Genomic DNA, 72,089 nt, shown 5'->3' with positions numbered 1-72,089 from the left:
CACTCTGCCGTTCAAGGCCCGATTCACAGCAGCGCCATCCGAGCTCTGGCGTAGGGATACAACCCGGTCCCGGTGTAGGGATACAACGGTGAACATTTGCACTGCATACATGACATCCTCCCCTTTAAGTCCAAAATTACCAAGAGCAATACGTGCTAGATTTCCAGAATTGACATTTCAAAAGCAACATTTTCAAAACATGTGAAAATATGTGTGCAAACGGTTATGAGAATAATGAAAATACGTGAAAATAGAACATGTGTCAACGTGAAAAAAAACATCTTCAAAGATTCAACCGGTCGGGTGCTTTTCTCTCACGCATTGAGCGTCGCGGTGTACCAGTGGATACAGAGTCCGAGGTGATTCCTTTGGGTCGCGGTGTACCAGTGGATACAGAGTCCGAGGTGATTCCTTTGGTCTCCACGAAGGGTGTAGCGTTTGCAGAGGTTTTCGGGGCATCCGAGCCGGCTGGAGCGGCCACGACGATCTCCGGCAGTGGCGGGTCGAACTGTTGTCCTGACTGTGACGATGCTACAGGCTCCATCGACTCACAGTGACGGTAGGTTATGTGGTCCTGATGTCGACGAATTTCGCGGCCGCCCTGCAGGCGAATCACACTGGACAGTGGACCTGGCTTCTCGATGATGTCCCCCGGTAGCCACGTCGCACATGCACCAAAATTTCGGGCAAACACTGGATCTCCAATGTTGATACATCGACTGTTGGACGTCTTATCATGCACCATCTTTTGATTAAGCTGGCTCTGATAAACATTTGATGATATGTCTGGTTTGAGATTGTCAAGTGTCGATCTCAAGTGTCGTTTCATCAATAACTCAGACGGAGCTGCACCGGTTGTTGATTGTGGCGTGATGCGGTATTTGAACAGGAGACGAGACAGCTTTGTTTCCAGGGTTCCCTCCTGAAGTTTCTGCAATCCGGATTTGATGATTTCCATGGATCGTTCGACCAAGCCATTTGAAGCCTGGTGATGTGGGCTGACAAACTTATGTTTGATGCCGTTCCGACGTGTGAACTTGGCAAACTCGGTACTGGAAAAACACGAACCATTATCACTCACGATCATCCTGGGCAGACCATGAGTGGCGAAACAGCGTCTGAGTCTTTCGATGACAATGGCTGACGTAGTACCACGCGTCACATAGGCATCAATCCATTTTGTGTGCGCGTCCGTAATTATTAGAATCATGCTGCCGTTAATAGGCCCGGCATAATCGAGATGTAGGCGATGCCATGGTTCGCTGGGCCATTCCCAGGGATGCAGTGGCGCTTTCGCAGGTGTATTCCGGGTGCACTGGCAGGGGTAACAATGTCGAACATGATGTTCGATATCAGCATCAAGATTCGGCCACCACACATAGTTTCTGGCGAGTGACTTCATCTTCACAATCCCGGGGTGACAGTCATGGATTTCATCCATGACCCTGGAATGCAGCTTTTTCGGGATCATGACACGACATCCCCAGAGTAGGCAACCATTTTCCACGCTGAGTTCGTTTTTACGTGCTTTAAAAGCCGCAAAATCTGGGTCACCCTCAGGTAGCAAATGCCATCCAAGCTGTACAGCCTGGACAGTTCTGGACAGAACGGGGTCTCGTCGAGTATGAGTGCGGATCTGGCCGGAATCGACAGCACAATCTTCCAGATGATCCATCAGTGCGATAATGGATCCTGGTGTAGGCGAATCATCAACGGATTCTGGAAGGGGTAACCGACTCATGGCATCTGCATTTGTGATAGACGAACCGGGCTTATAACATATGGTGTAGTCATAAGCAGCGAGAAACAGGGACCAGCGGATGATCCTGGGCGGTAGTGTGTCAGATGTCGCCTTAGTTGGACCAAACAGACTGATCAGCGGCTTGTGATCAGTGCGAATCGTGAAATGATGTCCAAGAAGGTACTGGCGAAATTTGCCGACGCCGAAAACGATTCCCAATCCTTCCTTGTCAAGTTGGGAATAGTTTTTCTCTGCCGGGGACAACGTTCTGGATGCAAATGCAACCGGTCTTTCGTACCATCAGGCATCACGTGTGATAATACACTCCCCACTCCATACCGACAGGCATCGCATGTCAGCACAAGATCCTTCTCTGGATCAAAATGAACGAGAACATTGGACGATTTGAGCAGATCCTTAGAGGTCTGGAATGCTGATTGTTCAGTAGACCCCCAGCTCCAGGAGACTCCTTTCCTCAAAAGCCGATAAAGGGGGCCCAAAACGTCGGTCACATTCGGGATGTAACGACCATAGAACTGAAGCAAACCGAGGTATGACTTTAATTCGGTCACATCTCGTGGAGAAGGAGCATCCTTGATAGCTCGGACTTTCTCATCTGTCAGGTGTAGACCCTCGGCATCAATCGTATGACCCAGGTATGTGACTGATGGCACCATAAACTTGCACTTGTCTCGATGCAAACGTAGGCCGGAGTCCGAAATCTTCTTCAGAACTCTCTCCAGGTTCTGTAGATGTTCCGCGTCCGTACGACCAGTAACCAGAATATTGTAACGAATGTGGAAACGTTACAATGTGAACGTTACAAAAGTACGGTAACACCCTGTTAATGTAAATAATGGTCGCAGTCGGCGTCCTAGTTAATTGCATGAAACTTACACGCAGGTCACGATATATCTTTTAAATAGTGTATTTCCTTATTCCATGTAGGCTAAATATGTGTTTTCCCACTAGATTGACTTTGCATTGTATCAAACAAAATAAGCGTAGGCCCTTCCAATTTCCCCAAAACCTCCCTTCCAATTGCCTTCCGCATTTTGGCCGGTTTTCTTCAAACCACCATTGGCCACGAGGTAGGGTTGGGGAAGAAAGGCGTGTCTCCACCTCGTCATAAGAGGGAAGGAGTGAACCAGCCCTAACAGCCAATCAACACTGCGGTGAGTGACCCGGTAGGCGTGCCCTCGGAGTCGGCGGCTTGATTTCGCTCGAGGTGATAAAAGCGACTGTAAGGGACTGCTTTACCAGATGGCCTTGGGAGATGAGCAAAGAGACTGCACCAAGAGGCGGTGAGATGCGAAACGCTTCAAGCCAAAGAGGAGAGGTACTCGGCAAGGAAACCAGCTTTGGAGAGACGCGCTGAAAGGAGGGAGACGGCTCCACCCCAAAGAAGAGGAGCAGGTGTGCCGAACCAGCGCGTGACGTCTACCGCGGTGGATACACGACGGAGGGTTTCCCGCCAAAACCGCGAGGAATTGCGAACTGCGGCCTCCCGACCTTGCCTCCCTCTCAAGCAATCAATCTCAAGCCCTACCTGCCTGCAATATCCCCTGTGTAAGTGTGAACGTCCTGTCCTACTCGTTTGTCTTGGGGCTAAGTAAAAATGAATAGTGTAAGTTAACGATTCGCTGTGTTACTGCTTCTTCCATCCATTGCTTGTGTGTGTATAATAAAATCTGTTCTTCCTCCGTATTCTTCTTCTTCTTCTTTTTCATTCTCTTTCGGTCGCTTTAGAGATTTCCCGATTGAATATCTGTGGGGCGATCTGGTCAACGTCGGGTGGAATCGGGTTTTAATCGGGGAGTAACTGTTCGGACGCGGTTAAATACACCACCGCTCAGTCAATATAACATTTAAAAGCCGCGTCTGTAACATTTGGTGTCGAGGAGTTGGATTCGGACCTGGGACTAAATTTATTAGGCCCAAATTTTGGAACACCAATTGTACCATTAGGGTAACAATTGGTGTTGGGGAAGTGGAATTCGATCCGGAGCGCGTTTCACGCGCTCGAAATTATAACGGCGAAATTTGATTTTGTTTTATAAAGCAAAACCCGAATTTTGAGATCGCGCCATGGACAATCAAGGCGATCGGATGTCGGTGGGAGAGATAGACAGGGTGGAATCGACCCAGGACCTCGGGGAAATGTATGTGGAGGATAGGGAGGAGGAGAAAAATAGCAATGTGGTTGCGGAAGTATCAGACGCGCAAAGTGGCGTCCTCACGCACGTGGGTGAAGCGGCACCAAATTTTGCCGCGACCGTGGCAGCGCCCCTGGTGGATTCGAACCTTTTTATGTTGCAAATGAGGGCCCTTATGGAACGAATGGGAGACCAAATTGTGGGAATGAGGGCTGATAGTGAGCGGTTGGGAAACCAAATGGGGGTAATGGGAAACCAAATGGGGGTAATGAGGGACGAAGCGAGGGGTACCGGTGAGAAGTTAGACAATAATTTTGAGGGGTTAGACAACGGGATAAAAGAGGTAAAGAATGGGTTAACGGGGGTGGAAAACAGAATGGCTGCCCAGGAGAATCAGTTAGAGGGGGTAAAAAATGGGTTAATGGGGTTAGAAAATAGGATGGAGGACAAATTGCGGGAAATAGGGGAACAATCTGCCAGGGAAATCAAACAAATGGGAGAGCAAATAGAGGAGGTGAAAATCGGGGTAGAAACCAAACTGGATGCTCAGAGGGATGAATTGGGACAGATGAGGGTGGCATCTACAAAATAGATGGAGGAAATACGACGAGGGGTAAGTGAGGAGGTTTCGGGGCTACGCGAGGAGGTAAAGCGAGGGGAGATGCGTATGGAGAAAGAGGTGAGAAATAATACGGCTAAGTTACAAGGGGGAATAGAAGATCTGACGGAGGAGGTGGAACAGCTGACAGAGGGACAAACGAAACTAGTGGAGCAGGTTCAAAAGAACACTGCGGTACTAGGAGGGTTAAAGGCGACACAAAAAGAAATTAAAAACGAATTAATAGCGACACAGAGGCAATGTCAGATGGTACGTGAGGAACTGACAATGAGGGTGGACGAGGTGACAGAGATAATGGAGACAAAGGACCGAGAGGTGAGGACGCACATCGAAACGGTTAAGGTAGCCTTAGAGGACGAACTTGAGGAGACGCACCGAGAAATAAAAGAGGTTAAACAAAAATTAGAGGAAGTGGAAGAAGAGGTGAGTGAAATTAAGAAGAGACGGAGGGAAACTAAGAGAGAAATAAAGGAGGAGATAGCGGAATATGTGCAAGGTCGGTGCTCAACTCATAATGTGATGCTCACTAACCAAATAAAGAGTTTGCAGGTGGCAAAGGAGGTGCGGAGACGAAGTACGTAGGTGAGTGGCAATGTATATGATGTGAGGAAAGCTTCAGTCGGCTTGGGGATTGGTTTGGATCCGGGTGTTCGTGAAAGGCCGTTGGTGAAGTGTGTGACAGGTCAGGTGTGCGAAAAAAGAGGTGTGCGAGAATGTCCGACCATGGGGTGTGTGAGGAAAAAGTGCACGCCGAGGAGTGAGTGTGCCATCAAGAGTGAGTTGGTCGAAGCGCGTGTGCGAGGGGGTACATGGAAGCGTGGTGTGGTGAGTGTTACGGAGGAAGTAACGAGAGAGTGTATACCTGTGGTGAGTGTTACAGAGGATGTAACGAGAGAGTGTACACCTGTGGTGAGTGTTACAGAGGATGTAACAAGGAAGTGTACGCCTGTGGTGAGTGTTACAGAGGATGTAACGGGAGGGTGTGCGCGAGAAAGGTGTGTAACGGACGGGTGCATGAGGAAAGAGTGTGCTGTCCAGAGTAAGGGTGAGTGTGCGGTCAAGAATGGAGGTGAGAGTAGTGAGAGTGAAACGGAGCGTGAGTTGGTTATGACAGGTGAGTGAGGATGTACACCTGGAATGGAAGGATGCACACCTGGAATGGTAGAGCGTGTGTGGGAAGGCACATTTGAGTTGGTGGTGAGGCACGTGGTTGGGTGTGCGAATGAGAGCACACCTGTGATTGTCACAGAGGAGGTGACCGAGGAGGGGGCGCGAAGAGGTGTGTTGGTGAGGTGTGCGACCAACGAATGTGTGCCAAAATGTTCGGTGGTCGGGTGTGTGACCAAGTCGGCAAGCGGAATGAGTGTACCGAAGTGTGTAAGGAAAGGTACGAGGAGAATGGGAACAGCTGCATGTATGAGCAAGAAAGGTGTAGCGTATGCATGTAAGCGTCCAGGTGAAGCGTCGACGGTAACCGGTTTAGCGGTTAGGGCGACTTATAGCCGAATCGGGCCCTCGGCGCGCGTCGGGCAGCTTCGCGTGCCGCGAGGACCAGCGGGGATCCGAACCACGGCGGTTTCGAAAGAACCGCCGTACACGATCCGCGCTGTGCCTCGCTTGGAACGGCCACGTCCGGGCTCCACTAGGCAGAGCGGGCAGCTGAATAGGAAGGGTCGTCATGGCGACCACGTTGAGTTGAGAGGTGCCGGCAGGTCGAGATCAGGACATTGGATGGCTCCACGCCGAGGTGGTGCGTGGGATCTCGGCCCGGGTAAGCCCCCGCCCCTGCCCCGAATGCGGGACGCATCCAGCCGCCGGCACAAAAGAATCCGCGTTCATTGCTCGGCTGTACGAAGCCGGGCTGTAGATGTGAATTGGCGCACCGAGAGGATGTAATAAGTAGACGGGTGATGGTGAAAGTGATAGTGAATTGATACGAAATTTCGAAAAGTGGGTAGAATTGGCAGTAAATGGAAAATTTTTGAATTGGTTGGAATCTGGACGAACAAAATTGATAGTGAGAGACCCCCGATGTGGTGGGATGGCAAATCCACCATCCCTCACAGGTGGGGCAAATGCGCAATAGCTTATGGGGTGTATGGCAGTGGAAACTAGCCCGGGTGGGTTAGGATATTGATAGGGATCTAGCGAAGATGACATTAGGTAACGTTAAGTTTAGTTAGTGACTGATACCTGTAGTGGGGACGCAGGTAGATTAGTGTGGATTATAATGACGTGGGAGCGCAATAGTTTAAAGGGACGACTGGGAAGCGCAAGTTTAAGAGGGGAGTGGTTAGCTGAGATGATGCCGTGTGTGTGAAGATTGAACAGGTGAGGATTGGACAGGTGTGATTGAACAGGTGTGATTGCACAGGTGTGCAACTGAACAGGTGAATGGAGCAGTGTATGAGGGAGTAGTGGTGATTGCGTGTTGTGCTGACCAAATGGTCCAGGAAGAAAGGAGGGTGCAGGTGGCACCAGGTATGATTGCACAGGTGTGCAACGACAGGTGAATGGAGGACAGGTGTGTGGAATAAATGGTTGTATGGAATAAATGGTATGGAGTATTGGAATGGATGGTCGTGGAGTGAGAATGGTGGAAATTGTGGAGTGGAGTGGATGGTGCGAAGGTGTGAATGGGGGAAGAGTGGACCCCCATCACGGATACCCGGGGCGGGTAGTGTAAGTGTTAGGTAGAGGGTACAGGTAAATTGTGGTTGGATATTGGCATCTGTGGTGCGGGTGGCAGAATGGTATTTGGATGGGTGCATTAGTGTTGTGGAAATGGCTGGGCGTGTAGCCTGTTAGTGTGTGTAGTTGTTTGGGCGCTCCACCACTGTAAGGATGTCGGCCAGGTGAGGCCGCAGGTGGGCTCTGGGAGCCGGTAGTAGTTGTTGTGGATGGGGCCCGAGGATCCGGAGGACGGACCCGGGTAGCCCAGTGCCAGAGGGCACCATGGGGTGACAGAGCCAGGAGAGGGGCTGTCCCCAGTTAGTTAGGTTAGGGTGAGGAGCTAGGTAAGCTCGGGTGGCAACTACAGTGGTGGAGGTGTGCAGGTGGGTAGACCTGTTGGGAGAGCTAGACGTCGCAGCCCAGAAATTGTGTGAGAGCACCGGGAGATGAATCGGGGGAGTGAGACCCCAAATTGAGAAGCACCACAGTTTGGCCAATGGGAATTGGTTATTAGAACCCATAGTGTAAGTTGGCCAATGGATTGGCAGGGAAAGACCCCGGGTAGTGTAAAGTGTGTTTAAGTCATTTAGAAAATAGTTAGGATGAAGGATCTCCTCGCACCATCTGCATCCACTCACCTGAGGTGACAGGTACTCCACACCATGCCATGTTTTGATAATTTTTTATGATGCAAATGTTTGGATTGTGAGACGCATCATGACGTGGGTGTGACATTGTGCGTAATTCCATCTCTCCCTCCTTATGAGGATTGATGATGAATTGGTGATGGCAAATTTTGAAGTAAAGGGATTGTGGAGACGAATTTGGTATAGGGGAAATATGGGGAAGACGTGACAGTAGTGACGAATTTGTAAATGGGTAGATTTTTTGTACTTATGGGGTAAGGGTAGGGTAGGTGACAGGGGGGTGACGTACGGTAGGGACGAGCTTTCTCACTTCGCCCTCCGTACGCATTTCGCCTTGCATTGCCTTATTGACGTGCACCCTTGTGACCTTACCCCTCGCTCAATTGTCTTTCTTTTGTCTCCCACATGACCTGTGCGCCATTGGGTGCCGATGGGAGCGTGCGTGAGGTGGCCATTGTGCGCCCGAGATTCCCAGAACCAGCATGCATTGCGTTGATGTACCACTGTATGGACCGCTGTTCTGCGGCCAAGTACCACTTGATGGACCCCAGGTTCTGGGGCAGGGCACCTCTGTTGGAGACCGGCCATAGTGGCCAGGGAATCTTGCTTGCGGACCTCGGTAAGGTGGCACCTATGCCAAACAGGTGGACCACCCTTAGTTGGCCCCTGAGGCCCTAAATAAAAATGGACACAAGTTGTGCTTTTTATTATTTCCAACTAGGCCGCATGAAGCCAGAAGACATCGGGAAGAACATCGGCCCAGCAGAGAAAGAGAAGACCACCACCAGTTGTTTTGTTGTGTTTATTATATTATGAACCATGGTGACTGCGCACCGGATGGTGCTTTGTGGTGCTTTGTGGTGTTTGGTGCTTTTGGGTGCTTTGGTGGTATTGGTACTGGTGCATCGATGCAATGCGTGCTGTCTCCTCCCTCCCAACAGGAATTTCTTTCTCTTGTTCCCTAAAAAGAAAAAAAAACAAAAACACAGGTCCTGGGTTGCGTTGTAAATAAGAAATCACGTCATTGTAAATAATGCTCCCCACCGTAAATGTATAGTTTGAGAATAATTCCGTAATTCGGTTAGCTGTGGGCTTGAGTCTGTTAGACAGGATGCAATGCAATAGGGGGACATACTTATTTGTGTTTTAAGATTGTCACACTCAGGGTCAGGTTAATTGTAGAGGGAATTACACCTACGTGTCACACTAAGTTAAAGTTTAATAGGCCCGAGGACGGGCCTGAAGAAAGGAGGGTGCCGTGTAACGAATGTGGAAACGTTACAATGTGAACGTTACAAAAGTACGGTAACACCCTGTTAATGTAAATAATGGTCGCAGTCGGCGTCCTAGTTAATTGCATGAAACTTACACGCAGGTCACGATATATCTTTTAAATAGTGTATTTCCTTATTCCATGTAGGCTAAATATGTGTTTTCCCACTAGATTGACTTTGCATTGTATCAAACAAAATAAGCGTAGGCCCTTCCAATTTCCCCAAAACCTCCCTTCCAATTGCCTTCCGCATTTTGGCCGGTTTTCTTCAAACCACCATTGGCCACGAGGTAGGGTTGGGGAAGAAAGGCGTGTCTCCACCTCGTCATAAGAGGGAAGGAGTGAACCAGCCCTAACAGCCAATCAACACTGCGGTGAGTGACCCGGTAGGCGTGCCCTCGGAGTCGGCGGCTTGATTTCGCTCGAGGTGATAAAAGCGACTGTAAGGGACTGCTTTACCAGATGGCCTTGGGAGATGAGCAAAGAGACTGCACCAAGAGGCGGTGAGATGCGAAACGCTCCAAGCCAAAGAGGAGAGGTACTCGGCAAGGAAACCAGCTTTGGAGAGACGCGCTGAAAGGAGGGAGACGGCTCCACCCCAAAGAAGAGGAGCAGGTGTGCCGAACCAGCGCGTGACGTCTACCGCGGTGGATACACGACGGAGGGTTTCCCGCCAAAACCGCGAGGAATTGCGAACTGCGGCCTCCCGACCTTGCCTCCCTCTCAAGCAATCCATCTCAAGCCCTACCTGCCTGCAATATCCCCTGTGTAAGTGTGAACGTCCTGTCCTACTCGTTTGTCTTGGGGCTAAGTAAAAATGAATAGTGTAAGTTAACGATTCGCTGTGTTACTGCTTCTTCCATCCATTGCTTGTGTGTGTATAATAAAATCTGTTCTTCCTCTGTATTCTTCTTCTTCTTCTTTATGATTCTCTTTCGGTCGCTTTAGAGATTTCCCGATTGAATATCTGTGGGGCGATCTGGTCAACGTCGGGGGGAATCGGGTTTTAATCGGGGAGTAACTGTTCGGACGTGGTTAAATACACCACCGCTCGGTCAATATAACATTTAAAAGCCGCGTCTGTAACAATATCATCCTGGTAACAAACGACATTGCGTTCGGTGGCAAACAAACTGTCCATGACACGCTGATAAATTCCAGGTGCAGATTTCACTCCAAAACTAAGTCGGTGGTACCTGTACAACCCACGATGCGTGTTGATGGTAAGATACTGTTTCGAATTCTCGTCCAAGCAGAGCTGTAGATAGGCGGATTTGAGATCGAGTTTCGTAAAAGTCTTGCCTCCCGTGAGACGAGCATAGAGGTCTTCGCTCCTTGGGATTGGATATTTATCCAATGAAGAACACCTGTTCACGGTCATTTTATAATCTCCACATATGCGGATGGACTGGTCCGATTTTATGACCGGAACGATGGGCGCCGCCTATTCGGCATACTGGATTTGCTCGATGATCCCGAGATTTTCAAGATGATCCAGTTCCTTGTCAATCCGCTCACGCAGGGCGAAAGGGACTGGGCGAGCCCTGCAAAATATAGGATTGGCATCCCGGTCAACCCTGAGTTTAGCCGTATGTCCTTTCAAGGTTCCAAGCTCATCCTTGAAGACATCCGGGTACATATCCAGCACATTTTTGAGTGTGTATGCTGCGGTAGGAGAAACGTTGGCTGCCCGGAGTTGATGAATGCTTTCCCACTTCAGTCGAATTATGCTCAACCAGTTCCTGCCGAGTAAGGAAGGGCCCTTTCCAGGATTGACGATCAGGGGTAGGTGAAACTCACGGTTATCGTAGCCCACCGTGACGTCACATGTACCGCAGGGAACAATCTTCTCACCTGAATAGGTGGAGAGTCCATAGGTAGTAGGTTTCAGATGGGGTCGGTCAGCATCACTCCACAGGTTTGTGAAAACAGCATGGCTGATGAGCGAGACGGCCGCACCAGTGTCGACCTCCATTTGCAATGGTCGATTGTTGACGACAACATTGGCAAGAAGAGGGTCCCGCCTATGGTGAGAATCAATATGAAGCAGGTCATACGATTCTGAGTTGTCGGAAACAGAGCTCACCTGGTCAAGCTCGGGTTCCTCCGAACCGATAAACTGATGAATCTTGTCAGCAGCTTTTCCTTTTCCCGATTTGCGAGTGATGCAAGCTGGAGCAATATGGCCAGTTTTCGAACAGAAATGACAGGTGGCATCTTTGAACCGACACGTCTCCGGAGGGTGCTTTCCGTTGCACCGAAAACAGTTGTTGTGGGTTTGAGACTGCACTGGCTTCTGACGAGGAGCCTTGTTCCAACGTTTTGGCTGAACATGATCCAACCGATTCACAGCAGGGCTGGTACCAGACGAGCGAGTGGCACCGATGCTCGTAGCGTTGCGTTCAGCACTTTCCATGGAAATGGCGGTGTCTCTGGCATTTTGGAACGTCAGTCTTCTCTCAGCAAGCAGGCGTCTACGAGTGCGGTCATCGGACATGCCAACCACCAGCAAATCACGAAGCATGTCATCGATCGTGTCCCCAAACTCACACAGATGTGACAGTTTTTTGAGGTGTGCAATGAAGTCTGCGATCGACTGACCTTGCTGCTGTCTGCACATGTAAAAATTAAACCGACACAGGATGACTGAAGGAGATGGATTGCAATGTTCCTTCAAAGCGGCCTTGAGCTCTGCATACGTGAGCTCCTGGATTGTCCGAGGCCGAATCAGGTTTTTAACGAGTGTGAACGTCTCACCTCCGCAAACGGACAGGAAGACGGCCTTCATCCGGCCTTCGGTCGCGATGCCGTTCGCCTCGAAGTAGAAAGACAACCGCTCAGAATACGTGTCAAAATCCCCCTCATGAGGGTCGAATTCATCGATATGGCCGAAAGATGTCATGGTCTAGATGTTTATCCTCGTCGCCATGTAAAGTATCTCGACAAACTACGATCAATTGTCGTACGCGTTTATTCACTCTGCCGTTCAAGGCCCGATTCACAGCAGCGCCATCCGAGCTCTGGCGTAGGGATACAACCGGGTCCCGGTGTAGGGATACAACGGTGAACATTTGCACTGCATACATGACACTGTGGTTGTGACCAAGGACACCGGAAACATCATCATCATCAATGGACTCTTTATGGAGCATCAGGACTGCCAAAGTACTTTTAGGGAGGGTTCAGCTGGATGGTTTGCTTTTGACTTCCCAGTAGTCAATCACAACAGGAATTTGGAAATGATTCAAGGTGCTGGAGACATAACTCGTCTACTCTTCGTGGGAGACACTGTGGGATATTTGTTCGTCCACCAATGACCAGTACTGGCAAGTGGGTCCTCTGGCTCAACACCCTTTCGAGGGATTGTGACAATGATGTCTCAACCTGCATGGGAAATACCAGGATGACAGTTTATAGGTTTTTTTTTTTTTTTCTTTGTATACAAGGTCGAGGTTTGTGTCAGAGCTAAAAAGGCAAACTGATCACAAAAAGACAAACTGACACATAAAACATAAAACATGATAAAGGGAGCGGGAGAACAAGATGGAGAGCAGAGACATCGGGAGATCTGTGTGAGGGAGAGGGCTTGGGGGAGGAGGCACGGGAAGGGGGTGGGAGAGGTAAAAAAAAAAAAACAAACAAAAAAAAAAACACGTGGACTGCTAGGACTTCCAGGAAAGAAGTCGGTATTCCACAAAAGTGGATCTGGGGTGAATCAACGGGGGTAGAAAAGATTAAGGTTTTGGATGGGGGAAGATGAAACTTAGTTGGGTCCATATTCAAACCCGTTTCATTCCACTATAAATTTGGTTCATGAAAACTTTTAAAATGAGCACCAATTAGCCAAGTGAACAAATCACAAGTCACTGGAACTTATATGGGGAATTGGTTCAGGGGCATCTCACCATCTGTCATTTCTTTTGTTTGGATTCACTTCTGCAAAACAGGAATCTGGAGAGATTCCTCGCATATTGACCTTGTGGAAGTGTAACTCAGTGTAACTTATTAATTGGCACTGGTAACTTATTAATTAAACTGGTAACGAAGCAGATACATTTTACATGCAAACTCTGTGAAAGACGAGTTTGTAAATGAGTGTCAGGAATGCGCCCGAACATGATAATCTCTTGTCCACCTGGTCACAGCCCCTGGCTGAAGCACCCCCCTATCGTTTGGTAAACGGAACTCACAACAGGAGGGGAGTGAGCTGATACCAGGACTTGGTACATGCATGACCTCGGGGCATTAGCGGAGAGGGGATTAAGTCCAGTTTGTCCATATAAACGAGAGCAAACGTGGAGTCGACAGGACTTGCTACGAGGAGCTCTGACCAACGGGAGTGGCGGAGGAACATCAGCCGAACGAGAAGGACCATGCGAAAAGAGTTAATCTCAGCCATTGAATTATGCGGTATTATTTGGTAAATGGAATGAAGTGAATAACCAGTTAATAAACCAGACCTTTTGTAAACCTGTGTCCGGTCATTGGAGTCTTGAGTCTCTCAGCTACTAGTCTAGTAGGAAGACTACGTCCCCCTGCACCCCCCGGAGATATACTTCTAATCAGTGTTTCTAGATTGGAAAAAATGTGTAGAAAATGACTAGCTATGGCCCCAAGCTGAAAAAATGTCCCACATACCATTTTTATGCAAATTACTGCTGCCATTATCAAAAAAACGATTTTTGACATATCTCAGCCAATATTGCAGATAATTGAAAAATGAAGGTGTCTAGACCCATGTTTTGAAGGGCATAGATCATGATAGAACTATTCATAACATGATTACATGTGTCTATGGTATACTAGTATGCTAATTAGTGCTTTATTTACAAAATAATCACAGTTTTACGAAATAATAGACTCATATTAAGGTCCGTCTACACAGACGTTAACACAAAGTTTTATTTTTCTAAATACCCTGTGAAATTCACCGAATGCCCTGTGAAACCTGGGATTCTTCTCCAGCTTTTTCAAGGGCCCGACTTTTCCCTTCCCTTTGAAGGCACTGGTGCAGTCTTCTCCGCTGAACACATAGTACCCCAGGAGAGTGGCACAGTAGTCCTCTCCCAGGGATTCTGCCAGCTCAGAGACGTTGACAAGTTGGCGATGCTTCCCTGACCCTGTATCCAGGTACACCGTCAGCTTGATGTTGTGGGCATGGTGGAGCAGGATCAGGAGGATGTCTGTGTCCGGTGTTCTGACTACAGCGTTCTTGTATCCGATGGTAGCAGCATGATGGAGGTACAGAACCACCCTGGTATCAGTCTCTTCCTGGTTGCTGTAGATCGTGGGGAGTTCACGTACCTCGACCTGAAACACAAAAAGGCACCGCATTTCAATCACCAGTCACTGCCAGTTTCAGTATATCTCCGGGGGGTGCAGGGGGACCTAGTCTTTTTTTGATAATGGCAGCAGTAATTTGCATAAAAATGGTATGTGGGACATTTTTGCAGCTTGGGGCCATAGCTAGTCATTTTCTACACATTTTTTCCAATCTAGAAACACTGATTAGAAGTATATCTCCGGGGGGTGCAGGGGGACCTAGTCTTTTTTTGATAATGGCAGCAGTAATTTGCATAAAATTGGTATGTGGGACATTTTTTCAGCTTGGGGCCATAGCTAGTCATTTTCTACACATTTTTTCCAATCTAGAAACACTGATTAGAAGTATATCTCCGGAGGGTGCAGGGGGACCTAGTCTTCCTACTAGACTATACAAATTCCCCTACAATTTGGAGGCACCGCTGACATCAACTGGACACAAACAAGTCTTTGAAAGGTGAGTATGTCTTGTTTTGTCCAGTATGATTTACGAACTTGGGAATAGTTATGTTGTATATACATGGAGGATTTGTGTGGGACTGGCGATTGTCCATAGGTAATACAAGGATGAAACGTGTTAAATGATTCTATTTATTCGTGTTTTCCTAAATGATTTCTGTAAATACGTATTTTTGCGCTGGTCATTAAGGGTCTTACTGTGACCTGGGAGCAAACGGAGCAAGCGTGCACCTTGCGACCATTTGCTTCCAGGACGTGTAAGGCCGGTACACTCGTTTACACACCCGTACACGTATAAAGTACTTCTTTTTTTTGCACTTGTTCAAAGCACTCTACTTGCTCGGCGAGCGACAGGGAACCGGGAAAGGGAATTATATTTATATATATATATATGTTTACCTCATTCCAATTTATGGTATTGCGACAAAAAGGCTTATATCTTTGGAACGACTGGTCGGATTTAGACAAATTAAAACTCGTTCGATCAACAAATAAATTCATGACAGACAATCCCACCTCATGCCGGTCCAGAATTACTGTGAAAGATGGCGATTGGATAAAAATTGCATACCAACACTCCCTCACTGTCCCTCATTGTCCCTCATGTCCATTCCGGCACCCTGCTTCCAGGAAACGGAACCAGTGCTGTTGTTTTTTTTGACGAAATTTGCCAGATAAATAGCATGGGTGAAACAAAACCAGTGCTGTTGTTTTTTTTGACGAAATTTGCCAGATAAATAGCATGGGTGAAACAAAACCAGTGCTGTTGTTTTTTTTGACGAAATTTGCCAGATAAATAGCATGGGTGAAACAAAACCAGTGCTGTTGTTTTTTTTGACGAAATTTGCCAGATAAATAGCATAATAATAACAATTTTGTATTATTTAGTTAACCAGTTTGTGTGAAACCTCAACCTAAATATAAAAATTGATCTGCTTGGTGTTAGTTTAAGGGCTGTTCCAAATTTATCCTGATTATGAGAGATAATTACAGGAAATGTGTACTGTTCTTGTTTGGTGATTATGAGACAAAATCAGCAGAGTGGGAATCGGCAGACAATGGAACAGCTAGCGACGAGTGTTTGTGAGTAACAACCACCCTCTGGTCGAGGCTCATAGGAGGGGTGATGCTTACTGATTCGGCACGCTTACAATAGGTGTTAATGGTGGGATGTCAGAGGTTTTGGTGTGGGTTAATGTTCACACTGTTTTGGAAAATAATGCTCGATGCAACATGATCCTAAAAAGAACCCATCCCCACATCGAAAGATCGAAAGAAGGGAAGGAATGGAAAATTTGTTAAGGTTTGAAATTAATCGGACAAGTGGGTCCCAAGGTATGGTCACCGTACTCGCAAGCCGTTCGCTTTGGCTCTGCGAATGGACCAAACCATTTCATGTAAATAGAGGGGGGGGGGGGGGGGGGGTTCTGTGGTCGTTCGCTTTGGCTTTGCGAATGGACCAAACCATTGCATGTAAATAGAAGGGGGGTTCTGTGGTCGTTACTGCCACGTGGTTTCAAAGTTTTTGTTGTTGCTTGCACGCATGTTTTTTTTGCAAGCACGTACGGGCAAGCACGTACGTGCGGGCACACCCTAGTATATATAAATAGAGGTAATATTGAGTTATGGAATTAATTGCTTTCAACAATGCAAAGGGTGACAAGATATGGGATTTTAATGGGATTTTAATGGGATTGCATTGTGATTCATTGGGATTATCCATTGGGATAATCCACAACGTTTCACTATCGTTGTTGCAACGTTTTGCTCCAACGTTTTGTAAACATTTAAATGTTGGGTTTTGCTAACGTTTCCACAACGTCGCCACAACGTTTCACTTTCGTTGTTGCAACGTTTTGCTCCAGCGTTTTGTGAACATTTAAATGTTGGGTTTTGCTAACGTTTCCACAATGTCGCCACAACGTTTCACTTTCGTTGTTGCAACGTTTTGCTCCAACGTTTTGTGAACATTTAAATGTTGGGTTTTGCTGACGTTTCCACAACGTCGCCACAACGTTTCACTTTCGTTGTTGCAACGTTTTGCTCCAACGTTTTGTGAACATTTAAATGTTGGGTTTTGCTAACGTTTCCACAATGTCGCCACAACGTTTCACTATCGTTGTTGCAACGTTTTGCTCCAACGTTTTGCAAACATTTAAATGTTGGGTTTTGCTAACGTTTCCACAACGTCGCCACAACGTTTCACTTTCGTTGTTGCAACGTTTTGCTCCAACGTTTTGTGAACATTTAAATGTTGGGTTTTGCTGACGTTTCCACAACGTCGCCACAACGTTTCACTTTCGTTGTTGCAACGTTTTGCTCCAACGTTTTGTGAACATTTAAATGTTGGGTTTTGCTAACGTTTCCACAACGTCGCCACAACGTTTCACTTTCGTTGTTGCAACGTTTTGCTCCAACGTTTTGTGAACATTTAAATGTTGGGTTTTGCTAACGTTTCCACAACGTCGCCACAACGTTTCACTATCGTTGTTGCAACGTTTTGCTCCAACGTTTTGTAAACATTTAAATGTTGGGTTTTGCTAACGTTTCCACAACGTCGCCACAACGTTTCACTTTCGTTGTTGCAACGTTTTGCTCCAACGTTTTGTGAACATTTAAATGTTGGGTTTTGCTGACGTTTCCACAACGTCGCCACAACGTTTCACTTTCGTTGTTGCAACGTTTTGCTCCAACGTTTTGTGAACATTTAAATGTTGGGTTTTGCTGACGTTTCCACAACGTCGCCACAACGTTTCACTTTCGTTGTTGCAACGTTTTGCTCCAACGTTTTGTGAACATTTAAATGTTGGGTTTTGCTAACGTTTCCACAACGTCGCCACAACGTTTCACTTTCGTTGTTGCAACGTTTTGCTCCAACGTTTTGTGAACATTTAAATGTTGGGTTTTGCTAACGTTTTCACAACGTCGCCACAACGTTTTACTTTCGTTGTTGCAACGTTTTGCTCCAACGTTTTGGGGACACTCAAATGTTAAATAAACCGGATAAGAATTCACGAGTTATTTAATTATGAGCGATTAATGAAGTACTCATTTAATTAATTACATTTCTTATTAAATTACAGTAATTACATTACAGTAATTACCTGAGGTAATTACAGTAATTACAGTTCCGGTAATTACAGTAATTACAGTAATCATTACAGTAATTGCAGTAATCTTATTACAGTAATTACATTACATTAACTCAGGCACCTTTTGAGTAAGGAAGCTGATATTTGGACATGACACTGACCAAGTGATGTGGCTGTCAAGGAAAATATTGATTTATTGATTAATCATTTAATAAATTAACTCGTTGATTTATAAATGACTTATTTAATTAAAAGTCCTCAGAGATACATCTTCGGATGAAATACTTACAGATTGGTTATGCTATGAGCCAATTGATTAAGGAAAATATTTTGTGATGGCCATATTGGCAATTTCGTGGCCATATTCGTGGCAACTCAGTTAGTGCCACTGCACCTTTAAAATGCATCCCTGCGTTCATTTTTCGATCGATTGAGTTGAAATTTTGAACAATCGGATCTGGACTGTCGCTGTTAACGACTCTAGCACGCACTCGTCCAATCAGGATGGAGCGGTATGGTCCCCGGATTATCACTGCTCGCAGTTTTTAATTAATTTTACTTTTTCTCTTGGTCATATAATTTTGAAGACATGCATGTCATGATAGAGGAAATGTTTGTTCTGTTAAACGGAATAAATGTTGTTTATTTGTGTGGGTGTGTATTTTTGTGTATTTGGATATATTTTCACGACTAATTCCAGTTATCGTCCAGCAAAATGTCTGCTCGTTCTTTTTCCTTTGAGTCGTAAATTCCTGTTGAACTCTCATTAAAATGCGGAATTAAGTACGCTGTGTGATGATGGAGATCCTTGATGACGAATCAGGAATAGTGAATGAGCAAACAAATATCACGGATGGTACACCGGATAGGGAAAATGTAGATGAAACCCCTTTTGCTCAGGTGCTGTGTAGCGCTGCACAAAGATCCATATGAGCGGGGCCTGGGTGCTGTGTAATTAGTACACAAAGAGCCAATTACTAGGGTGCTGAATAAACACAAAGATCCATTTTTTGGAGCTGGTTCTCCCGGTGCTGTGATTTATTCAAAGAACCAAAATCTTGTAAGAATTAAGATATGATTTGTCGACATTATAAATACTTTAATATATGTAACGATTTTTGTAACGATCATCCTGCAAAAGGTCTGCTCGTTCTTTTTCCTTTGAGTCGTAAATTCCTGTTGAATTCTCATTAAAATGCGGAATTAAGTACGCTGTGTGATGATGGAGATCCTTGATGACGAATCAGGAATAGTGAATGAGCAAACAAATATCACGGATGCTGCGGCTGGAGCAGTGGAAGCGATTTTTGAATTGTTCAATGATTATTCGATATTGTTATGACTTATTGTCAATAGGTATACTAAGTGGCCATGAGGTAGCCTGTTGCTATGTACAGTTTTATTCTATTGTTGATTATACCACATAGCTGTGGTGATAAAGGAAATGTTCGTTTAAATAGATGATTATGATAGGACCATGACTATAAGATCATGATGATTATTATGAATGATATCATAGGGTTCAAATGGGTTCAATAGGGTTCAAATGCAGAATGCTGCATGAACTTGGGAAAGAACTTTCAAGCCCTATGGGATAAATTGGGTATTACAAGCGATGGAGTTTCAAAATTTAGCATGATTGAAGGAATTTGACAGTCCCATTTCAGGAGTTTTACGAAATTTATATTGCCAAGAGATTTTGGGTACTATTAAAAGAAAATGATGAGATATTTTTCCCAAAGAACTTTAATATCTGCCATCCATTTTGGCTGTCTCACGAATGAAGGATGAGTTGCCTTTAGTGGTTGCAAAGAAAATTTGTGGAGACCAGGCAAAATGGGGAAATATGTCAGATATGACCCTAGGACAGGACGGTGATTCATCAATTAACATGAGGTACGAACCAGAGGTGACGGTCAATGGATGGACCTGTCCTGACATCATTGGGGAAAGGGCTTATGCAAGGAGTCATCCAAAATGATTAATTTGATTTATTGATGAATATTGATGAATTAATTGAAATTGAATAATTGATTGAATTATTAATTGATTGAATCTAATTGATTGAATTTAATTGAATAAATTTAACTGAATAAATTGAATTGAATATATTGATTGTTTGATTGATGAAAATGCGGTCTCAAGAAAGAAGCTTTGATATCTTTGCGAGATATTAACAATGTGGAGACAACCTGGGAAAATTGAGCAAGGTGGTGAGTTTATATACAGATATATATGTGCGGTTACCATTGTGTGATTTCCCCGTCAACAGAGCGGACACCTGAGGATTCACCCATTTCATACTGACCCTCCGGCTCATCTGCAAATACTGATCTGTGAGATTGGATTGTGCAAAAGCCACGGCTGAGGGAGATTCTCTGGAAATCACCGTGTGAACAGGTGGAGAGACCCTTCCTGGAGGTACGAGTGAAGCTTTAGAGGAACAAACTACAACACATCCAACGCTACTTTGATAAAAGGCAGAATGGGAAATGGAGCCTGCAAGAATACACAAGGACAACCAGAGATTCCACAAAAAGGTACTTGTACACATCATATGTTTGTGTCCCAAACCCATCCCTCTCTGTACCCACCATACCCAGGCGTACCCTGCTGCTCCTGGACTCCGTGTCCTTTCCTCCTGACCTTTTCTCCTGCCTCACCCCTCCCCTCCAAATCTCCCCCATATCCCATCCCTTTCAAATCCCTCCCCTTGTCCCTTCCCTCCCAAACTCCCCCCTCACCCCTCCCCTTCAAATCTCCCCACCCTCATTGCTTCTCAATTTCCCCCCTCTCACTCCCCCTCCTCAAAGCGTCCTCCCCGCTTCTTCCCCCTTCAAACTCTCACCTCCATCTCCCCCAACCTTCTGCCTCGCTCTTCCCCCTCCTCAAATAACACCTCATTGTGGCTCACCCAATCACCATCAAACCTTTTGTCCGCCACATCCTTCCCTTTCTCCGAGCTATTCTGAAATCTCTGACACACCTTCAACAGCTCTCCCTATCTCTTCCACCTCTTCCACATCTTACCCTACCCCTCCTCCCCCCTGTTCTGTATCTGATGCTCCCCCTTCCTCTTCATTAACGGTATGGACCTCAAACATCCGGGGCCTTCGTTCAAACTTAACTGATCTCTCCATACAGGTTGCTTCTGTCAAACCAGACGTGATCTGCTTAACAGAAACTTTCCTCCTTTATGATGTCTCTGATTCCATAGTATCTCTCCCGGGCTACTCCCTCCTCCGGTATGATAGACCTGAGCCTCGTCCTGGAGGCGGGGTTGCTATCTTTATCAAAAACTCTCTTCCTCACTCGCCCTGCACTGCACTCTCTCCACCTCACCCCCAGGAATACCTCTGGCTACGGCTTCCCCTTCGCTCCCACCTCTTGTTCATATGTGTGTTGTACCGTCCACCAAACAGTGATGACTCCATCTACATCTCGCTGTCTGATGATATGGACCAACTTCTATCTACTCATCCCAACTCTCTCTTCCTCATATGTGGTGATTTCAATTGTCACCATGCCAGTTGGCTGGGTGTGGGTACCTCTCTCACCAGCCATGGCTCTTCAGCAAAGGACTTCTGCGACTCACTGGGACTGACACAATCTGTCAATTTCCCGACCCGGATCTCAGTCAACGGAACATCTTCTCTTCTGGACTTGGTTATGACTAACTTCCCTGAAAATGTCTGCTGCTCTTCTTCTGCTCCGATCGGATCATCTGATCATGTCCTTGTTAAAGTGGACATCTCTCTGACCATCCTCAGGGAGCCTGCTCAGCGTCGACGAGTCTGGCATTTCACTCAGGCCAACTGGCACGGTCTTCAAGCAGCCATCAATCATCTGGACTGGTCTCCCATCTCTACCACCTCTGACATCAACTCATCCTGGGAATTCTTCCAAAGTAAATTGCTCTCTCTCATGCACAGATTTATCCCATCTCGTCTTCAGTTGTCATACCCTTCCTCCCGTCCATGGTACACGGAATCTTGTGGTGAGGCTGTTGCCCAGAAACAACTTGCCTTCGTCTCCTGGAAAGCAAATCCAACGGAAGGAAATCTCATTTCCTTTCACAAAGCCCGAAACAAGTGTGTGTCCACCCTCAGGAGAGCCAGGAAACAATATATCTCCGTTCTCAAGACCGAACTCTCTTATCTGTCTCCCTCTTCCAAATCCTGGTGGCGTCTGGTCAAATCCGTTTCTGGTGTTTGTTCCCCCTCCATCCCCTCCCTTACCTCAAACGGCTACACAGCTGACTCCGCACGTGAAAAAGCTGAATGCCTCAACTCTGTGTTTGCCTCTAAATCTTGTGTCCCAAACCCATCCCTCTCTGTACCCACCATACCCAGTCGTACCCTGCTGCTCCTGGACTCCGTGTCCTTTCCTCCTGACAAGGTGGAAAAGTTTCTGTCAACCCTCGACTCTGATTCTGCAACTGGACCCGATGGCATCAGCCCACGGGTCCTAAAATCCTGCTCTGCTGCTCTATCTCACCCTCTCTCTGTTCTCTTCACCCTCTCTTTTGCTCAAGGTCAACTGCCATCTGCTTGGAAATCAGCCAACATCACCGCTTTGCACAAAAAAGGTGCAAAAACAGATCCTAGCAACTATAGACCAATCAGCCTTCTCCCAATTATCAGCAAAGTCATGGAATCCATCATTGCTTCGGATATGAAATCTTTCCTCTTCTCCAATGGCTTGATCTCTGATCATCAATTTGGTTTCAGAGCAGGTCACTCTACTCTGGACATGCTGCTTCTGCTGTCTCAACAATGGATGGAGGTCCTCAATGCCAAACAGGAAATTAGAGCTGTCTCCCTCGACATATCACGTGCCTTCGACACGGTCTGGCACCCCGCTCTGCTCACCAAACTCTCCTCCTTTGGTATCCATGGAAATCTCCACGCATGGCTGGCGGACTTCCTCTCTAGTCGTCGTCAACGTGTGGCCCTGAATGGGTTTCTCTCATCTCCTCTTCCTGTTCAGGCTGGAGTTCCCCAAGGCAGTGTTCTGGGCCCCGTGCTTTTTCTGGTCTTCATCAATGATCTCTCTGACTCTCTCGAAAATCCTTTCTATCTCTTTGCTGATGACTCCACTCTCTGCCGCTCCATTCCTCTTCCCTCAGATCGGCAGTCTGCTGCCTCCTCACTCTCTGAAGACCTGGACAAAATCACAGACTGGTCAAACAAGTGGAACATGTCTTTCAATCCTGACAAATCTCACACTCTTACTATGTCTCTCCGAAAAGATCGACTGGACAACCCTCCCATCTACTTTCTCAACAATCCTCTCCAAGAAGTGCTGTCGCTCAGGATTTTGGGTCTCACTATCTGCCATGATCTTTCTTGGGAAAACCACATTTCCAAGCTGGCCTCCAAAGCCAGTCGCCGACTGGGCATCCTCCGTCGTGCGAAGTCCTTCCTCGGCACACCTGAGCTCCTCACCACATACAAGGCTTTCATCCGCAGCTCAATGGAATACTGTTCTCCCCTATGGGCCGGTGCTCCTGCCTCACACCTAGCTCGGCTTCACGCTGTTGAAACCAAAGCTTTCAGAATTATTGGAATCTCCCGCGGTGAAGCTATCTCTGAGGGCCTTTCACTCACTCACCGCAGGCAGGTAGGTGGTCTTTCTGTCTTCTACCGACTCCTCTCCGGCCTTGCACCCCCAGCTCTCTCTGTGCTCTGTCCCCCAAATATTCCTACAGGTCGCACAAGATCTGCCAGCAACCCTCTGATTGTTAAACTGCCGAAATCTCGGCTCTCTGCTCACCTTCACTCTTTCATTCCTCTTTTCTCCCGCCTCTGGAACAAACTCCCTCACTCCCTTCAATCCCACTCCTCCCTCCAGGTCTTTAAAACAGCTGTTCACCACCATCTCTTATCTTCCCCCATCCAAAACCTTGATCTTTTCTACCCCCGCTAATTCACCCCAGATCCACCTTGTTTGAAATTCCAACTTCTTTCCTGGAAGTCCTGGCAGTGTCCATATGTTTTATACCTCTCCCACCGCCCCCTTCCCATGCCCCCCCCGCAAAGCCCTCGCCCTCTCTCAGATCTCTCGATGTCTCCATGTCTCTCGGTCCCTGCTCTCAAATGTTGTGTTTGTGTCCTTCCCCCTCTCTCCCCATCTTGTCTACCGCTCCCGATGTTATATGTTTTATGTGTCGGTTTGTCTTTCTGTGTGATTAATGTTCGCTCTTTCACGAGCCTCGATCTTGTATACAAAAAAAATAAAAAATAAAAAAAAATAAAAAATATGTACGACCGTTATGGTGCAGAAGCTATAAGGCAGGTCGAGAATTGGTATTTGTGGATAAAGGGACATGATGAGGAGTTTCCAAGAGATGGTACATTTGAGCGAAGTCGATTGGAAAGATTGGAACAAAGATTGAAAGCCAGGAAGAGACAGAATCTAACGGTAGACTGGCTTGCATTCCATCTTTGGGATGGTGAATCCAGACAACGGGAACAGCAAGAACGGATAACGGATCTAGAACTTAAAATAAAAAGGATACAGGATACAGTGGAGGAGACAAATGCACAACTGCCCTCGAAATTAGGAATGAAAGGGACAGTTGTCCCATCTGATTTCCAGTTGTCTCCCCAAAAAGGACGGTACAGAGAATTTTTTCGTGTTTCAGGAGACAACGAGAGATTGCAATGGCAACTCAGGGATGTAGAGATGCAGCCCAGCAATACAAATGCACAGGTGCACAGACCAGGAAACGACAGAAACCGGTGTTTCGAGTGTGGACGGATGGGACATTGGAAAAGAGGATGTCCGTATACCAAAAGGAAGACAAGTTCATAGGGTAAACCAAGATCAAGGGTACCAGTGCTGACCGATACCTCAGACAATGATTAGGCCTTCATTGCGACAAATCCCAAATGACGATTGGCCTCAACAAATTAGATTACTGGACAAACATGAATAACTGTCGATGATTCTTGGGTCTGAAAAGTTTTCGGAGCAAGAATTATTCATTTTTTCTTTTGCTTGTAAGCAAATTGATAATTAATTGATCAAATGCCGAAATTGGATCTTTTATGTTGGGCACACAATTTTAAATTTACAAAGTTGGAACAATTGCTTTGCAAATTTTAAACCAAGGGACAAGGGTCACATGATGATCAGGTGGGAATTTCGGACTATTGTTCCACACGATTGATAAGTCAGTGGTCGACTGACATGTAAATGGGTGTGTAGTCAAATTTGGATAAATTATTGTGGGAACTGAAAGGGTAATTTCAATGTGACATCATAGGGGTTTTCTAAGAATAAGCTTTTGGTCCATTTGTGTATTAGCATTTCTAAAATTGAAGGACAAATTTTATGAAATTGAAATAAAATTGACACCCATCTTGATCTGTAAATAATAGTTCCAACGCAAACAAATACGCATAATGCATGTGTGTGTGTATTTTTTGTGTGTCAATGTTAGTGTTTTTTATTGTTTTGTGTATCAATCTTCCAAGATTGTTGACACCGACAGTGTGCCTGTCTGGAAATGGATAGTTTTATGTGGATGGGATTGAATATGCAGAGAATCCGTAAAATAAAATAGAAATAAAATTTGATTATGAACATTATCTCTTTTGTCAAGGGAGATGGAATATAAAGATTTGATGTGCTGGGTTATGAGCAGCCATTAATTAATAGTAAAATTGTGAGTAATTTGGGGATTCCATTTTTGATAGAATTTATATGAGAATAACAGCTATTTATGGATATGAGCTTCATAAAAAGAAATGAGGGAGTACAAAATTATCCAAATTTGGGAGAGGTCTTACACTGACTTCCCAGAATACTCTGCTCATGGATTTATATATATATATATAAACTTGAATTTTATCAGCATATAAATTGTGCTGCATGTATGGATGTGTATTAGGCATAGATGATATGGGAAAATAGTAAAGAAAATCTTGCTGATTTGAACTATTGTGAGTTTTAAAACGGAATGCATTGTGCATCTTAAACCAAGGGGCAGACATGAACGCGCTGTTACGTTATTTATACTCAGAACGCGCTGTTACGTGTACCTGCAACATATTTGTTAATCTCGCACACCTATATTGGCATACTGGTGTCAGTAGTACTCACTGGGTGCATAGAAATGGATGAGCAACAGTTAAGGGGGTGTAAAAAAAAAACACTTACTTGGATATTTTCTACAAAAGTAGGGGTTTCAATAAGTGGTACCATACACATGGGATTCATCAAATTAAGTTTTGGAGTTCAAACAAAGTCACTGGTTAACAGATGGGAATGGATAGTAAATAAATTCTTCGATGCTGGGTAAATGAAGTGAGATATTACAAAGACTTATTAGAGCTATTGTTCTTCCTTGCAGCAGTGGGAGAAAATTTAGATCCAACATAATGAATCTATAAATGAATGTGATAGGGATAATATCCTCAATTTGTACTAATTATTTGATTGTGGGTAAAGAAATTAATTAATCGTAGTGGATTGTTAACAAGCAGCCTGAAATGTCCTGAGAGTGTGCATCCATGTAATCAGAAATCCCAGATTTGTTTTTACAAACAACATTTTGGTAGAGATCTTATGTGGACGAATACTTGCTTGGTAGATAAAAACGGTACTGCATGCTGGCAGCCACTTCAGTGGCCATTCAGGCCGAACAAATGGAAAAACTGTAATTGAATATGTAATTTACAGATGAGTATTTGGGAAGTAAAAAGGGAATTTATTGATTTGGGAGACATTTTTCGAAGGTTTATTAAAGTGTTGCAATATGACATTTGGCAAGGAAAATTATTGGATGGGAAAATTAGATCTGTTTATAAAATGAGTTTGTTGACCCATTGAAGTTAATTCTTTGAATTGTTGTTTAATTAGCATTTTGAGTTCAAATTGGAAATAGTTTGGTAGAGCTTTGGTTAAAACCTTTGGTTGCAGTGTTTTGGAACAAATTGATAAACCGTAGGAGGTTGATAAGAATAGAAACAAATATGGACCTAAAATAGAAAGATTGTTATGATGATATGAATAAATACTGAGATTAAAAGATTAAATCAAGTGATGTTGCAAATGAAACAGTAGAATTAAGATAATGGCATAACGACAATGTTATGAGTTGTGTCAATTACAATATCAGTGAACTCATATCACCACGAGTGACACACTGTTAGGAAAAAGAGGGAAAAGAAAAAGTGGAGAGGAATTATGGTAATAATACATTATGTTTAATTTGTTGGTTTGAAAAAATTGTTGTTGGGAATTAGGTATTCCCGTTTGTGATTGTAATCATATACAATGCTATTCTTAGTTTAGTAATAAAATACATACCTGATTGAATATTATTTGGGTGACGCATATAAATGAATATAACTTTTGTGTTAAGGAAAAACAACAAATTGTTGAATGTGAAACTGTCGGAAGATATACATGATTATGCTGATTTCATGGTAAGATGTACCCTATCTGATCCAGTGTGTGCGGAAAGCAGATTCAGATGTGACTGAGCATAAGGATAAGACGAGATCACATTTTGGAGGGATTGCTAACGGAATTGGGAAGAAGTTCGAGAAAGAAAATTTGTGGCTAAAAAATGAAGTTAATCGTGGCATACACCCTCTTTCTCAAAGAATGATGAAGACATTCTCCCGTGTAACTTGGAGATGAATGCTTACCTTCACCAAGGAAATTTATGTGACCATTTGCCTGGATCACACTGCAACATATGAAAGAAAGGCGATCACTTACTCTTGTTCGAAGGCTTCGAACATTCACCACATCAGAAGTTGCAGGACAACGACATTTTACCTGCAACCTCTGTGAAATGCGGGAACATATGTTATTACTTCACCAACGTCCGGGGAACCAGCATGGAGCTGCAAAAAACGGCTGTGCCCTTGTCACAACAGCTGTGCACGATTCTGCTGGTTGCTCCTGGTAAGGACCATGAATGACCTGAACACCATGGTCCCAACATCATTGTGGATGCATCCGGCATCCCTGTTCCACATCTTGCTGGCCAATCAACGTCACACCAATACTTGCTGCCCACTCACAATGAGGGAGGAGGCAAGTCGACTACAACTGGGTGAAGGCCGTGTTCAGGAATTACTATGGTTTACAGCAAAAAGTGGCAAGAATGCTACAAGGAGAGCAGGGTCAGTCTATGACTCCGCAATGTTACCACAACAGCGAAATCCTACACGAAGTAGTGCAGGAGCTATGAAGACATTAGGAGAAAATGTTTCATACCAGGATTCAAACACAAGTGATCAGCCCTTCCTTTCAAACAAAGTCAACATTTGTGTGGAGGCAAACGTTTTTTGCCAGATGGTGCAGATGCTTTATAAAACTTGAAAATGAAGTGAAATTGTTGTATCTTGGTGATGGTGAAGTGTTGTTTTGAAAATATATTTGTGATGCAAATGCAATAGATTGAACGATATGGAAGGAGTCAATGACCAACGAAATGTTTTGTGATTCTTGCAGGATGACGGTGTATGCCCAAGGGAATTTGTTTACTTGTAGTGATTGATTGTTTACTTATATTGATGTTTAGATTAATGGTTAATATAAACAAAAACAAAAAGATGAGGGAATTGTGGAAGTGTAACTCAGTGTAACTTATTAATTGGCACTGGTAACTTATTAATTAAACTGGTAACGAAGCAGATACATTTTACATGCAAACTCTGTGAAAGACGAGTTTGTAAATGAGTGTCAGGAATGCGCCCGAACATGATAATCTCTTGTCCACCTGGTCACAGCCCCTGGCTGAAGCACCCCCCTATCGTTTGGTAAACGGAACTCACAACAGGAGGGGAGCGAGCTGATACCAGGACTTGGTACATGCATGACCTCGGGGCATTAGCGGAGAGGGGATTAAGTCCAGTTTGTCCATATAAACGAGAGCAAACGTGGAGTCGACAGGACTTGCTACGAGGAGCTCTGACCAACGGGAGTGGCGGAGGAACATCAGCCGAACGAGAAGGACCATGCGAAAAGAGTTAATCTCAGCCATTGAATTATGCGGTATTATTTGGTAAATGGAATGAAGTGAATAACCAGTTAATAAACCAGACCTTTTGTAAACCTGTGTCCGGTCATTGGAGTCTTGAGTCTCTCAGCTACAAATTCCCCTACAACCTCCTCATGGACCATGGTGCACAGCCAAAGATATTATTAATCCAAAAGGGGAAAAATGGGTAAGTCACGTGGAAGAATGAGCAAATCACCAACCAGATGTCAGATCTGCTGATATTTTTCAGTTTTTTCGACATTCCGAGGCCTCTAACTGATCAACACTCAGCTCTTGTTTGTAAACTTTACTGTAGGGAAATTATATATACATTGGGGGTTATCTCTATACTCAGGTAAATGCTTTGCCTACCTTGTGAGACTTTTTCGAGGAGCAGCAGCAGCAGCAACTCAAGCACATGCGAAGAACAATCAGAAGGAGCACAATTCCTGCAAACAAACACAACCGGTGATCGATAATTATGGATTACATCTGATTGATATTTCTCAAAACATTATGGACGGATTTGGAAGAAATTTGGTGGACAGGTTGGGTGTGTGACAAGGACGAATCGATGCAAATTTGGTGAAGATCTGGATCTGGCTAGTGTAGTTTTTAAGTGATTCTTCACCATTGGGAGATCGGGCCAAAAACGATATGCAGAAGGATATCTCAAAAGGTTATGGACTGATTTGCGCGAAACTTTGTGGACAGGTCGTGTGTGTGACAAGGGCGATTCGATTCAAGTTTGGTGAAAATTCAGATCCGGATCCGGCTCATATAGTTTTAAGTGATTCTTCACCATTGGGGAAATCGGGCCAAAAACGATACAAAGCAGGATATTTCAAAAAGTTGTGGACGGATGATTTTGATGAAACGTGATTCTGTATTGTGATTTTCTGGTCTACTCTGGGATACAAAAAGTAAACTGTTCACCTGATGGAGGTATGCTCTCTACTGAGTGCAATTCTAGTTTTTTTTGCTTTCTTGTTTGTCCGGGCGATATCTCAGCCATCCTTTGAGCTCGGAGGCTGAAATTTGGGTACAATCGTGACCAAGTACTATATAGGGTATTCTTGATTTATTGATTAATCAATTAATCGATTAATTATTTAATATTTTGATTAATTACTTGATTCATTAATTTTCAAAAAGTTACAGATTCGGATGAAGCAGTGGTGGTTTAGGTATGCCATTTGGTATGTTTGTTGTTTTGGTATATTTAGGTATGTTTAGGTATTTTGTACCCCACTGATAGGTCGGATCTGGACTCGGACCTGAACAAAAATCGAATCGGCTTGTTCTTTTCACTTTAACAACCTGTCCACCAAGTTTTGTCATAAGTCGTCCACAACTTTTTGAAACATCATGGTGTATATAATTTTTGGTCTTATCACTCAATGGTGAAGAATCATTAAAAAAAATTAAAACTTCTCGAATTTGGGATTCGGATCTTTACCAAAATCGAATCGATTTGAACGAAAATCTAAATTGTTACACACACAAGCAGTACACCATGTTTCGTCCAAATCCGTCCACAACTTTTTGAGATGTCATGATATATATAGAGTTTTTGCCCAATCTCTCAATGGTGAAGAATCACTTGAAAAATTATCGGATCCAAATCTGGATGCTGATCTTCACCAACATCGAATCATTTTGCCCTTGTCACACACCCAACCTTTCCAGGACGTTTCGTCCAAATCCGTCTATAACCTTTTGAGATATCTTGCTGAAATACAGACAAACAGACAGATAAACAAACAGGTGTGAAAACATAACCTCCATCCACCTTCGGTGGTCTTTCTATCTTCCACCGACTCCTCTCCGGCCTTGCCCCTCTGCTCTCTCTGTGCTCTGTCCCAACCATATTCCTGCAGGACGCACAAGATCTGCCAGCAACCCTCTTATGGTGAAACTTCCAAAATCAAGACTCTCTGCTCACCTTCACTCTTTCATTTCGCTTTTTCCCCACCTCTAGAACAAACTCCCTCACTCTCTTCAATCCCACTCCTCTCTCCAGGCCTTTAAAACAACTGTTCACCACAATCTCATATTTCCCCCCATCCAAAACCTTGACTTTTTTACCCCCGTTGATCCACCCTAAACCCACCCCCTATTCCCTGATTTATTTCCTGATGTAGCCATCTTGTTTATCCCGTGTAACTTGCCGCAGCCCTCTCTCTTCCACAGATCTCCCGATGTACCTGTTCTCTACAGCTGTTGTACTTCACTCTCTGCCCCCCTTCTTGTCTCCCACTCTCTTTTTTATATGTTCTGTCTTCGCTCTTATACGAGCCTTGACTTAGTATACAAAAAATACCATGAGAGATTCAAATTCACCCTTTAATCAGCAATAATTTGACTTATTAACAGTATTGCATAAAACATGGGATTTTCTTGATTCAATGCCAAATCCATTGACATACCCACAAAGATGACAAACACTGCCAGTGTGACAGCATCCCATGTGTTCTGCACAGGATCAAAGGATGTGTACATTTCCTGAGCCATTTGCTGAAGACAGGATAAATCGCTAGTGGACACGGTTTCCAAATGTCTGGGATGGTGGTCGATGCCTCGTTCAGCTGAAATAAAGACAAAGAAAGAGAATTGCAAAATTAAATCATATTGTCTTGTGCTTATGAATTTACAATTGATGTGAGTCAGGAGAAGGAAGGGAGCATTTGGGACGTCTGAAGGAGTTGGAGAGAGCGAGGGTTTTGCATTAAACAATTTTAAATTGCTTATGTAAAATGTAGATGGCCTCAAATAAATCATCAACACTTATGGCCATCCTTGTGCCACACAACAAATCGAAGGGAATCAACGTCCACATCCTCTTCAATCTCATTCTTCCCTCCAGGTCTTCAAGACAGCTGACCACCACCATCTCAGATCACCCCTCCCACACAAAACCTTGGCATTTTCTATGCCTGTTAACCCTCCCCAATCTCACCTCTTTCGACGTTTCCAGTTTTTCCTTCCTGAGAGTTTGCTTCTGTATCTGTCTTGTCCACTCCCTTGTGTTGTTCCTTAACCCTCGTTCTTCCCAACATCCCTTATTTGTCTAAGTCTCTATATACGTATTTGATTCATCATCTCTGTTGTTGGTTTTTCCCCTCTCTTTCTCATGTTCCTTTTGTTCTCATGTTCCGTCGAATGATTCATTCGACGTTCTAGCTCCTTCACGAGTTGTTAGTGTTCAACTTTGTGTTGAACTGGTCGCCACTCCAGCACCAGAAGTCAGGGCAGGTATTTTGAATTTGTCCAGGGTGCCTGTGATACTGTGATAGCTCACCTACACTTTACAAAGGACACTGTGGGAGCTTTAAAGTCCATCAACTAATGCTGGCAAAAAGGACACCAGTATAACGTCCATCTGAGAGACAGCACACAAATTGATGACTTGTCCTGCATGTGAAACATGAGGATGACAATATATACAGTGCATTCATCAAAAAGTATTCAGACCCCTTCACTTTTTTCACATTTTGTTATGTTGCAGCCTTATGCTGAAATCGTTTAAATTCATTTTTTTCCTCATCAATCTACACTCAATACCCCATAATGACAAAGAGAAAACAGGATTTTAGAAAGTTTTGCAAATTTATTAAAAAGAAAAAACTGAAATATCACATTGACAGAAGTATTCAGACCCTTTGCTATGACACTTCAAATTTAGCTCAGGTGCCACCCATTTCTCTTAATCATTGTTGAGATGTTTCTACACCTTGATTGGAGTCCACCTGTAGTGAATTCAATTGATTGGGCATGATTTGGATAGGCACACACCTGTCTACATAAGGTCTCACAGCTGACAATGCATATCAGAGCAAAAACCAAGCCATGAGGTCGAAGGAACTGCCTGCAGAGCTCAGAGACAGGATTGTGTCGAGGCACAGATCTGGGGAAGCCCACAAAAAAAAATTCTGCTTCATTGAAGGTTTCCAAGAGCACAGTGGCCTCCATAATTCTTAAATGGAAGAAGTTTGGAACAACCAGGACTCTTCCTCGAGCTGGCCACCCGGACAAACTGAGCAATCGGGGGAGAAGGGCCTTGGTAAGAGAGGTGATCTAGAACCGCATGGTCACTCTGGCTGAGCTCCAGAGATCCTGTGTGGAGATGGGAGAAACTTCCAGAAGGACAACCATCACTGCAACACTCCACCGATCTGGGCTTTATGGCAGAGTGGCCAGACGGAAGCCTCTCCTCAGTGAAAGACACATGAAAGCCTCAGTGAAAGAAACATGAAAGCACCTAAAGGACTCAGACTGTGAGAAACAAGATTCTGTGGGCTTTCATGTGTCTTTCACTGAGGAGAGGCTTCTGTCTGGCCACTCTGCCATAAAGCCCAGATCGGTGGAGTGTTGCAGTGATGGTTGTCCTTCTGGAAGTTTCTCCCATCTCCACACAGGATCTCTGGAGCCCAGTCAGAGTGACCATCGGGTTCTCGGTCACCTCTCTTACCAAGGCCCTTCTCCCCCAATTGCTCAGTTTTGCTGGGCGGCCAGCTCTAGGAAGAGTCCTGGTTGTCCAAACTTCTTCCATTTATGAATTATGAAGGCCACTGTGCTCTTGGGAACCTTCAATGTAGCAGAATTTTTTTGTAGGCTTCTCCAGATCTGTGCCTCGACACAATCCTGTCTCTGAGCTCTTCAGGCAGTTCCTTCGACCTCATGGCTTGGTTTTTGCTCTGATATGCATTGTCAGCTGTGAGACCTTATATAGACAGGTGTGTGCCTTTCCAAATCATGTCCAATCAATTGAATTTACCACAGGTGGACTCCATTCAAGGTGTAGAAACATCTTCTTTTTTTTTTCTTTTTTTTTGTATACAGAATCGAGGCTCGTGAAAGAGCTAACATTTATCAAACAAACAAATCAAACAAACAAGCAAACAAAGTATATAAAAAGGGGAGCGGCAGACAAGACGGGGAGAGAAGGGGAGGAAGCACACAAACACAACATTTGAGAGCAGGAACATCGGGAGATGTGTGGGAGGGAGAGGGCTTGGGGGGAGGCAGGATAGGTATAAAACGCAAGGACACCAAGGAAAGCAGTTGGAATTTCAAAAAAGTGGATTTGGGGTGAAATTAGCGGGGGTAGAAAAGATCAAGGTTTTGGATGGGGGAAGATAAGAGATGGTGGTGAACAGCTGTTTTAAAGACCTGGAGGGAGGAGTGGGATTGAAGAGAGTGAGGGAGTTTGTTCCAGAGGCGGGAGAAAAGAGGAATGAAAGAGTGAAGGTGAGCAGAGAGTCTTGATTTTGGCAGTTTAACCATAAGAGGGTTGCAGGCAGATCTTGTGCGACCTGTAGGAATATTTGGGGGACAGAGCACAGACAGGGCTGGGGGGGCTAGGCCGGAGAGGAGTCGGTAGAAGACAGAAAGATCACCAACCTGCTTGCGGTGAATAAGTGAAAGGCCCTCGGAGATAGCGTCATCGCGGGAGATTCCAATGATTCTGAACGCTTTGGTTTCAACAGCGTGAAGACGAGCTAGGTGTGAGGCAGGAGCACCAGCCCAGAGGGGAGAGCAGTACTCCATTGAGCTGTGGATGAAAGCCTTGTATGTGGTGAGGAGCTCAGGTGTGCCAAGGAAGGACTTCGCACGACGGAGGATGCCCAGTCGGCGACTGGCTTTGGAGGCCAGTTTGGAAATGTGGTTTTCCCAGGAAATATCATGGCAGATAGTGAGACCCAAAAGCTTGAGTGACAGAACTTCTTGGAGAGGATTATTCAGAAAGTAGATGGGAGGGTTGTCCAGTCGGTCTTTTCGGAGAGACATTGTAAGAGTGTGAGATTTGTCAGGATTGAAAGACATGTTCCACTTGTTTGCCCAGTCTGTGATTTTGTCCAGGTCTGCAGAGAGTGAGGAGGCTGCAGACTGCCGATCTGAGGGATGAGAAATGGAGCGACAGAGAGTAGAGTCATCAGCAAAGAGATAGAGAGGATTTTCAAGAGAGTCAGAGAGATCATTGATGAAGACCAGAAAAAGCACAGGGCCCAGCACACTGCCTTGGGGAACTCCAGCCTGAACAGGAAGAGGAGATGTGAGAAACCCATTCAGGGCCACACGTTGACTACGACTAGAGAGGAAGTCCGCCAGCCATGCGTGGAGATTTCCCTGGATACCAAAGGAGGAGAGTTTGGTGAGCAGAGCGGGGTGCCAGGCCGTATCGAAGGCACGTGATATGTCGAGGGAGACAGCTCTAATTTCCTGTTTGGCATTGAGGACCTCCATCCATTGTTGAGACAGCAGAAGCAGCATGTTCAGAGTAGAGTGACCTGGTCTGAAACCAAATTGATGATCAGAGATCAAGCCATTGGAGAAGAGGAAAGATTTCATATCCGAAGCAAAGATGGATTCCATGACTTTGCTGATAATTTGGAGAAGGCTGATTGGTCTGTAGTTGCTCGGATCTGTTTTTGCACCTTTTTGTGTAAAGCGGTGATGTTGGCTGATTTCCAAGCAGATGGCAGTTTACCTTGAGCAAAAGAGAGGGTGAAGAGAACAGAGAGAGGGAGTGAAAGAGCGGAAGAACAGGATTTTAGGACCCGTGGGCTGATGCCGTCAGGTCCATTTGCAGATTCAGAGTCGAGGGTTGACAGAAACTTTTCCACCTTGTCAGGAGGAAAGGACACGGAGTCCAGGAGCAGCTGGGTACGACTGGGTACGGTAGGTACAGAGAGGGATCTCAAAGATGATCAACAGAAATGGGAGGCACCTTTGCTAAATTTCAAGTGTCATAGCAAAGGGTATGAATACTTACAGTCATGTGAAAAAGTAAGTACACCCCATGTAAAGTTTTGACTTTTTCAACACATTTCAACATACAGCTATTTGATCTTCATTTCAACAATATTGAAAGATAAAAGTGAAATAATATAACAAATATCATGAAACATTTACATTTTGTAGTCCATTGTATAATTTAAGTAAACATAAATGCAAATTTCGCATGTGGAAAAAGTAAGTACACCCTTGGCTCTGATAGGTGGTATTGCCGCCTTTGGCAGAAACAACCTCAAGTAGGCGTTTCTTATAACTGTCTACCAGTCTCTGACATCGACTGGGAGAAATTTTTGCCCACTCCTCCATGCAGAATTCTTTCAGCTGTGCGATGTTTGAGGGGTTTCTTGCATGCACAGCTCATTTCAAATCCCCCCACAACATCTCGATGGGATTTAGATCCAGGCTTTGACTTGGCCATTCCAGAACCCTCCATTTATTTCTTTTCAGCCATTCCTTGGTGGATTTACTGGTATGTTTAGGGTCATTGTCATGTTGCAAGGTCCACCTTCGGTTGAGCTTCAACTTTCTGACAGATGGCCTCATATTATCCTCAAGCACTCTCTGGTACAATGAAGAATTCATAGTGGATTCTATGATGTTGAGCTGCCCAGGCCCTGATGCAGCAAAGCTGCCCCAAACCATAATATTTCCACCACCATGCTTTACAGTTGGTATCAGGTTCTTGTGGTCAAATGCTGTCTTTGGTTTTCACCAAACATGTCTTCTGGTACTGTGGCCAAACAGCTCTACCTTTGACTCATCTGTCCAGAGCACATTGTTCCAGAAGTGCTGGTCTTTGCCGAGGTGTTCATTGGCAAACTTTAGTCTTGCCCTGATGTTCTTTCTGGACAGCAAAGGTTTCCTCCTGGCACACCTCCCTTGTAGATCAAATTTGTGCAGCCACTTTCTAATGGTAGACTCGTGCACTTTGACATCAACAGTGGCAAGAGCTACCTGTAGGTCCCGTGATGACGTTCTGGGGTTCTTAGAGACTTCTTTCAGCATCTTGCGGTCTGCCCTCTGGCTGAACTTGCTGGGGCGGCCTGGCCTGAGCAAGTTGGCAGTTGTTTGGAATCTGCTCCACTTGTAAATGATCTTCCGAACAGTCGAATGATTGATTTCAAATTGTTTGGAGATCTTTTTAAATCCCTTCCCAGACTCGTAAGCACCTATAACCTTCTTTCTGAAGGCCTCAGAGAGCTCTGCTCTTATGATCTAGGCATGGTGACGCCGCACACTTCAACAACAAAGAGCAAACCAAACTAAATGTTTGAGGTTTAAATGAGACAGGTTCCTCCAAGATCCTCTCTAACGATGTTCTAATCATTTGCACCTGAGCTGATGCACCTGATTCTAATTTTAGGTATTTGAAGCATTGATAAATGTAGGGGTGTACTTACTTTTTCCACATGTGAAATTTGCATTTATGTTTATTTAAATTATACAATGGACTACAAAATGTAAATGTTTCATGATATTTGTTATATTATATCACTTTTATCTTTCAATATTGTTGAAATGAAGATCAAATAGCTGTATGTTGAAATATGTTGAAAAAGTCAAAACTTTACATGGGGTGTACTTACTTTTTCACGTGACTGTGCATACCTGTACACACAAATACATTCGTCGTGGCCCAAAAGTATGTTTATCAGCAATATACCATATTCATTTTCAGCAAAACGCTTTTTTCTTCTTCAAACAATCCTGAGTTGTAAGTTGAAAACTTTGATTATTGACAACTAAATTACATCTCAATAATGCTTGATAACACATAATTTTTTTTTTTTACATCCATCACTTACATTTTATCACAAATGTATATATATATATATATATATATATATATATATATATAAAAAAAAAAATATATATATATATATAAATATATATATATATATATATATATATATATATATATATATATATATATGTATATATACGTATATATATATGTATATATATATATATATATATATATATATATATATATACATATATATATATATATATATATATATATATATATATACATATATATATATATATATATATACATATATATATATATATATTTATATATATATATATATATATATATATATATATGTATATATGTATAAAAAAATATATTCACAACAACACAGAACCCCGCACCTGGCACTCTGCGATGTCTTGTATTCGATTAAAACTCAAATAAAAACTTCAGGCGGCTTTTATCCCTGAGAATATTGCATCTCCTCCAATCTTTCCCTTCACTTTCCCTGTTTACAGTTTCAAAAACGAACCGAAGCTCCGCCCACTCCCTTTCCACCGACCAATCAACACCGCACCATGTTGTTTCTTCATATCAAATCACGTGAGGATAACGTCGTTTGCACTTAGTATTTTGACGTCAAACTTATCAGGACATCCGTTACAATCACACCATTCACACCAACACTCCATTCAGTGCAAGAACATCACGACCTTGGCGTCGGTATACTGAACTAACTATCTCAATTTGTCATGAAAGTTCCCAACCAAATATTTTTCGCAAGCTGAGAGAAAAAGACAATGGAATGGTGACAAAATAATCTTGAGCCCATTACTTTTTCAAGTCTTTCATATCGATCGTCTTGAATAAAGTCTTGTACGATGAACAAATGCATTTTGTTCGTATTTAAAATGTATCTTGTGAAAAATGCCAGGGGCATAGAAAAGGCCCCTTTATATAATATAAGGGTATGTGCCATGTGGCAAAGTATAGAAATGAAGGGACATTCCATAGCTTGTAGAAAATGTCGAACAATAGAATAGAAGGGACATTCAAATAATCTCATGTGCATGCTGTACTACCCTTGTGTTCTTCGGAGGAACCAAGTAATGCTTTAGAAACGTTCATAGAAAGGGGTGCCAATTTGATTCATCCACCCGCATGAACAAGTAAATGTATTTTATTTTCCAGATGCAGGGCGTTTTGTTCTATAACTATATGTATATAGTTACAGCCACGGGTTTCAAGATCTACTACGATAGGGGTTGCCTCGGTTCGTGTTTATTAAAATATTTGATGGCATTTATCTCTGATACACACACACACACACACACACACACACACACACACACACACACACACACACACACACACACACACACTTGTAGTGTCATTTTGAATCTAACTATGGTGGCTATTTTTGCTAACATAATTAGATGGTATTCATAGAATAATTACCCTGCGCAGTCAAGTTGGTGTGAACCAACTCTTCTGGTTTTGAAGGGTTTTTTTTATTTGATCCAATATGGCTGTCAGACCACGTGAGCGAATATATCATAAACTTATATTCTCTAATATAATTGTTGCGTAAATCACGCTCAAGAAATTTCAAACTGATCAGACTAAGCATTGTCCTTGTATAATTATGACGTCATAATTAAGGCACCAATGAGGTTATCATTAAGAACACTTATTCCCCATGCGGAGTTCTTAAACAATGAGCCACGTTTCAAATTTTTTCCATGGAGCAGTTTCAGGGATAGAGGTGCAACGTTTTTCAGTTTTTCCAAGATGGCGCCGGTACCACGTGACCTATGACGTCATAATTATCATTATAATATTCTATAGGAGGAGTTGCTTTCATATGGTGAAAATTTCGTGTCCATCAGACCAACGGTTGCCGAGAATTTTTTTTTTTTTAATGCAGACACGCACGTACGTATGTACGTACACATACAGCCGATCGCTTAACCCCACATTTCACATGGTAATAAATTGATGAATGTTATGTATTAATTCACCTCTCGGAGCCATTCCCACAACAATATGTACCATCACTATATTTGTCTGTTGTCTCCAAAACTCCGAATTACACTTTCATGCAATAATCATGGAAGTCCTCTAAACTATTTTCACCAAGATATCTGAAATAACATATTCCTAGATGAAAAACAACAACTTTATTCTAACTGTAAGATTTGGGTGTGAACACCCTGAAAGCATGAAAATTTCATCAGACTCAGTGGTGTAATGGTTAGAGGGTCTGCTCGCTGAGTCCGGGAGGTCAGAGGTTCAAAGTGTTCTGAACCCCGGCTGAGTCATGGCAAATACTTAAAAAATGGTACGTGCTGCTGCTGTACGTGCTGCTTCCTTGCCGACACTCAGAATTTAAAGATACATTTCGGGATATAGACCAAGGACAAACATTGTCAATTCCCCAGAAGGGAACCTCTATTATCGATATCAACCAGTTTGCACTTCTTTGTCACAATACTTTGTTGCGTCACCAAGACTAGTCAGGTTCACCATGTTTTTTCGTTCAAAATTTTTGGAGATTAGCAAAACTATACATTTTTGGAATATTCAGAGCATGAGGAATCCAAAAATTAATGTTGGCATTTGCGTAGACACCTGCATGGCCGCCATTTTGGATTTTCAAAATAGCCACCATAAATTACATCATTTGCGCTATCTCGGCTTCTAGTCAACCTAGAATCTTATTTAAATATGCCAATCCTATGTTTTCTGGGTCAAGAAAACCATTGGTGGGCTCGTTAGACTTCTAATCCTAACACTTGCTTCACTTTTAGGACTTTCCAGATGTTAGTGATACAAAAAATATTCCGCTCACATCTTCCAACCTATAAACTTTTCATTGAATATGCCTATTCCATGTTTCCAGAGATAAGGAATCCACTTGTAGTATAGCGAGACTCCTAATTATTCTAACACGTGATTCATTTTCAGGAAATATTTATCTTGGCAGCTGATCTGTTTATCTTTCGAACTGAACTAACACTTATCTTGGTGGAGTTGTATAATATATGCTGGATGCTGTTCGGTACTTTCAGGGCATAACTCATGATGGATGAAAGCCCTGATGACAACAACTCCAAGGAGCCTGTCGACTGGAAACTATGCATCTTCTGTCAGGAGTCTAACACTAGTAAAGGGGCAGTTGCTCTGAATCCCAGGACCGAATCCTACCAGAAACTACTTGACGTGGTGACGGAGCGAGCCGGCATACATGATGGACAATTTGTTGCAATTCAAAGACGTCTCCAAGGAACCAAAAAAATGCTGCTCGACAAGGAGACAACATGGCATCGAAGCTGCTATTCTTCTGCCACAAACCAGACAGAGTTGCAGCGAGGCAGACACCGCTTTGAATATTCAGTGTCCTCGGGATGGTATGCCGTAAAAAACGTAGCTATAAAAGATCAAGTTCAGAAATGGAAGCAGATACACCAGGAACATCAATGCCATTCACAAGATCTGCGACAGAACCTTTGTCAAAAGACGAGTGCTTCTTCTGTCAATCGGATAACGGTCAAACTCTCTTCACAGTTAGAACCGGGAACTCGGGGAAGGCACTCAGGAAAGCAGTAGAAATTTCCCAAGATCCAGTGTTGATGACAAGAATAAGCAATCCAATATCGCCAAGTGATGCCCATGCAATAGATGTCAGATATCACAAGCTGTGCTGGACACAACATGTGTTCCATGTCCTCAGGGATCATACCAATGACGAAGCCAAATCCACGACGGCAGACCTGCCCATGCAGATGTCATGCTTGATCGAGTTGATCAATCTTGTTGACATACAAACTCAAAACAAAGCATATCTCCCCATGGACGTCATGGAAACAATATACATCTCCATGCTTGGGGGTAGCAAGGAGGCACAGAAGCACACACCAACGCTGACAAGACAATGGCTGAAGGATAAGATTCTTCAAGATTTACCAAGTGTGACGTCCGTGAGGCAGAAAGACAGACGAAAACCATCAGTGCTTTACTGCCCTGAAGCCTGTGAAGAAGATATGGTCCACATGCCTATGATACAAGACCATGCAAGTGAAATGGACAACACGAAGATGTTATACAAGACAGCTAAGCTAATACGCAGAAGTATTGCGAACTTCACTGACGAGAAGAAACAGTCAGACACGGTTACCGTATTGAGCACGACAGAAAACGTTCCACAAGAGTTGTACAGCCTTATACATTGGCTTTTGGTAGGACCCAAAGAGGAGTTTCAAACAGAGATGAGGCGCAGGACAGTGGACCAATCAGCACTGACATTAAGCCAAAACATCATGTATGCTTTCAAAACCAAAAGACAGGTGCAACACCGACCCAAGCAGGCGACAGACACATACCGGACACAACAAACGGCATCCATACAACAAGTATTCCTGACCTAAGGTGGCATCTGTTTTGCAAACATCTGGCAGAAAGCAGCAAGTTGCCTCCTACAGTTGGTGCCCTTGAGAAGCACAATGAACGTGTGCGCGTACAGAGTAGGGTGTGGTGCCAAGCCACCGTGATGTGGCAACGTCTGTTCGACCCACTCAAACATGGCTATTATCAGAATGACCATGGTGAGATACTACCTACCACCACGAAGGTTCCACCTGCACCACAGGCCATTGTAGAGTTGGTCAGATGTCAGTGTAAAGCCCATTGCACAACCCAGAGGTGTTCATGTAGGAGACACAACTTGGCTTGCACAGACCTTTGTTTGTGTTGTGTGGAAGTGACTGCGAAAATGACGCGGACTGTAATGCCAAAAATGACACTCAGGACAGTGATGAAGATCTGTAAAAGCATATTCCTGAACGGTATAGACCTAGTAGATCCTGTGTATAGGACTTATAGTTCAATCTGATACTAACAAGGCTGCTTTCTTGCTTTATAAACCCATATCTATAACTTCAAAGGACTTTCAATATCATGTATTATGTAATACAGTTATACCACAGATATAATGGTTTTCAATTACCTTTGTTTGTTGCTTTTCTATAACCCTGAGCACTATGTTGAGGCCTTTATTGGATTCCTTGACCCAGAAAACGTAGGATTAGCATATTTAATTAAGTTTCTAGGTTGACGAGAAGCCGAGATAGCGCAAAATATGCATTTATGGTGGCCATTTGAAAATCAAAAATGGCGGCCATGCAGGTGTCTGTGCAAATGCCAATATTGATTTTCGGATTCTCCATGCTCTGATGATTCCAAAAATGTACAGGGTTGCTAATCTCCCAAAATTTTGAACGAAATTATATTTGTTAACATAGTGAATGAACTTTCCCCTGGACCGCACTGTTGCCCCGGTTGCCCCGGCTCTCTGTTGCCCCGGCTCTCTGTTGCCCCGGCGACCGATAAACAAACAATTTCTCAACGTTTCATTGGTGCGGGCGGTTCAAAATCGTACGCAGCATTCTTCGGGATCCCGTAAGAAGTAAAAGAAGAATAGAAATATCATCGAGTGACAAGAAGGAAAGAACGGAAAGGAGTTTGTGAAACAAGATACCGGTATCAAGGTAAAGGAGAGAGGTGATTCTCATTGAGAGTTATTAATTCCGGAGATCAGTGTAACTACCGTCCGTAATACCGTCCAAATAGCTATGTGGAATTCTCTCATGTATGTAAAGTTCTGATGTAGAATTGATCACGAGGCGATGTCAAAGAGAACAATCGTTTATTGCAGCACTCGGAATCATGTTCATGTCGACGACCCCGTCACAAACACCCCCTGACCCCTTGGCCAGAACTTCCCTTCATACTCCAAAACGCGAGCAAGCACTTCTGGTTCCACACAACTGATGTAAGGCCAAGTAAAAAAAAAAAATGTTTCTCGTCCCCGCCCGCTTCCTTTTTGGTCTCCGCCTACTTTTATTTACTATATAATACTCTTTTTTTTTTTAATATACACTTGTTTAAAAAAAAATCGTTTTGCGAAGAAACTCGGTCTAAAACTTGCCGTTTCCCGTTTCCGGGCGTTTGCTGATCGTATCCACAGAACTCAAATTGACGTAGAAGAACTATGCAGGTCGCTGTGTGGCCCCTCCGCCGCAACGCGGCAGCCATTTTAGTTAGCGCAAGACACCGCCGCTTTCTGCGTACAGATAGGCCTATTGTTAACATGAGCAGTGTGAATGTTCAACAAATATCAGCAATATGCCTTCTTGTGCTGCAATAAACTGTACAAATCGACTTGTGAAAGGTTCTGGGAAAACATTCCACAGGTAAGTAATGTATTTTTCTTAATTATGAAGAGTTTACTCGCCAAACTCTAGTTAAACTTTCACGTTATGCACAGATGTAGTTTTTCGTTTATGTAGTCCCATCTGTTAGTTTGTGTGTGTTTGTGTGTGTGTGTGTGTGTGTGTGTGTGTGTGTGTGTGTGTGTGTGTGTGTGTGTCTGTGTCTGTGTGTGTGTGTGTGTGTGTGTGTGTGTGTGTGTGTGTGTGTGTGTGTGTGTGTGTGTGTGTGTGTGTGTGTGTGTGTGTGTGTGTCACCGTCCAATATATAATGTGTGTGTGTGTGTGTCACCGTCCAATATAAAAATTCACTATACAATATATAGTGAATATAGTCCATTATACAATATAGTCCATTATACAATATAGTCCATTATACAATATATAATATAATGTCCATTATACAATGTATAATGTCCAATTATATATACAATATATATATATACAATATACAATATAATTTATAATATAATATATATAATATAATATAATATAATATAATATATATACAATATAATATATATATATATATATATACAATATATATACAATATAATATATATACAATATACAATATATATACTGTTGCGGATATGGGACTTGGCCTCAATATCCGCTTGTAAATACTCACCTATTTCCCCAATACTCCCCAACTATCCCCAATCCCCCATTCCCTAGTCCCATTGCCTGTAAATAACACTCTGTAGAACCGACCTTCCCCTTTTTCCCCCATTAAATGTCGTGCCCAGGTCCACCGCATCTCACGTAGACAACTTTCGGACATCTTGCTAGTTATTCTTAGTCTATGTCAGTTAAGGACTCGTTTCCATTAATTCTGACTCTTTGTTGCACCAGAATGTGATTGTATGGCACCAGTAGAGTTTAGGACCTCCCCATACCTCCTCCCCTCTTCCCCATGAAACAACAACAACAACAACTACAACAACAACAACAACTACAACAACAACTACAACTACAACAACAGAGGAGATTGGGGGCGGCGCGGCGTGGGGAGTGTGCGTCCTCACACCGGCTTGGTTAGCCGCCATTGCCATGTGCGCCCACGGGGTTATCACGAAGGGGCTGGCTGTCAGCCCCTCGTCAGGGGCGGAGCCCGGTAACCCCCCGCAGCCAGTAAGAAGGGCGGACTGATTCCATCTGGGGCGGAGCTAACTAGCCGAGGGCGTGTCACTCCCCGCCGGATATGCGCAGCGACTTACCGGATGTGAGGTCAGATGCGCCCCGAGCTTGAAGAGGAAAGAACCAGTCGCGACCTCCGAGCGCTGTGACCTCCCTGCATCTACTGGACCGTACTGTACCCTGTCCCTGAGCCAAGGTGCACCTTGAGCCATCGACTACCTGCTTTCCTTGCCATCAATCCCCGTGTGAGTCAGTTTTGTCCTGTTTATCTGTCGTCTGTCGGGGCTATTATAAGACCGTAATTAAGTGCCTACCTTACTATGCTGTCCCTCTCATTCCTGTAATCTAACCTTCCGCCATAATATAACCTCCTCCGGAGGTCTTGAGAACCGTATACCTGGTGTCGTGTCATTTTAATCCCAGCCGTTGTGTCCTTTTCCTTCATTGATCTAGTGTAGCGCGACTCGGCCAAGGTTCGAGTATAATCGGGTAACTTGTGCGGACATGGCGGCCATTCCGCTCGGCCCACCATAAGATCAAAGTCGTGTCTGTAACAATTGGTGTCAGGAGTGGGATTCGGACCTGGGACTAAATTTATTAGGCCCAAATTTTGGAACACAAATTGTACCACTAGGGTAACAATTGGTGTTGGGAGGTAGAATTCGATCCGGAGCGTGTTTCCCGCGCTCGAAATTATAACGGCGAAATTCGATTGTGTTTTACCAAATATAAAAACCCGAATTTTGAAAGTCGCGCTATGGCAGACCAAGTCGGCTGGGGTCCGGTAGGGGAGAGTGAGGCAGGGTCGGTCCAGGACCAAATTGAGGGACGCGAGGAGAGCGAAGCAGCGAGGGTAGCAGACGCACAAAATAGCGTCGTTGCGCCCGACGTTGCGGGTGCGCAAAATGGCGCCTCGCTGGTCACCGCGCCCGCGACCGTGGCAGCGCCCCTGGTGGATTCGAACCTTTTCCTCCTGCAAATGAGGGCCCTTATGGAACAAATGGGAGACCAAATGGTGGGAATGAGGGCTGATAGTGAGCGGTTGGTAAACCAAATGGGGGTAATGGGGAACCGGATGGATGCTCAGAGTGAGCAAATGAGGGTTGATAGTGAGCGATTAGAGGGCCAAATGGGGGTAATGAGGGACGAAGCGAGGGGTACCGGTGAGGGGTTAGACAATAATTTTAAGGGATTAGACAAGAAATTTGGGAAGTTAGACGACAAATTTGAGGGGTTAGACAACTGGATAAAAGAGGTGAAAAATGGGTTAATGGGGGTAGAAAATAGAATGGCTGCCCAGGAGAATCAGATAGAGGGAATGCAAAAGGGGTTAGAGGGGTTAGAAAACAGGATGGAAGGCAAATTGAGGGACATGAGGGACCAAGCGGAAAGGGAAGTTAAACAAATGGGGCAGCAGATAGAGGGGGTCAGAATGGGGGTAGAAACCAAACTGGATGCTCACAGGGAGGAAATGGAGCAGATGAGGGTGGCATCTGGGCAGGAGATGCAAGTGATGGGAGAGGAGATCAGAAGAGGAGTGAGTGAGGAGGTCGGAGGAGTGCGCGAGGAGGTGAGGCACTGTAAGGAGCGCATGGAGAAGGAGGTGAGAAAGGGGACTGTAAAATTGCAAGGGGGTATAGAGGAGTTGACGCTGGGAGTAGAACAACTGACAGTGGGACAAAAGGAGTTGGGGGACCAGGTAAAGAAGAACACAGCGGTAATAGAGGGGTTAAAATCGACGCAGAAGGAGATGAAAAAGGACGTAGGGGTAATTAAAAAAGAGTGTCAGACGGTACATGAGGACTTGACGAGAAAAATGAACAAAGTGGTAGAGGTGATGGAGGTTAAAGAGCGGGAGGTGCGGGAGCACATAGAAAAAAATAAAGTGGAGTTAGAGGAAGAACGTAAAGGGGCGCACGAGGAGATGAAGGAGGTGAAACAGAAATTAGAGGAAGTGGAAGAAGGGGTGAGCGAAATTAAGAAGCGACGGAGAGAGGATAAGAAAGAGATAAAAGAGGAGGTAAAAGAATTGGTCCAAAGTCTGTGTTCGGATCGTGATGATGTGCTCATTAACCGGATGAGGGATTCGCAGGTGATGGAGGAGAAGCGAAGAGAAAGAGGACCCGGTGTAAGTGGTGACCAATATGGTTGTGCGTATGATGCGCCAGGTGATTTGATAAGCTTGGGGGTCGAGATAGACCCGGATGTTCGTGAGAGGCCAAGAGTGAGGTGTATGGTTGGTCCGGAGGGTATGGAACGAGAGGTGCGAGGTGTGGGTGAGCAAGGTTGTGGTGGTATGGAATGGGTAGCGGGTTGCGGAGGTGTGACCCATGCATCGACACCAACAGGGGTAGTTGTTGGAGGGACCGGGGAGGCACGAGAGCCCCTTGGGGGTAATGTACTGTGGGGGCCCGGCCGGTTCGGCCCCGTGCTGACCCCGCAAGGGGCGACGCACGGGGTCCGGCAGGCGGGCAACGACTCGCATACGAGGTGGTCCCACAAGGTCCCACTCGCGCCGTATGACGGCAAGAGTGATCTACGCGCGTACCTGGCGCAGTTCGACTGTGTGTGCAAGGGCAACGGTTGGGGTGAGGACGAAGGTGGAGTACACCTGGTGGCCGCATTGCGCGGCGTGGCGGCGGAGGTGCTGACGGCATTACCAGCGGGTGCTCTCACCCTGCCAGCCCTCCGCGACACCCTAATTAATCGATTCGGAATAGAACAGCAGAGCGAGCTTGTTAAAGCTCAGCTCGCGCTGCGAAAGCGCAAGCCCCAGGAAGCCATCGGGGAACTTGCCCACGACATTCGCCGCGCAGTGGGGATCGCACATGCTAGCATGGCAGCGGATTCCCGGGAAAGCCTGGCGCTGGACCATTTTATCCAGGCCCTCCCGGACATTGAGCTCCGGCAACAGCTCGCCATGTGGCGCCCGCAGACTCTGAGCCAGGCGGCTGACGCTGCGGCCCGTTGGGAAGCAGCGAGGCCCCTGGCCCGGGGGGGCGAGCGTCTCGCAATGGCGGTCCGCCAGGTGGGACCCCCGATGGAGGGCGGACCCCTTAGGGGGCCCGCCCCCGACGTGGGTCCTGACCTGGCGGGCATGGTCCGGAGGCTGGTGGACCAGCGCCTGGCGGGACCTGGACCATGGCAGGCGGCCCCGGAGGTGGCCCGCGGTGGACCACGAGCGGGTAATCCAATTCGGACCTACAGGGGGGGAAATTTGGAATTCCGGAGACAAGCACCTTACCAGGTGAGGTGCTACACTTGCAACCGTCTGGGTCACCTGGCGCGGCACTGTCGAGCCACGCGCCGGGATGATCCCCGGCGGTTGAGGTCCTCAACTCCGCCCAGGGGGGAGCGGGTTAGCCGACCCCAGACACCCCCCCGCCAGACCCCGGGAAACTAGAAGGTGTCGGGCACGTAGGGCGGTGTTCGGCAGAAGAGGATGGAGGAGAGCCCTCATTGACGCGACAGGTCATTTATTGTGGCCAAATTGGAACCGGTAGCCTGACAATTAGATGCAAAATTGCCGGCGTGGGGGTAGACGCCGTAGTGGACACAGGAGCTAGCGCCACGATCATCAGCCCTGTGGTCCTTGATTCGAGCGCAGGTGGCTGGGATAAGATCCAGCGCCTGCAAAATTATAGTTTGCAGCTTGCTACCGGGGTAACGGCCCCGATCATAGGGCGTGGTTCTGTGACCCTCAAGTTAGGGTCGGTAAGGAGGGAGATAGATGTTTTGGTGGCGGAGGTGTGCGACCCATGTTTAATAGGGTTGGACCTGTTGACTGCCAGCGGCTGTAAAATCGACTTGTGCCGGGGGATCCTGCAGGTGGGAGTAGAAGAGCTGCCGTTAGGGGGAGTGAGCACGGCCGAGAGAGCGGAGCTGGAGGCTTCCGAGGCCGTGACCATCCCCCCAAGGGCCGAGGCGATAGTGCCGGCCCGGTGGGCAGCTCGCCCAACGTGGCAGGAGTCCTGCGGCCTGGTCGAACCGGTGGCAGCGCAGTCCATACCGGGTTTAATCGTGGGCCGCACCCTTGTAAAAACGGACGGACCGGTAGTGGCCGTCCGAGTAATAAATATGAGTACAGAACCACGCACTATAGTAAGGGGCACGAGGGTAGCTGGCTGCACCCCAGTTGAGGAAGTCGCGACGGTGAGGGGCGAGAACGTCCAGCCGAGCCGACCCCGGGGGGAGCCTTCAATAAGAAGTAGGAATTGGCCCGATCCCATTTGCGAGATGGTAAATCGTAGTAGCGTAGAGTTGGGAGGTACCCAGAGGGAGGCCTTACACAAACTGGTTGGGTCCCATTTGGACCTCTTCTCCCTGTCCACCGAGGATATTGGACGTACGGGCCTGGCGAAACATCAGATCCACACCGGTGAGGCCCGGCCTATTCGTCAGGCCGCCCGACGGCTCCCTTGGAGCAAGAGGGCGGAAGCTGATGAGCAGGTTGAAAAAATGCTCGACGCAGGTGTGATCGAGCCGTCGGGAAGTCCTTGGATGTCACCTGTTGTGCTGGTCAAAAAGAAGGATGGGACCACGCGGTTCTGCGTGGACTATCGCCAGCTAAACAACGTGACACTCAAGGACTCATATCCCCTGCCAAGGATTGATGACACCCTCGATGCCGTTGCGGGCTCAAATTGGTTCACAACTTTGGACCTCAAGAGTGGGTATTGGCAGGTGGAGATGGATAGGGCAGGGAAGGAGAAAACGGCATTTTCCACAGGTAAGGGACTGTATCAGTTTACTGTGATGCCGTTTGGTTTGTGTAACGCCCCCGCCACCTTTGAAAGATTGATGGAGCATGTACTAGTAGGGCGGGCCATACTTTTTTTTTTTTTGAAATCAATCGAGAGGGGTGTTCATATTACGTATTTTGGTGTGTAGAACACAAATCTGAGGTTTTAAAAAATTCTGATAACCCTAACCTACATCAATTTGCAGTTGATTATTATTAAATTTTTGATTATATTGCTATTCTTCTGGAAAAAAGAGAAGTTTTTTATTTTGAAGTTCGGGCTTTTATTTTGGTAACTTCCTGTTGGGACGGCAGTTGTAGCCATCTTGTTGCTGAAAGCTCGATGTTGAGGAGGTTGGCAATCCTTATCCATCCGTCTTCTCTTCTCTTCTTATGGCATTGCCTGTAAGTACGTTTTTGATAAGGAACCTGAGGAACAAATAGATAATAATTTTAGATGTAAATTACCTTGTTTTATATTATATTTGTTAATTGATTTGTGTACTTACCTATTGCCAGCCCTGAGTTACATGTGAAGGAAAATAGTGACCTGTGAAGTGAATATTTTGATGGTTTTCTGTAATACCTGTGTAATACCTTAATATCTGTCTGTAGTGGATACTTACCTGCGTATTATTGTTTTTATTTCAGTGTGAACTACTAAAAATGGCTCAAGTCAGAACAAGGATGAAATCAAGTTCTCATTTAAGTAATCTTGTTGGCACTGGGCAGGAGCTGTTGGTGTCTGAACTGCCAACTGTGAGGGATATCCTGAGGTATGGCATCTACTTGAGGGAGCAAAGTGAAGATGACAGGAGGAACTACCCAGTAGACCAGCTCGTGTCTGACATCTACCCTGGTCTGATTTGTCAGTGGAGCAAAGCTAATGCTCTTTTCAAGCCTCCTGTTATCAATGAAAAGGTGACCATCATGTCCAAGCTCAAGGAGGTCTGGAATCAGGCAGTGAGGTTTTCTCTTGGGAAGGGCAAACTTGATGCCAAAGAGAGGTTCATTGTCAAGTTAGACAAGTTATTTGATATTTTGACTTGCAAGTGTCAGATTACCAGTTGTGAGGGGGGAGGCTGTGAGGCGGGTGAGGGCTGTGTGATCCAAGTCCACATTAACTGTTCCTGCAGCAGAGAGAAAATGATTCCTGTGAAAGATCTTGCCTACATTAAGGGACAGAAAGAGAAGGTTGGAAGTAAAGGACCCCACCAAATGGGGAGCCCTGATCTGCCAGAGCACAAGAGACAGGTGAGGACATTGGAAAGGCAGGAAAATAAAAAGAATGCAGAGAAAAGGAGAGGAGCAAGGAGGAAAATGCTGCAGCAGCAGAGAAGGCAGCCAGGAAGGATGTTGAGAGATTTTTGTCAGATGGTGATGAGGATCTGGAATTGGAGAGAAGTGGTGCTGAAGATGATTTTGTCACTGAAGTTGAGCTCTTCCCTGAAACTGACACTGAGCCTGCAGCTTCAGCAAAGGTCCAGAAAAGCTATGATGAGATTCTAAACATTCCCCTTGCTCGTGTAAGGTATGGCATAGGGCTGAGGCCAACTGCAGCGATAGCAACTGCAGCTCTGATTGATGCAGGAATCATCACAGAAGACAATACAAGTAAAGTGATTGATAAGAACAAGGTCAATAGAGCACAGGAGAAGTTGATGACAGAGCTGGGGGAAGAGTTTGATGAGAAGTGCAGGGAGTAGGGGGGGATCTCCTGCATCCTCTTTGATGGGCGGATTGACCTGACCAATGTGATGATGGAAGCTGAGGGCAATGACCAATCTTTTCCTGCAAAGATCAAGGAAGAACACGATACTGTTGTTAGTGAGCCTGGTAGCTACTATCTGTTCCACTTTACCCCAGAGAAAGCAACTAAAGAGGAGTCACATGTGGAGCAGATTGCTAAGGTCCTGTTTGCCTGGCTGAAAGAGAGGGGTTTTGATAAGACCTTGTGGGCCATTGGAGGAGACTCAACAAATGTGAACACTGGTGTGAAAGCTGGAGTAATGCGGAAGCTGGAGCTGCACCTGGGGAGAAAGCTGGTCTGGTTCGTGTGCAACCTGCACACTGGTGAACTTCCCCTGCACCATCTCATTGTTCACCTTGATGGCCCTACTCTGTCAGACAACACATTTTCCGGGCCAATAGGAAAGCTCCTTGCTTCTGCTACAGACTTGGATATCAATCCAAACTTCACCCGGATCTTTGTTGGCCCTCCACTGATCAAGCTGTCTGACAAGGCCATTGAAGATCTCTCAACTGATCAACACTATGGCTATAAAATTGTCTGTGCAATCAGGGATGGAGTGCTTCCTGCAAGGCTGGCTCTAGTGGAGATTGGACCAGTAAACCACAGCCGCTGGCTCACCACAGCGAACAGACTTCTCAGGCTCTGGGTGTCAAAGCATGGACTGACAGGAAAGAACCAGAAGAATCTGCAATTCATTGTGGAATTCATCATTGGAGTGTATTATCCATGTTGGTTCAACGTGAAAGTCAAGCACTCCTGGATCGAAGGGCCTAGGCACATCTTGTTTCAGCTGGACTGCCTCAAGTCCCAGAGGAAGGAGGTGCTGGACCTTGTGATGCCGACTGTGAGAAGATCTGCTTGGTATGCCCACAGTGAAGCCATCCTCCAAACACTGCTGTGCTCTGAGGATCAGAAGGAGAGGACTGAGGGGGTGGAGAGAATCCTGGCCATCAGGGGAGAGGGGGACCTAGACACTCAGCTGGGGGACTCCTCTGTCAGGACCAGAAAGACACCTGACATCAACTGTGATGCTTCAGCATTGGTAACTTGATCAGCTGGTCAGAAGGTGTGTCAGAGCCACCTCTCACCCTCTCCCTAAGCACCTCGGAGGTGAAGAACTTCATCAACACCCCCATGGAGGTGCTCAACTGGCTTTGCCACACACAAAGCATTGAGAGGGTTGTTAAAATGGTGACTGAGGCTTCTGCTAAGTACTTCTCACAGGAAAAGAGGGATGGAGGCATCAGGGCTCAGGAGACCAGCAGGAGGCTGATGTCCAAGAATGAGTCAAAGCAGGACTTGTGCAACTTGGTAAAGTTCAAGAAGTAAGGAGATTGATCTTTGTAATTGTAACCAGTGATATACATACAGTTCACCTGTTAATAAATATGTACATTTGATTTGGCTGTGTCAATATGAATGATTTCCCTTATATCTTTTAATATCTTATAAAGGGGTTCGAAAGGGTAAAATTGGCAATTTAGAAATACAAATTGATGTAGGTTAGAGTTATCCTATCCAAAAAATAAACTCATATTTGAATTCCCCATAAAAAAACACATAATATAGACACCCCTCATGTTAGGATTTCCTTCAGATTGATTTTGGCACCTGAGTATGACCCGCCCTAAATTGTACTAGGCGGCATGCCATGGCAATCATGCCTGGTGTACCTGGATGACGTCCTGGTACATGCGCAAACGTTCCCCCAGGCAGTAGCTAATTTGGACCAGGTGTTCGGGTGCCTCAGACAGGCAGGGTTGAAGCTGAACCCGAGTAAGTGCACTTTGTTTGCAAGAGAGGTGGCCTATCTAGGTCACGTGATCGGCCGCGAGGGGGTAAAAACGGACCCAGACAAAATTAAAGCGGTAGAGGAGTGGCCCGCACCACGTACCATCAAAGAGGTGCGGGGATTTTTGGGACTCTGCTCCTACTACCGGCGCTTTGTGGCGAAATTTGCGGAGTTGGCCCGTCCCCTCCACCGGCTTACGGAGAAGGGGACGCGATTTAATTGGACACGGGAGTGCCACGAGGCCTTCCAAAAATTGAAGGGGTGTCTGACATCCGCACCCCTTCTAGCTTACCCCACTAGCAACGGGCATTTACCCTGGACACGGATGCGAGCCAGGAAGGATTGGGCGCAGTTTTGTCTCAGACACAGGAGGGCGTGGAGAGAGTGATTGGTTATTATAGTCGGGCCTTAAGTAGGCCCGAGCGAAATTATTGCGTCACTCGCAAAGAGTTATTGGCTATGCTGGCTGCCATGAAACCAGAGGGCCAAATTGCAAGGTGGTTGGAAAAGTTGCAGCAGTACGATTTTGATGTGGCCCATAGGGCCGGGAAGGCCCATGGTAATGCGGACGCACTCTCTCGGCGTCCTTGTCTGGGGGAAAACTGCAAATTTTGTGCGAGACACGAGGAGAGGGAACAATTGGGCGATTCGGACCCGACCCTCGTTGTCCGGGCAACCCGGGTGAGAGGGCCAATTTTGCCACAAACCGCAGATGAGGAATTCGGAACTTTGGCATGGAGCACGGCCCAGCAGGAGGATCCTGTCCTGGGGCCAGTGTTCAATTGGGTCAAATTGGGGCAAAGACCTAAGGGGGAAGAGGTCACCCCCCTCGGGGCGCAAACAAAGGCATATTGGGCTCAGTGGAAAACTCTGGAATTGAAGGATAACATCTTGTATCGCAAGTGGGTGGAGGTTCCCTCTGATAGAACTTCCTGGCTGGTGGTAGTCCCAAACAAATTTAAGACCGATATATTGCAACAGGTGCACGGTACCCGCCCCGGCGGCCATTTGGGCAGGACAAAGACAACATCGCGGGTACGCCGGAGGTTTTATTGGGTGAATATGGGGCGCGACATACAGGACTGGTGTCGGAGATGCGACGCCTGTACTGCCAAAAAGGGACCAGCACGGAGGATGAGGGCCCCCCTTCAATTACACCAGGTGGGGGCCCCCCTAGAGCGGGTGGCCATGGATATCCTAGGCCCACTACCCCGCACCCGCCTAGGTAATAAGTACATCCTCGTTGTGATGGACTACTTCACCAAGTGGCCGGAGGCCTACGCCCTCCCCAACCAAGAAGCAGGGGTGGTAGCGCAGGCCTTCGTGGAAGGATTTGTGTGCCGGCATGGGATTCCACAGGAGTTGCACACCGACCAGGGACGAAATTTTGAGAGCAAATTGCTAAAAGATGTGTGCAGTCTCCTGTCAATTCGGAAAAGAAGAACCACGCCCTTGCGGCCACAATCTGACGGGATGGTGGAACACGTGGGTCCTGACCTGGCGGGCATGGTCCGGAGGCTGGTGGACCAGCGCCTGGCGGGACCTGGACCATGGCAGGCGGCCCCGGAGGTGGCCCGCGGTGGACCACGAGCGGGTAATCCAATTCGGACCTACAGGGGGGGAAATTTGGAATTCCGGAGACAAGCACCTTACCAGGTGAGGTGCTACACTTGCAACCGTCTGGGTCACCTGGCGCGGCACTGTCGAGCCACGCGCCGGGATGATCCCCGGCGGTTGAGGTCCTCAACTCCGCCCAGGGGGGAGCGGGTTAGCCGACCCCAGACACCCCCCCGCCAGACCCCGGGAAACTAGAAGGTGTCGGGCACGTAGGGCGGTGTTCGGCAGAAGAGGATGGAGGAGAGCCCTCATTGACGCGACAGGTCATTTATTGTGGCCAAATCGGAACCGGTAGCCTGACAATTAGATGCAAAATTGCCGGCGTGGGGGTAGACGCCGTAGTGGACACAGGAGCTAGCGCCACGATCATCAGCCCTGTGGTCCTTGATTCGAGCGCAGGTGGCTGGGATAAGATCCAGCGCCTGCAAAATTATAGTTTGCAGCTTGCTACCGGGGTAACGGCCCCGATCATAGGGCGTGGTTCTGTGACCCTCAAGTTAGGGTCGGTAAGGAGGGAGATAGATGTTTGGGTGGCGGAGGTGTGCGACCCATGTTTAATAGGGTTGGACCTGTTGACTGCCAGCGGCTGTAAAATCGACTTGTGCCGGGGGATCCTGCAGGTGGGAGTAGAAGAGCTGCCGTTAGGGGGAGTGAGCACGGCCGAGAGAGCGGAGCTGGAGGCTTCCACTTCACCAAGTGGCCGGAGGCCTACGCCCTCCCCAACCAAGAAGCAGGGGTGGTAGCGCAGGCCTTCGTGGAAGGATTTGTGTGCCGGCATGGGATTCCACAGGAGTTGCACACCGACCAGGGACGAAATTTTGAGAGCAAATTGCTAAAAGATGTGTGCAGTCTCCTGTCAATTCGGAAAAGAAGAACCACGCCCTTGCGGCCACAATCTGACGGGATGGTGGAACACGTGGGTCCTGACCTGGCGGGCATGGTCCGGAGGCTGGTGGACCAGCGCCTGGCGGGACCTGGACCATGGCAGGCGGCCCCGGAGGTGGCCCGCGGTGGACCACGAGCGGGTAATCCAATTCGGACCTACAGGGGGGGAAATTTGGAATTCCGGAGACAAGCACCTTACCAGGTGAGGTGCTACACTTGCAACCGTCTGGGTCACCTGGCGCGGCACTGTCGAGCCACGCGCCGGGATGATCCCCGGCGGTTGAGGTCCTCAACTCCGCCCAGGGGGGAGCGGGTTAGCCGACCCCAGACACCCCCCCGCCAGACCCCGGGAAACTAGAAGGTGTCGGGCACGTAGGGCGGTGTTCGGCAGAAGAGGATGGAGGAGAGCCCTCATTGACGCGACAGGTCATTTATTGTGGCCAAATTGGAACCGGTAGCCTGACAATTAGATGCAAAATTGCCGGCGTGGGGGTAGACGCCGTAGTGGACACAGGAGCTAGCGCCACGATCATCAGCCCTGTGGTCCTTGATTCGAGCGCAGGTGGCTGGGATAAGATCCAGCGCCTGCAAAAATTATAGTTTGCAGCTTGCTACCGGGGTAACGGCCCCGATCATAGGGCGTGGTTCTGTGACCCTCAAGTTAGGGTCGGTAAGGAGGGAGATAGATGTTTGGGTGGCGGAGGTGTGCGACCCATGTTTAATAGGGTTGGACCTGTTGACTGCCAGCGGCTGTAAAATCGACTTGTGCCGGGGGATCCTGCAGGTGGGAGTAGAAGAGCTGCCGTTAGGGGGAGTGAGCACGGCCGAGAGAGCGGAGCTGGAGGCTTCCGAGGCCGTGACCATCCCCCCAAGGGCCGAGGCGATAGTGCCGGCCCGGTGGGCAGCTCGCCCAACGTGGCAGGAGTCCTGCGGCCTGGTCGAACCGGTGGCAGCGCAGTCCATACCGGGTTTAATCGTGGGCCGCACCCTTGTAAAAACGGACGGACCGGTAGTGGCCGTCCGAGTAATAAATATGAGTACAGAACCACGCACTATAGTAAGGGGCACGAGGGTAGCTGGCTGCACCCCAGTTGAGGAAGTCGCGACGGTGAGGGGCGAGAACGTCCAGCCGAGCCGACCCCGGGGGGAGCCTTCAATAAGAAGTAGGAATTGGCCCGATCCCATTTGCGAGATGGTAAATCGTAGTAGCGTAGAGTTGGGAGGTACCCAGAGGGAGGCCTTACACAAACTGGTTGGGTCCCATTTGGACCTCTTCTCCCTGTCCACCGAGGATATTGGACGTACGGGCCTGGCGAAACATCAGATCCACACCGGTGAGGCCCGGCCTATTCGTCAGGCCGCCCGACGGCTCCCTTGGAGCAAGAGGGCGGAAGCTGATGAGCAGGTTGAAAAAATGCTCGACGCAGGTGTGATCGAGCCGTCGGGAAGTCCTTGGATGTCACCTGTTGTGCTGGTCAAAAAGAAGGATGGGACCACGCGGTTCTGCGTGGACTATCGCCAGCTAAACAACGTGACACTCAAGGACTCATATCCCCTGCCAAGGATTGATGACACCCTCGATGCCGTTGCGGGCTCAAATTGGTTCACAACTTTGGACCTCAAGAGTGGGTATTGGCAGGTGGAGATGGATAGGGCAGGGAAGGAGAAAACGGCATTTTCCACAGGTAAGGGACTGTATCAGTTTACTGTGATGCCGTTTGGTTTGTGTAACGCCCCCGCCACCTTTGAAAGATTGATGGAGCATGTACTAGTAGGGCGGGCCATACTTTTTTTTTTTTTGAAATCAATCGAGAGGGGTGTTCATATTACGTATTTTGGTGTGTAGAACACAAATCTGAGGTTTTAAAAAATTCTGATAACCCTAACCTACATCAATTTGCAGTTGATTATTATTAAATTTTTGATTATATTGCTATTCTTCTGGAAAAAAGAGAAGTTTTTTATTTTGAAGTTCGGGCTTTTATTTTGGTAACTTCCTGTTGGGACGGCAGTTGTAGCCATCTTGTTGCTGAAAGCTCGATGTTGAGGAGGTTGGCAATCCTTATCCATCTGTCTTCTCTTCTCTTCTTATGGCATTGCCTGTAAGTACGTTTTTGATAAGGAACCTGAGGAACAAATAGATAATAATTTTAGATGTAAATTACCTTGTTTTATATTATATTTGTTAATTGATTTGTGTACTTACCTATTGCCAGCCCTGAGTTACATGTGAAGGAAAATAGTGACCTGTGAAGTGAATATTTTGATGGTTTTCTGTAATACCTGTGTAATACCTTAATATCTGTCTGTAGTGGATACTTACCTGCGTATTATTGTTTTTATTTCAGTGTGAACTACTAAAAATGGCTCAAGTCAGAACAAGGATGAAATCAAGTTCTCATTTAAGTAATCTTGTTGGCACTGGGCAGGAGCTGTTGGTGTCTGAACTGCCAACTGTGAGGGATATCCTGAGGTATGGCACCTACTTGAGGGAGCAAAGTGAAGATGACAGGAGGAACTACCCAGTAGACCAGCTCGTGTCTGACATCTACCCTGGTCTGATTTGTCAGTGGAGCAAAGCTAATGCTCTTTTCAAGCCTCCTGTTATCAATGAAAAGGTGACCATCATGTCCAAGCTCAAGGAGGTCTGGAATCAGGCAGTGAGGTTTTCTCTTGGGAAGGGCAAACTTGATGCCAAAGAGAGGTTCATTGTCAAGTTAGACAAGTTATTTGATATTTTGACTTGCAAGTGTCAGATTACCAGTTGTGAGGGGGGAGGCTGTGAGGCGGGTGAGGGCTGTGTGATCCAAGTCCACATTAACTGTTCCTGCAGCAGAGAGAAAATGATTCCTGTGAAAGATCTTGCCTACATTAAGGGACAGAAAGAGAAGGTTGGAAGTAAAGGACCCCACCAAATGGGGAGCCCTGATCTGCCAGAGCACAAGAGACAGGTGAGGACATTGGAAAGGCAGGAAAATAAAAAGAATGCAGAGAAAAGGAGAGGAGCAAGGAGGAAAATGCTGCAGCAGCAGAGAAGGCAGCCAGGAAGGATGTTGAGAGATTTTTGTCAGATGGTGATGAGGATCTGGAATTGGAGAGAAGTGGTGCTGAAGATGATTTTGTCACTGAAGTTGAGCTCTTCCCTGAAACTGACACTGAGCCTGCAGCTTCAGCAAAGGTCCAGAAAAGCTATGATGAGATTCTAAACATTTCCCTTGCTCGTGTAAGGTATGGCATAGGGCTGAGGCCAACTGCAGCGATAGCAACTGCAGCTCTGATTGATGCAGGAATCATCACAGAAGACAATACAAGTAAAGTGATTGATAAGAACAAGGTCAATAGAGCACAGGAGAAGTTGATGACAGAGCTGGGGGAAGAGTTTGATGAGAAGTGCAGGGAGTAGGGGGGGATCTCCTGCATCCTCTTTGATGGGCGGATTGACCTGACCAATGTGATGATGGAAGCTGAGGGCAATGACCAATCTTTTCCTGCAAAGATCAAGGAAGAACACGATACTGTTGTTAGTGAGCCTGGTAGCTACTATCTGTTCCACTTTACCCCAGAGAAAGCAACTAAAGAGGAGTCACATGTGGAGCAGATTGCTAAGGTCCTGTTTGCCTGGCTGAAAGAGAGGGGTTTTGATAAGACCTTGTGGGCCATTGGAGGAGATTCAACAAATGTGAACACTGGTGTGAAAGCTGGAGTAATGCGGAAGCTGGAGCTGCACCTGGGGAGAAAGCTGGTCTGGTTCGTGTGCAACCTGCACACTGGTGAACTTCCCCTGCACCATCTCATTGTTCACCTTGATGGCCCTACTCTGTCAGACAACACATTTTCCGGGCCAATAGGAAAGCTCCTTGCTTCTGCTACAGACTTGGATATCAATCCAAACTTCACCCGGATCTTTGTTGGCCCTCCACTGATCAAGCTGTCTGACAAGGCCATTGAAGATCTCTCAACTGATCAACACTATGGCTATAAAATTGTCTGTGCAATCAGGGATGGAGTGCTTCCTGCAAGGCTGGCTCTAGTGGAGATTGGACCAGTAAACCACAGCCGCTGGCTCACCACAGCGAACAGACTTCTCAGGCTCTGGGTGTCAAAGCATGGACTGACAGGAAAGAACCAGAAGAATCTGCAATTCATTGTGGAATTCATCATTGGAGTGTATTATCAATGTTGGTTCAACGTGAAAGTCAAGCACTCCTGGATCGAAGGGCCTAGGCACATCTTGTTTCAGCTGGACTGCCTCAAGTCCCAGAGGAAGGAGGTGCTGGACCTTGTGATGCCGACTGTGAGAAGATCTGCTTGGTATGCCCACAGTGAAGCCATCCTCCAAACACTGCTGTGCTCTGAGGATCAGAAGGAGAGGACTGAGGGGGTGGAGAGAATCCTGGCCATCAGGGGAGAGGGGGACCTAGACACTCAGCTGGGGGACTCCTCTGTCAGGACCAGAAAGACACCTGACATCAACTGTGATGCTTCAGCATTGGTAACTTGATCAGCTGGTCAGAAGGTGTGTCAGAGCCACCTCTCACCCTCTCCCTAAGCACCTCGGAGGTGAAGAACTTCATCAACACCCCCATGGAGGTGCTCAACTGGCTTTGCCACACACAAAGCATTGAGAGGGTTGTTAAAATGGTGACTGAGGCTTCTGCTAAGTACTTCTCACAGGAAAAGAGGGATGGAGGCATCAGGGCTCAGGAGACCAGCAGGAGGCTGATGTCCAAGAATGAGTCAAAGCAGGACTTGTGCAACTTGGTAAAGTTCAAGAAGTAAGGAGATTGATCTTTGTAATTGTAACCAGTGATATACATACAGTTCACCTGTTAATAAATATGTACATTTGATTTGGCTGTGTCAATATGAATGATTTCCCTTATATCTTTTAATATCTTATAAAGGGGTTCGAAAGGGTAAAATTGGCAATTTAGAAATACAAATTGATGTAGGTTAGAGTTATCCTATCCAAAAAATAAACTCATATTTGAATTCCCCATAAAAAAACACATAATATAGACACCCCTCATGTTAGGATTTCCTTCAGATTGATTTTGGCACCTGAGTATGACCCGCCCTAAATTGTACTAGGCGGCATGCCATGGCAATCATGCCTGGTGTACCTGGATGACGTCCTGGTACATGCCCAAACGTTCCCCCAGGCAGTAGCTAATTTGGACCAGGTGTTCGGGTGCCTCAGACAGGCAGGGTTGAAGCTGAACCCGAGTAAGTGCACTTTGTTTGCAAGAGAGGTGGCCTATCTAGGTCACGTGATCGGCCGCGAGGGGGTAAAAACGGACCCAGACAAAATTAAAGCGGTAGAGGAGTGGCCCGCACCACGTACCATCAAAGAGGTGCGGGGATTTTTGGGACTCTGCTCCTACTACCGGCGCTTTGTGGCGAAATTTGCGGAGTTGGCCCGTCCCCTCCACCGGCTTACGGAGAAGGGGACGCGATTTAATTGGACACGGGAGTGCCACGAGGCCTTCCAAAAATTGAAGGGGTGTCTGACATCCGCACCCCTTCTAGCTTACCCCACTAGCAACGGGCATTTACCCTGGACACGGATGCGAGCCAGGAAGGATTGGGCGCAGTTTTGTCTCAGACACAGGAGGGCGTGGAGAGAGTGATTGGTTATTATAGTCGGGCCTTAAGTAGGCCCGAGCGAAATTATTGCGTCACTCGCAAAGAGTTATTGGCTATGCTGGCTGCCATGAAACCAGAGGGCCAAATTGCAAGGTGGTTGGAAAAGTTGCAGCAGTACGATTTTGATGTGGCCCATAGGGCCGGGAAGGCCCATGGTAATGCGGACGCACTCTCTCGGCGTCCTTGTCTGGGGGAAAACTGCAAATTTTGTGCGAGACACGAGGAGAGGGAACAATTGGGCGATTCGGACCCGACCCTCGTTGTCCGGGCAACCCGGGTGAGAGGGCCAATTTTGCCACAAACCGCAGATGAGGAATTCGGAACTTTGGCATGGAGCACGGCCCAGCAGGAGGATCCTGTCCTGGGGCCAGTGTTCAATTGGGTCAAATTGGGGCAAAGACCTAAGGGGGAAGAGGTCACCCCCCTCGGGGCGCAAACAAAGGCATATTGGGCTCAGTGGAAAACTCTGGAATTGAAGGATAACATCTTGTATCGCAAGTGGGTGGAGGTTCCCTCTGATAGAACTTCCTGGCTGGTGGTAGTCCCAAACAAATTTAAGACCGATATATTGCAACAGGTGCACGGTACCCGCCCCGGCGGCCATTTGGGCAGGACAAAGACAACATCGCGGGTACGCCGGAGGTTTTATTGGGTGAATATGGGGTGCGACATACAGGACTGGTGTCGGAGATGCGACGCCTGTACTGCCAAAAAGGGACCAGCACGGAGGATGAGGGCCCCCCTTCAATTACACCAGGTGGGGGCCCCCCTAGAGCGGGTGGCCATGGATATCCTAGGCCCACTACCCCGCACCCGCCTAGGTAATAAGTACATCCTCGTTGTGATGGACTACTTCACCAAGTGGCCGGAGGCCTACGCCCTCCCCAACCAAGAAGCAGGGGTGGTAGCGCAGGCCTTCGTGGAAGGATTTGTGTGCCGGCATGGGATTCCACAGGAGTTGCACACCGACCAGGGACGAAATTTTGAGAGCAAATTGCTAAAAGATGTGTGCAGTCTCCTGTCAATTCGGAAAAGAAGAACCACGCCCTTGCGGCCACAATCTGACGGGATGGTGGAACACGTGGGTCCTGACCTGGCGGGCATGGTCCGGAGGCTGGTGGACCAGCGCCTGGCGGGACCTGGACCATGGCAGGCGGCCCCGGAGGTGGCCCGCGGTGGACCACGAGCGGGTAATCCAATTCGGACCTACAGGGGGGGAAATTTGGAATTCCGGAGACAAGCACCTTACCAGGTGAGGTGCTACACTTGCAACCGTCTGGGTCACCTGGCGCGGCACTGTCGAGCCACGCGCCGGGATGATCCCCGGCGGTTGAGGTCCTCAACTCCGCCCAGGGGGGAGCGGGTTAGCCGACCCCAGACACCCCCCCGCCAGACCCCGGGAAACTAGAAGGTGTCGGGCACGTAGGGCGGTGTTCGGCAGAAGAGGATGGAGGAGAGCCCTCATTGACGCGACAGGTCATTTATTGTGGCCAAATCGGAACCGGTAGCCTGACAATTAGATGCAAAATTGCCGGCGTGGGGGTAGACGCCGTAGTGGACACAGGAGCTAGCGCCACGATCATCAGCCCTGTGGTCCTTGATTCGAGCGCAGGTGGCTGGGATAAGATCCAGCGCCTGCAAAATTATAGTTTGCAGCTTGCTACCGGGGTAACGGCCCCGATCATAGGGCGTGGTTCTGTGACCCTCAAGTTAGGGTCGGTAAGGAGGGAGATAGATGTTTGGGTGGCGGAGGTGTGCGACCCATGTTTAATAGGGTTGGACCTGTTGACTGCCAGCGGCTGTAAAATCGACTTGTGCCGGGGGATCCTGCAGGTGGGAGTAGAAGAGCTGCCGTTAGGGGGAGTGAGCACGGCCGAGAGAGCGGAGCTGGAGGCTTCCACTTCACCAAGTGGCCGGAGGCCTACGCCCTCCCCAACCAAGAAGCAGGGGTGGTAGCGCAGGCCTTCGTGGAAGGATTTGTGTGCCGGCATGGGATTCCACAGGAGTTGCACACCGACCAGGGACGAAATTTTGAGAGCAAATTGCTAAAAGATGTGTGCAGTCTCCTGTCAATTCGGAAAAGAAGAACCACGCCCTTGCGGCCACAATCTGACGGGATGGTGGAACACGTGGGTCCTGACCTGGCGGGCATGGTCCGGAGGCTGGTGGACCAGCGCCTGGCGGGACCTGGACCATGGCAGGCGGCCCCGGAGGTGGCCCGCGGTGGACCACGAGCGGGTAATCCAATTCGGACCTACAGGGGGGGAAATTTGGAATTCCGGAGACAAGCACCTTACCAGGTGAGGTGCTACACTTGCAACCGTCTGGGTCACCTGGCGCGGCACTGTCGAGCCACGCGCCGGGATGATCCCCGGCGGTTGAGGTCCTCAACTCCGCCCAGGGGGGAGCGGGTTAGCCGACCCCAGACACCCCCCCGCCAGACCCCGGGAAACTAGAAGGTGTCGGGCACGTAGGGCGGTGTTCGGCAGAAGAGGATGGAGGAGAGCCCTCATTGACGCGACAGGTCATTTATTGTGGCCAAATTGGAACCGGTAGCCTGACAATTAGATGCAAAATTGCCGGCGTGGGGGTAGACGCCGTAGTGGACACAGGAGCTAGCGCCACGATCATCAGCCCTGTGGTCCTTGATTCGAGCGCAGGTGGCTGGGATAAGATCCAGCGCCTGCAAAAATTATAGTTTGCAGCTTGCTACCGGGGTAACGGCCCCGATCATAGGGCGTGGTTCTGTGACCCTCAAGTTAGGGTCGGTAAGGAGGGAGATAGATGTTTGGGTGGCGGAGGTGTGCGACCCATGTTTAATAGGGTTGGACCTGTTGACTGCCAGCGGCTGTAAAATCGACTTGTGCCGGGGGATCCTGCAGGTGGGAGTAGAAGAGCTGCCGTTAGGGGGAGTGAGCACGGCCGAGAGAGCGGAGCTGGAGGCTTCCGAGGCCGTGACCATCCCCCCAAGGGCCGAGGCGATAGTGCCGGCCCGGTGGGCAGCTCGCCCAACGTGGCAGGAGTCCTGCGGCCTGGTCGAACCGGTGGCAGCGCAGTCCATACCGGGTTTAATCGTGGGCCGCACCCTTGTAAAAACGGACGGACCGGTAGTGGCCGTCCGAGTAATAAATATGAGTACAGAACCACGCACTATAGTAAGGGGCACGAGGGTAGCTGGCTGCACCCCAGTTGAGGAAGTCGCGACGGTGAGGGGCGAGAACGTCCAGCCGAGCCGACCCCGGGGGGAGCCTTCAATAAGAAGTAGGAATTGGCCCGATCCCATTTGCGAGATGGTAAATCGTAGTAGCGTAGAGTTGGGAGGTACCCAGAGGGAGGCCTTACACAAACTGGTTGGGTCCCATTTGGACCTCTTCTCCCTGTCCACCGAGGATATTGGACGTACGGGCCTGGCGAAACATCAGATCCACACCGGTGAGGCCCGGCCTATTCGTCAGGCCGCCCGACGGCTCCCTTGGAGCAAGAGGGCGGAAGCTGATGAGCAGGTTGAAAAAATGCTCGACGCAGGTGTGATCGAGCCGTCGGGAAGTCCTTGGATGTCACCTGTTGTGCTGGTCAAAAAGAAGGATGGGACCACGCGGTTCTGCGTGGACTATCGCCAGCTAAACAACGTGACACTCAAGGACTCATATCCCCTGCCAAGGATTGATGACACCCTCGATGCCGTTGCGGGCTCAAATTGGTTCACAACTTTGGACCTCAAGAGTGGGTATTGGCAGGTGGAGATGGATAGGGCAGGGAAGGAGAAAACGGCATTTTCCACAGGTAAGGGACTGTATCAGTTTACTGTGATGCCGTTTGGTTTGTGTAACGCCCCCGCCACCTTTGAAAGATTGATGGAGCATGTACTAGTAGGGCGGGCCATACTTTTTTTTTTTTTGAAATCAATCGAGAGGGGTGTTCATATTACGTATTTTGGTGTGTAGAACACAAATCTGAGGTTTTAAAAAATTCTGATAACCCTAACCTACATCAATTTGCAGTTGATTATTATTAAATTTTTGATTATATTGCTATTCTTCTGGAAAAAAGAGAAGTTTTTTATTTTGAAGTTCGGGCTTTTATTTTGGTAACTTCCTGTTGGGACGGCAGTTGTAGCCATCTTGTTGCTGAAAGCTCGATGTTGAGGAGGTTGGCAATCCTTATCCATCCGTCTTCTCTTCTCTTCTTATGGCATTGCCTGTAAGTACGTTTTTGATAAGGAACCTGAGGAACAAATAGATAATAATTTTAGATGTAAATTACCTTGTTTTATATTATATTTGTTAATTGATTTGTGTACTTACCTATTGCCAGCCCTGAGTTACATGTGAAGGAAAATAGTGACCTGTGAAGTGAATATTTTGATGGTTTTCTGTAATACCTGTGTAATACCTTAATATCTGTCTGTAGTGGATACTTACCTGCGTATTATTGTTTTTATTTCAGTGTGAACTACTAAAAATGGCTCAAGTCAGAACAAGGATGAAATCAAGTTCTCATTTAAGTAATCTTGTTGGCACTGGGCAGGAGCTGTTGGTGTCTGAACTGCCAACTGTGAGGGATATCCTGAGGTATGGCACCTACTTGAGGGAGCAAAGTGAAGATGACAGGAGGAACTACCCAGTAGACCAGCTCGTGTCTGACATCTACCCTGGTCTGATTTGTCAGTGGAGCAAAGCTAATGCTCTTTTCAAGCCTCCTGTTATCAATGAAAAGGTGACCATCATGTCCAAGCTCAAGGAGGTCTGGAATCAGGCAGTGAGGTTTTCTCTTGGGAAGGGCAAACTTGATGCCAAAGAGAGGTTCATTGTCAAGTTAGACAAGTTATTTGATATTTTGACTTGCAAGTGTCAGATTACCAGTTGTGAGGGGGGAGGCTGTGAGGCGGGTGAGGGCTGTGTGATCCAAGTCCACATTAACTGTTCCTGCAGCAGAGAGAAAATGATTCCTGTGAAAGATCTTGCCTACATTAAGGGACAGAAAGAGAAGGTTGGAAGTAAAGGACCCCACCAAATGGGGAGCCCTGATCTGCCAGAGCACAAGAGACAGGTGAGGACATTGGAAAGGCAGGAAAATAAAAAGAATGCAGAGAAAAGGAGAGGAGCAAGGAGGAAAATGCTGCAGCAGCAGAGAAGGCAGCCAGGAAGGATGTTGAGAGATTTTTGTCAGATGGTGATGAGGATCTGGAATTGGAGAGAAGTGGTGCTGAAGATGATTTTGTCACTGAAGTTGAGCTCTTCCCTGAAACTGACACTGAGCCTGCAGCTTCAGCAAAGGTCCAGAAAAGCTATGATGAGATTCTAAACATTTCCCTTGCTCGTGTAAGGTATGGCATAGGGCTGAGGCCAACTGCAGCGATAGCAACTGCAGCTCTGATTGATGCAGGAATCATCACAGAAGACGATACAAGTAAAGTGATTGATAAGAACAAGGTCAATAGAGCACAGGAGAAGTTGATGACAGAGCTGGGGGAAGAGTTTGATGAGAAGTGCAGGGAGTAGGGGGGGATCTCCTGCATCCTCTTTGATGGGCGGATTGACCTGACCAATGTGATGATGGAAGCTGAGGGCAATGACCAATCTTTTCCTGCAAAGATCAAGGAAGAACACGATACTGTTGTTAGTGAGCCTGGTAGCTACTATCTGTTCCACTTTACCCCAGAGAAAGCAACTAAAGAGGAGTCACATGTGGAGCAGATTGCTAAGGTCCTGTTTGCCTGGCTGAAAGAGAGGGGTTTTGATAAGACCTTGTGGGCCATTGGAGGAGATTCAACAAATGTGAACACTGGTGTGAAAGCTGGAGTAATGCGGAAGCTGGAGCTGCACCTGGGGAGAAAGCTGGTCTGGTTCGTGTGCAACCTGCACACTGGTGAACTTCCCCTGCACCATCTCATTGTTCACCTTGATGGCCCTACTCTGTCAGACAACACATTTTCCGGGCCAATAGGAAAGCTCCTTGCTTCTGCTACAGACTTGGATATCAATCCAAACTTCACCCGGATCTTTGTTGGCCCTCCACTGATCAAGCTGTCTGACAAGGCCATTGAAGATCTCTCAACTGATCAACACTATGGCTATAAAATTGTCTGTGCAATCAGGGATGGAGTGCTTCCTGCAAGGCTGGCTCTAGTGGAGATTGGACCAGTAAACCACAGCCGCTGGCTCACCACAGCGAACAGACTTCTCAGGCTCTGGGTGTCAAAGCATGGACTGACAGGAAAGAACCAGAAGAATCTGCAATTCATTGTGGAATTCATCATTGGAGTGTATTATCAATGTTGGTTCAACGTGAAAGTCAAGCACTCCTGGATCGAAGGGCCTAGGCACATCTTGTTTCAGCTGGACTGCCTCAAGTCCCAGAGGAAGGAGGTGCTGGACCTTGTGATGCCGACTGTGAGAAGATCTGCTTGGTATGCCCACAGTGAAGCCATCCTCCAAACACTGCTGTGCTCTGAGGATCAGAAGGAGAGGACTGAGGGGGTGGAGAGAATCCTGGCCATCAGGGGAGAGGGGGACCTAGACACTCAGCTGGGGGACTCCTCTGTCAGGACCAGAAAGACACCTGACATCAACTGTGATGCTTCAGCATTGGTAACTTGATCAGCTGGTCAGAAGGTGTGTCAGAGCCACCTCTCACCCTCTCCCTAAGCACCTCGGAGGTGAAGAACTTCATCAACACCCCCATGGAGGTGCTCAACTGGCTTTGCCACACACAAAGCATTGAGAGGGTTGTTAAAATGGTGACTGAGGCTTCTGCTAAGTACTTCTCACAGGAAAAGAGGGATGGAGGCATCAGGGCTCAGGAGACCAGCAGGAGGCTGATGTCCAAGAATGAGTCAAAGCAGGACTTGTGCAACTTGGTAAAGTTCAAGAAGTAAGGAGATTGATCTTTGTAATTGTAACCAGTGATATACATACAGTTCACCTGTTAATAAATATGTACATTTGATTTGGCTGTGTCAATATGAATGATTTCCCTTATATCTTTTAATATCTTATAAAGGGGTTCGAAAGGGTAAAATTGGCAATTTAGAAATACAAATTGATGTAGGTTAGAGTTATCCTATCCAAAAAATAAACTCATATTTGAATTCCCCATAAAAAAACACATAATATAGACACCCCTCATGTTAGGATTTCCTTCAGATTGATTTTGGCACCTGAGTATGACCCGCCCTAAATTGTACTAGGCGGCATGCCATGGCAATCATGCCTGGTGTACCTGGATGACGTCCTGGTACATGCCCAAACGTTCCCCCAGGCAGTAGCTAATTTGGACCAGGTGTTCGGGTGCCTCAGACAGGCAGGGTTGAAGCTGAACCCGAGTAAGTGCACTTTGTTTGCAAGAGAGGTGGCCTATCTAGGTCACGTGATCGGCCGCGAGGGGGTAAAAACGGACCCAGACAAAATTAAAGCGGTAGAGGAGTGGCCCGCACCACGTACCATCAAAGAGGTGCGGGGATTTTTGGGACTCTGCTCCTACTACCGGCGCTTTGTGGCGAAATTTGCGGAGTTGGCCCGTCCCCTCCACCGGCTTACGGAGAAGGGGACGCGATTTAATTGGACACGGGAGTGCCACGAGGCCTTCCAAAAATTGAAGGGGTGTCTGACATCCGCACCCCTTCTAGCTTACCCCACTAGCAACGGGCATTTACCCTGGACACGGATGCGAGCCAGGAAGGATTGGGCGCAGTTTTGTCTCAGACACAGGAGGGCGTGGAGAGAGTGATTGGTTATTATAGTCGGGCCTTAAGTAGGCCCGAGCGAAATTATTGCGTCACTCGCAAAGAGTTATTGGCTATGCTGGCTGCCATGAAACCAGAGGGCCAAATTGCAAGGTGGTTGGAAAAGTTGCAGCAGTACGATTTTGATGTGGCCCATAGGGCCGGGAAGGCCCATGGTAATGCGGACGCACTCTCTCGGCGTCCTTGTCTGGGGGAAAACTGCAAATTTTGTGCGAGACACGAGGAGAGGGAACAATTGGGCGATTCGGACCCGACCCTCGTTGTCCGGGCAACCCGGGTGAGAGGGCCAATTTTGCCACAAACCGCAGATGAGGAATTCGGAACTTTGGCATGGAGCACGGCCCAGCAGGAGGATCCTGTCCTGGGGCCAGTGTTCAATTGGGTCAAATTGGGGCAAAGACCTAAGGGGGAAGAGGTCACCCCCCTCGGGGCGCAAACAAAGGCATATTGGGCTCAGTGGAAAACTCTGGAATTGAAGGATAACATCTTGTATCGCAAGTGGGTGGAGGTTCCCTCTGATAGAACTTCCTGGCTGGTGGTAGTCCCAAACAAATTTAAGACCGATATATTGCAACAGGTGCACGGTACCCGCCCCGGCGGCCATTTGGGCAGGACAAAGACAACATCGCGGGTACGCCGGAGGTTTTATTGGGTGAATATGGGGCGCGACATACAGGACTGGTGTCGGAGATGCGACGCCTGTACTGCCAAAAAGGGACCAGCACGGAGGATGAGGGCCCCCCTTCAATTACACCAGGTGGGGGCCCCCCTAGAGCGGGTGGCCATGGATATCCTAGGCCCACTACCCCGCACCCGCCTAGGTAATAAGTACATCCTCGTTGTGATGGACTACTTCACCAAGTGGCCGGAGGCCTACGCCCTCCCCAACCAAGAAGCAGGGGTGGTAGCGCAGGCCTTCGTGGAAGGATTTGTGTGCCGGCATGGGATTCCACAGGAGTTGCACACCGACCAGGGACGAAATTTTGAGAGCAAATTGCTAAAAGATGTGTGCAGTCTCCTGTCAATTCGGAAAAGAAGAACCACGCCCTTGCGGCCACAATCTGACGGGATGGTGGAACGGTTCAACAGAACATTGATACAACAACTGGCACTGTTCACCGCCACCCGTCAGGTTGACTGGGACGAACATCTCCCGTATTTGCTTATGGCCTACGGAACCAGCCAGCACGGGGCCACCGCATGCAGTCCAGCGTTGCTTATGTATGGGCGGGAGTTACGGGCTCCCGCCGACTTGCTATGCGGTCCCGTGCCAGACACAGTGGTTAACCCGCCGAGGGAGGGGTACGCACGTCACCTAGAGGAAGGCATGGAGCTAGTCCATGCCTTCGCCCGCCGCCAACTCCATCTGGCGGGGGAAAAGATGAAGCGCAGGTACGACGACCGGAGCCAGGGGAGTCAATACGCTCCGGGGATGAAGATTTGGTTCTTTAATCCCCGGAGGCGGAAGGGAAGGTGCCCAAAGCTCACCTCCCCCTGGCAAGGCCCAGGAGTCGTCCTGTCGCAAATCTGTGACGTGGTCATTAAGATCAAAATGGGGCCACGAGCCCTCCCTTGGATCGTCCACGCCGACCGGATAAGGCCTTACACCGGCGAGCAGGCGCCCCCGTGGATTGCCTCGGCTTTAGATGCCGAGGCGGGACCCAGTACCTCTGAATAAGGGGGGCTTATTAGTGCCAGAGGACTGGGGGATTGATGAGCGATGGACCCGGTGGGTAAGGGTGGCATCCCTGCCACCCTTCCCATAGGGGGGGCAAAGGAGCAATAGCTTATGGGGTGTATGGCAGTGAAAACTAGCCCGGGTGGGTTAGGTTATATGTGTGATAGGGATTTAGCGTAGATGACATTAGGTGACGTTAAGGTTAGTTAGTGACTGATACCTGTAGTGGGGACGCAGGTAGTTTAGTGTGGATGATAATGACGTGGGAGCGCAATAGTTTAAAGGGACGACTGGGAAGCGCAAGTTTCAGAGGGGAGTAGTTAGATGAGATGATGCTGTGTGAGAACTGGACAGGTGTGTGGAGCAGTGTATGAGTAGTGAGTGTGTGGATCAGCACGAATGCGCTTGGGGAGAGAAGGGTGCAGGTGGCACCAGGTGTGAGAGCACAGGTGTGCAAGTACAGGTGTGTGGAGAGAGTTGGAGTAAGTGGTACGGAGTGGTGTGCATGGTGCGAAGGTGTGAATGGGGGAAGAGTGGACCCCCATCACGGATACCCGGGGCGGGTAGTGTAAGTGTTAGGTAGAGGGTACAGGTAAATTGTGGTTGGATATTGGCATCTGTGGTGCGGTTGCAGAATGGTGTTGTGAATGGGTGCATTAGTGTTGTGGAAATGGCTGGGCGTGTAGCCTGTTAGTGTGTGTAGTTGGTTGGGCACTCCACCACTGTGAGGATGTCGGCCAGGTGAGGCCGCAGGTGGGCTCTGGGAGCCGGTAGTTGTGAGTGGGTGCCTGAGGATCCCGGGTGTGGATCGGGCAGCCCAGTGCCAGAGAGGGCACCGAGTGGGGAGAGCGCCAAAGGGCCTTCCCCAGGTAGTTAGGTTAGGGTAAGGAGCAGGTAAGCTCGGAGGCAACTGCAGTGGTGGAGGTGTGCAGGTGGGTAGACCCGCTGGGAGAGGTACACGCCACAGCCCAGAAATTGTGCGAGGGCACCGGGAGATGAATCGGGGGAGTGAGACCCCAAATTGAAAAGCACCACAGTTTGGCCAATGGGAATTGGTTTGTAGAACCCATAGTGTAAGAGGGCCAATGGTTTGGCCGGAGAAAGACCCCGGGTAGTGTAAAGTTGTTAAAGTCATTTAGGGAAATAGTTAGGATTGATGAACCTGTCGCACCATACGCAGCCACTTACCTGTGGTGATGATGACTCCACACCTGTGTTTTCCTTGTTCTGTGTGCAGGAAATGAGATTTGCTGTGTGGATTGGTGAGACGCATCACGACGTGGATG

The sequence above is a fragment of the Myxine glutinosa genome, chromosome 6 (assembly GCF_964187855.1).
Source record: "Myxine glutinosa chromosome 6, kmMyxGlut1.1, whole genome shotgun sequence".
NCBI lineage: Eukaryota > Metazoa > Chordata > Myxini > Myxiniformes > Myxinidae > Myxine > Myxine glutinosa.
This window is presented reverse-complemented; position numbering follows the sequence as displayed.